We start from the raw sequence: 72,089 nt of genomic DNA on the forward strand, positions 1-72,089 counted from the left end.
TCGAACACTCGACACTCGTAAATCCACTCGAACAAATAATTGATAAAGCGGCGACCTACCGCAACATAAGCAAACGAAACTGAAAGTTTCTAGTAGACATCTAATTAAATGCACACAGTGCACTGGCACGATAGACACTCTTATCGCAATCAGTCGCTATTTACAACCGATGTATGTCTTTATTAGAAATAATAAGTGATATTTGAGTGATTTTAGCGAGAGCACAGGTTTTAGACGACTTACGATTGAAAGTTGTGGTGATAGATATTGAGTTATGCCTATCCGAATTTCGGGAATCAATAAAAACACAGTAAGGAAGGGCTTAAGTTTGGCTGTAACCGAATATTTTATAATCTCGCAATGCCCAAGGAACACAGATATGTCTGGAATAGTTTCAATGAAGGAGCTAAATTTAGTATGTTGAGTATATGGGGAAAGTCGAGTATTCGGAAGCCATTTAATGATATGAGGTTTAGGTCAAGCTTTGCTTCAATTCCATCCTTATTCAGCCCTAAATCACCTTAATATTTGACGAGACATGACCTTATATTTTAGAAAAGACTGTGCACTTAATTTCATTAAAATATCACACATAGTGAACGGCATGAAAGCTTTAAGGTTAGATAGATGGTCAAAATCACTATATCATATATATTAGGACTGGGTAAAAAGATGACCTGACTGCATTAATTTTTTCCATTTCTCAAATGTACCCGAAACTTCGTCTAACCCTTTTCGACATATTGGGAACTGAGTCTGCTAGACTAACAAAAATCATTTTAAGTAATATATGGGAACTGGGGCGATTCGTGGATTGATTTCACACATTTTCGGTATTAAACTATGGTATATATACAAGTATTTTAATTTTCTCTCTTCCGAGGCTATTATTTTCTATTCCTGAGGAGGAATGTTTCGCCTTCAAACGGATGTTGTTTGGTTACGCAGAGGTTAGTTGGTCTAAGACCGGAAGTGTTAAACTGCTTGAGCCATATGTAAAATAATTATTTCTGACCACTCCAAGTTAATGACGCTCAGAGAACTTTCCTCACTTGCGTGAACTTCTACACATATGTAACTCCATCCTTCACTTGGAAATCTCCAATAGGCGCCAAATAGTGAAAAGGAAGAACGACTGGTGGGCTGTTGTAAACTGGGCTATATCTGCTTAACGGTGTCCACTGGAATAAAGAAGAGAAGAATATATACGTTCACTTAATTTGGTTAAGATATCTTACATATTGACTGATATATGCAGTGTAAAGTCAACCGAAAGTTGGAAAATACTAATATTAGGTATATGAGGGCCAGGGGAAGTATTAACTCCATTTTATACATTTTAGGTACAAGGGCAGGCTGTTATTAGAGAGAGACGCTTTCTGAATTTTATAACGATAATTCTTATATTGATCGATTTATGCGGTATAAAGTCAAGTGGCTCGAAAATCTTTAGGTATATTAGATATATGGGGGCTAGGAAAAGTATTGATTGCAACATGCTGCTACGGAGTACCATAGTTTTATTCACTTAAAGCTTGTTTGTATCAGCTAAAAATAATTGAGTTAAATATTGGGTATAAATGAGCAGTTTGATAAGTCGCGTTGAAATCCGAGTGAATGTCCGTCAGTTCATCCGTCTCTACGTCCATGCAAGCGACAACTTGTGTAAAAATTTGGTCATCATGATCAAACTTAGTACACGTGTTTCTCAGCAATCAAAGGGGTCGGTATTATAAATAAGTGGAATCGGATCATTGCCACGCCTCCAAAAAGTAATTAATCGAAATTCTTTAAAGTGCTTTAACTAAGCTCCACAATAACATACAATACTGTTATTTGATACAATAAATATCCTTAAAGAGGGACAACTGTGGTTTGAAAAAGGGGGCGTGGTTCCAGCTTATAATAGTTATAATCTCTCCCAAATTACTATAGCCAAATCAAACAAATTTTCTCTGAATACAGTTTTTTGTTACTTTTTCCGACAGTATCAAAACGAATGAATTTGAAAAAATCTTATATAACGGTTTCGTTAAAAACTACTAAAAATGCGTTAAATTGGATTTTACACACTAGATGTTACGAGAAGATTTTATAGGAGCGGGTGTCAAAATTGGATGATGAGCGAGGCAATTTCCACCTTTAGGTGAAGTTGTATTTCTCAAGAGCCACCTAACTAGGCCGATTTCAACCAAATTACATATGTATCTCCGGATCTACTCGACCGAATTCAGCCAAAATGTACTACACATTATCTTGACATGCCTATGTTATAGTGTAAAAATTAGCCACATTGGGATACAACCACGCCTACTTTCCATAAAACACCATTTTAAATTCCTGATCTGATTTTTTGTCAATTTTCTGTATACGAATAAAACACCAATGAGTGTACTGGAATAAAACTTTGCAGGAATAGTGCACTTGAAGGAGGCCACCTTATTATCAAAACTTCTCAAAAGCGGCCCAAAACTGTTCAGAGCCCCTGATACCGACTATGTGTATTAGAAACTTTTTACCGAATTTCGGTAGACAACCTATCAGATACATTATTGAAACTCGTTAAGAATTTTCCATGACTTCGATTCTTAACGCTAGTTTCTAGAAACTTTTTACAGGATTTCGGTATACAACCCGTCAGATACATTATTGAAACTCGTTAAGAATTTTCCATGACTTCGATTCTTAACGCTAGTTTCTAGAAACTTTTTACAGGATTTCGGTATACAACCCGTCAGATACATTATTGAAACTCGTTAAGAATTTTCCATGACTTCGATTCTTAACGCTAGTTTCTAGAAACTTTTTACAGGATTTCGGTATACAACCCGTCAGATACATTATTGAAACTCGGAAAGAATTTTCCCCGGCAACTTTAGGAACTTTTACCGAATTTCGGTAGAGAAACTGTCAGATACATTATTGAAACTCGGATAGAATCTTCCACTGCTTTGATTCTTGACGCTACTTTCTATTAAGATCTTTTACCAAATTTTCCCCTGCTTTGATTCTCGACGCTAGTTTCTAGTAGGGACTTTTACCGAATTTCAGTATACAACCTGTCAAATACATTATTGAAACTCGGAAATAATTTTCCCCGGCTTTTATTCTTGATGATAGTTTCTATTAAGATCTTTTACCGAATTTCGGTAGACAATCTCTCAGATACATTATTGAAACTCGGAAATAATTTTCCCCGGCCTTGATTCTTGACGCTAGTTTCTGTTAGGAACTTTTACCGAATTTCGGTAGACAATTTGTCAGATACATTATTGAAACTCGAAAAGAATCTTCCACGGCTTTGATTCTTACAAGTTCCGAGGTTACATTTGAATTCCGGCCTTCATTTCTAGTCTTTGTTGTTGTATATCTTTTTAAATAATTTGTTATTACTACCTAAGGTCACATTTTTCCAAAACGATTAATTTCCTTTGCTTGTTTGGTACGCTAGATATACATATACATACATACATACATTTTAGTTTAAAAATTACCTTTATTTGTGAACAAAAATTTCGGAGAATTTTAAATTTTACATTTATTTTTTTAACACACATTTTACACCTAAACCGATATTTGAACCGAGTTGCAGCGTTCTTTTGAGCCAGGGAGCAAAACATATGACAATCGTTAAAGAGTGCTGAAATGATGGATCTATTTAACATCGAAAGCATTTTAAACTTGCTTTCACACCTAACATAAAGCATAACACCTAATTCGCTAATATTTTCCTGAAAGAAATACCCTCTGTGAATTCCACCACCAGCCACCAACGGCCGACACGCACGCCATATGCACCGTAAATGCAGCAGTGAATTTGTTATTTAAAATTCTGCAGCCTTGATCTCATTCGAACTTCCGAGTGCTACGACTGCACCACAACAGAACACGGCAACACGAATGGTCACCCTGTATGCCGACCATGCGAGGCAAGTCGACAATTTGTGATATTTTAGCATACAAACCGTTTATTGGCCTGACGATGGCGATGGCGCTGGTGCTGCCGGTTGAAGGGGAACGCTGTGGTGTGCACCATATTATACGGGCATACACACCTTAACACGTCAACGCGCGCCAATATGCGCTGCCGGCCGCTGCGTAACTGCAGCAAAACAACACAACAAGCTGCAAGAACGCACAATGAATGCGAAAAGCGCAAACGTCAATGCACAAACACACAGCAACAGCAACAGCAGCAAAACCGAAAAATAAAACTAGAAGCGCTGCAAAACGAACGAAAATGTGCAATTGAAAAATGTTTTTCTATCGAGTGTAACATTAGAATGCACAAACATTGCATGGGTGGCGATGGTTGGGGGTCGGGGGCTGCGACGCCGTCAACATAGAAAACTTAACGCACAAGCGGACGAACCAACATACTGACAGCCGAACCGACGTGTGCACGAACGGACGACTGGACGTGTCGACGTATGGGGGGGGTTAGCTGTTGTGTTGTGTTGCTAAACGAGCGTACGGGGGTGGGTGGTGGGTTTGGAAGGCCGTCCGAAACGAGCAGTCGTTAGTCGTTTCGATGACTGCTTTGGCATACACCGATAGCCCACTTACATATTAACAAACACACGCACACACACACACACACATATGCATGTACATGAGCAATGCAAGCGATTTACGTGGCTGCAACACAGCAACTGCCCGCCTGTTCGACTGCCTGCCTGCCTGCTGGGGTGACTGTCGACATTCGCCTAACGAAGCGGGACCGGCGGTGCAGACGGTGCGCATGTTGTCCATGTCCCCATTTGAGTCAAGTGACGTGCTATCTGTTGCCTTCTCTCAGAACTTTGACTCTATCAGTTGAATGTCGTCGCTGCTGCCGGCTGCGCCGATGACTGCTCCGAGTGGTGGCGACGGCGGTGGTGGCGGTGTTGCTGGTGCTGGCGCTGGCGCGGCAACGAGCTATGGTCGCGTCTAATGCCAATACCCCAAAGCACTGCCATTGCCATGCATTCATGCATTGTTGTTGTTGTTGTTTTTGTTGTTGTTGCAACTTGTTGTTTGTTGTTTGTTATTCGGGTTGGTGTATGTGCGTATGCATGTTGTTGCATTTATTGCTTGCATTGTTTTTGTTGCTGTGATAATGGTTGCTATTGTATTTGTTGCAATTTGTTGTCACATTTTACGAATTCACTAGTAAGATCACTAATTGATCTCACTGTGCGGCGCGGCGACTAGTGCGTCCCGCGCGCCCTTCGACAGTCCATTCAACCGCCTGCATATGTATTCTCTCCAATTATGCACTTACATACACACATACATGTATGTGTGTGTGCAATAATAGTGTTTATGCACACACAAATCACCATATGCTTGTCGTTGTTGTCGTTGTTGCCGTCACTGCATGACATTCAGTGTCACTGTGTCTATTATTATTATTTTTATATTTTTATAGCTTTGCCACTTCTCCGCGTTTGCTGTAGTTTCACTGCATGCTTGCCACAAACAATATCGGCAACAGCAACTGCACCAGCAACAAAAACAATAACACCACACATAACAGCGTATATTTTTGCCTGCATTGTTGCTTTTGCTATTTCTGTTGCTATTTCTAATAATCACACATGCTTGTATGTGTGCGCCTTGAAAATGAAAATGCAGCCAACAAACTTTACAATTTTACAATTGATAGTAACTAACTACATATCTACATACATGGTTGAGTGTGTGTGTGTGTGTGTGTGTGTGCAAAAAGTCGTTGGCTTAGACACAACAGCCAGTGGAAACGCCTGACTGGTTGAATTTCTACTACGTTTCTCCTGCGAGACTCCCCACACCCAACACCAACCATGGTAGTTAGTAGCTTGGTCGGTTGGTTAGCTGCTTGACTGCTTGCTTTATTGCTTGGCTTGGTTGCATTTGCAAGATGTCCGCGTGTTGGGCACTTTCCCTCTCATTGCTTTCCATTTATATCGTGCTACTGCAAGTTTTTGCTCTACGCTAAAACGCCAAGTAAGATGCTTACTGCCAAACGCAGTTTCAACAATGATAAGTATCTACACATATGTATGTATATACATATGCATATAATATCAACATATATGTAATGACTACATATATGTATGTAAAGTACTACATACAAATTTCTTCAGTTGCCGCTTGTCTGCAGTCTTCATTTGCCGCTATGAAGTTTTTTGGGGTAACTCGTCGCCATATTTGTGTATGCGATGTTTCATTAGAGGTTACTCATACGCAGACGTCTCCCTCACATATTTTATTTAAGCGACTTATAAGTGAGTTATGTGGTGTGAGCATCAAAAATTTAAAATCCTTATATTATTAGTACACAAAAATCGTGTGTTATATATATAGACATATGTATATCTGAAACATCGCTTGTATGGGAGTTATATGTTATAGTTGTCCGATTTTATTTATTTTCACTGTCTCTGTTAACTATGCATTAGAGCACAGTTCTGCTAAATTATGTGCTCATAGCTTTTTAATTAAAGGCAAAATACCGGAAAATAAAAAATCTGAATGATCGGTTGTATGGGATTATGTAATATCGCAGTCTGAACTGGCCGATTCCGACAAATAATCAATAGAATATCAAAATAAATCTTTGGAAAGGAACTACAGCTGATCTCCGGGAGCTCCTCTCAAAAAAGACCTTTTGCGTTGACCACTATATCTCTGAACTGAATCCTTTGTAATTAAAAAACCAAACAGATTTCGTTAAAGTAATGTTAAATGTAGTAATTAATCGAATAAATAAATAAAATATAATTTTTAAATGGCGGTTTCTCAAAAAAAAATTTTACCGAAATTTCGGACTTAAATTTAAAAAAAAAAAACGGCTCTTCAAATTTGCTTGTAACTTCAAAACTATTCACCGGAACGACATAAAATTTTCTGTGGGTGTTCTTAAATATATGTACATTAAGAAAATAGAATAAAAAAATCGTTTTTTTTAATTCTAACTCTATATAACCACTTAAAATTCGCTGCCTAGAAACTGGTTAAGACCAAATCGCAATTGCGATTTGTCCGATACTTAGTTTTAGCCGCTCTTTGGTCTCCAAAGGGTTATATATTTTTTATTTTTAGCTATTGGTTTTTAAGTCATGAGTAGGCACACAATAACTTAGAGAAGATAATAATTAAATCTAAGCAAATGCCAGAAAATAACTTATTTATAAAAAAAAAATTTTAATAGGTTTTCGCTAGGAACTTAATCCTAACCTTTTTATCTCCACAACTCAAAACACTTATTATATTTTAAAAATATGAAAAAATCGCCAAATTTCTTGGCGTGTGAACCAAAAAGTATTTTGAATTTTTACATTATCACACAATTTTTCCAATAGTAAAAAGTTTATTTGATTTGAAAATTATGAAACCACAGGGATTTAAATCCGTTCACTGTATTGTCTCCGCTGAGAATCAACATCATCTGTGCTTCAGATGAAACTCTTCAGTACAAAAAGTTTTATCCTCACAACCTCCAAAACATCGTCACGAAACTCTCGACCGATACACAACTATCACTAACTATTCTTTTCTTATAAAAACTTTGCATTCGCATAGTAGATGCTTTGTAGTCTCATCTTCTTTTTTCTCCTGAAACCTTCTAACTACAATATTCAATATATGATGTTCCGAATCTGCCGGCATGTCCCACTCACACTAGGATTCTCATATCATACTTTATGAATATTAATAGTGACATATGGGGCCCATATTCCATTCATGCGACGTTCGCCTTTTTATTGAGCAAAAATTGAATCCAACGAGACTCAGCTCGATATTTAAATCAATTAAATATCTAACAAGTAACCAGATGCCATCTTTGTCGGTGTCTAATTGTATGGTGGTGCCTGCTCTGATTAGTTGATCTGCACAGTTGCCAGGAATATCGCTGTACCCAAGAACCCATTGCAGGTTTATCCTGAATTAAGCAGTTAGATCCACACATCAAGGCATTCTTTCGCTATCTTTGACGAAATCCTAAGAAACTTTAGTGATTTAAAAGCAACTTGGCTATCTGTACATATAAATACAAATATTCCTTTCTGCGATACACTCCTTCTCAGAAAAAAAAGGCTTTTTTTTATTTTTGTGATCTCCGCTTGGAAGGCACTACAGTGGTCTGGTAGACGGAAAACGATTTTTGTATCTAATTAAGCAGAGAAGACACCACCTCCTACTCGGTTATCTAATTTGAAACCATCCTTATAGATACTTAACTCTAAGCCCTTAACTACCTCGTCCCCGGAAGGGAAGACAATATTGACCTATCCTCTGTAGGACTTCGAAAATATATGGTAATGGGAAAAAACGCGAACTTTTTGCCTGACAACTAAAAGGGAGCATATCCTTGGCGTTGTTTTGAAAGCTCCCTCTCTTCCATAGGAATTCGAAAATATATGCTAATGAGAAAAAAGAGAAAAACCCGCTAACTTTGTTGCTCACGACTAAAAGGGAGGATTTCCTTGGCATTGTTCGGAGAGTTCCCCTGATGCTAATACTGGCGGCTCTTTCTATGTTTTCCATACGTCTTACCTCGTATATCTTTTTTGTTATTGGTCACTATACCAATATAACGTAAATCATAATTGGTCACTACACAGCAGAGAGTCAGTGAGGCGTTAATCCCCATTTTGGCCTCACCATTCTTTTACACGTGTAGCTATTTTCTTTACCCTGGCATCTAAGTTTGGTTTCTATGAAAATTTCCTGCCTTAAATTAGACCCATGTAGCCCGCCCTATCCACTATTGTAAGCCTGGTAGCAAATAAAAATTGTGGAATAAATTCTGGAGTTTCCTAGTAAACAATACCAGCTCTTTCTAGTTATACCCGGAACAGGGTATATTAAGTTTGCAACGAAGTTTGTAACACCCAGAAGGAAGCGTCGGAGACCCTATGAAGTATATAAGTATATACATAAATGATCAGTATTTTGAGCTGAGTCGATTTAGCCATGTCCATCTGTCTGTCCTTCTGTATACACATATACGAACTAGTCCCTCAGTTTTAAGATATCGTTTCGAAATTTTGCAAACGTCATTTTCTCTTCAAGAAGCTGCTCATGTGTCGGAACTGCCGACATCGGACCACTATAACATATAGCTGCCATACAAACTGAACGATCGGAATCAAGCTCTTGTATTGAAAACTTTCACATTTGACAAGATATATTCACGAAATTTGGTATTGATTATTTTCTAAGGCAACAATGTAATCTCCGAAGAAATTGTTCATATCGGTTGACTATAGCATATAGCTGCCATACAAACCGAACAATCGGAATCAAGGGCTTGTATGGAACACTTCTGCATGTGACAAGATATATTCACGAACTTTGGGATAGATTATTTTCTAAAGCAACAATATAATCTCCAAAAAAATTGTTCAGATCGGATTACTATAGCATATAGCTACTATATGCAGGCTGCCTAAATCTTCGAGCGCGCTCAGTAAGACCTTCTACTAGATGTTACTGAAGGCGCATTCTATATATTATTGGATAGTTGTATAACAGCTCAGTGATCTCGTATACAGTTTGGTTCTTAGAATTATTACCTTTTAACAGTGTGTGATGTTTTTCAGAATTTCGATAAAAAAAGCTGACTAAAGACTCAAAATTTAGACTTTCCTTGCTTAATTGCCTATTTCAATACACTTTATAAACATACATAATCAAAGCAAATACGAATATAAACTATGTATAGACATATATGTAGATTAAATATGTAAAGGTCGTTAAGCGTGAATACAAAGTGCAATGAGTCCCAAATATACATGTGTAGAAATGCAAAAACGGGTCAGCAGACCATCCTGATTTCAAGTGTGTCTAGTAAAATTAAATGAAAAGCCAATTTGAGTTACCAATAAGTGAATATGTATGTAATTGGTTTGTGCGATGTTATTGTTGTCTGTGTGCAGTTTCATTGCAACTTTCCGAAGCCATTTGCCCGGCCGCCAACTATCATCCAGCCGACTAGGCTAGCAGGCCGTTAAAAACGCACGCGCTTGTTTGTTGGTTGTTGCTATTGCTGTTGTTGGATAGTTTTGCATTTCTATTTTCCAATAATTTCTCGAAAAAAATGTTTGCATCACTTTTAGTTTCGCTTTTTATATTGAAAGCACAAGAAAAAAAAACACTTTACGATTTCATGTGGAGTATTTGAGTTGCAGAGATTTTGTTGCTGGCAATGCTATTGTTTACAAGTAACTAGCTAGCTTGCTGGCTTGCTGGCGATTTGGCTGATGACTCGCTGGCAGGTTTATGTTTTCCATTTCCACTTTGGTATGCGAGCGTGTGCGCGAAATTCACTTCACTTTCATTATGAAGCGATGCGATGCAACCGGTTGCAATTCTACTTTGGCGCTAACTGTCTATTGCTAGTGCTGTTGTTGTTGTTATTTCTGCTGTCTGGCTGTAGTTTTGTTGTACGTTGTAACAATTTCAATGCTGCCGCCCTCCTCCCCCCCCCCGCCCAACCACTCTTAGTGCACACGCCACTCTGTTGGCATAGTCAGCAGCAGCGTCATTGCCATATCTGGGCGGCGATGAGTCGGTGAGTTTTCATGCCATCATGCCATCATGCCACGTTAGCTTGTTACCAACAACAACAATAATAACAACAACATCAACATAAACAACAATGATAATAACGTCGACAATCAGCAATGAAAAGTTGTTACACAGCAGCTCGGCAGTTCGACACAGCACAGCAAAAGCAAAAATTCACTATCGCTATCACTTCAGCGCCTCTTTCGTCGCTTCAATCATCTTAGCTAATTTTCATGCAATTTTACTTTTATTGTGTGTGCTCTTACCGTCGTTGCCGTTGCTTGTGCGGCATTGTTGCTTTCCTTTTTCATATTCGTTGCATTGGACTCGAATCGCAAAACACCAATGGCGACAGCTGCAACAACAACAATAGCAATAACACAACGTTACAACGAAGAAAATGTTGCTACTGCTGTTGCTATTGGTGTTGCTGCTGCAGCAGCAGAGAAAAACGAAAGTTTTCTAGTCCATAATGTAAATAGAAAGTGCAAGTGCAGTAACCAATTGAAGTCACAGTTAACCTATAAAAATAACTAGTCATTATGTACATATACATGCTTGTGTACTCGCATATATGTGTATGTAAATATGATATAAATGTATTCGTTTTGTGTTGGAATTGACTTTGCACATGCAGCTGGAGGCAGGCTCACACGGATGCACACAGAAATGCCACTGCGAACATGAGGGAAACTTTAGTTCACAACTAGCAGACCTGTGCAGCTCCGCCGCTAACCGAAACAAGTTTGGCCATTAAAGAGTCTAACTCGTATTTCTCACTCCAAAAATGCATAAAAATGCATTTTTTATGGAATTTGTGTTTTAAAAAACTAAGACAGGGTAAAAACTAAAAATTTTTTGTTTGAACTTTGTTTAGCTCGAATGAAATTAGGTAGTTAGAGTGGCTGCCTAACGACGCATCGAGGACATTAAGGGTCCGTTGTGATTCCAACGGAACTAAAGTCTCCTCACTCTATTGTCTCTTCTCCGGACTACCCTGTGCTTCTGATGAGTTCATGTTTTTTTCATAGAACCAACGAAAGTAGAAACGTCTAAAAACCCTCGACCCGTAGTTGCGACTCTTTTCCATACTGGCTTGCCGGTTGAGCAAGTCAGTGTCTTGATCTCACAGAGACTTAGCTTTATTTATAACATGTTTGTAGACTAAATAGCAGCAAGTAGCCAGAGGCATATAAATTTCCACGTTTCAGGAGTCTTATTGCATCTTAGCGTCAGTTGTGGTCAGTTCATCTGCTTCGCAGTTACAAGAGATATCACTATGTCCTGGAACCCCTTACAGGTTTATCGTAAAATAGGATTTTAGATCTATTAAGTTAACAAGGCATTCTTTCACTACCTTTGACGAAACCCAAGAGACTTTAGTGATTTCAGCATTTTGATTTTCCTCACTTCACTTGACAGTACGTACAAGTGATACAAGCATCAAGGAAGGGCATTGTAAAAAAGTCCATACAGAAAGCACCACCGACATTTCATAGATTAGGTTAGGTTAGTCCGGTAGTCTAATGAGCCACGCATAAAAAATGTTTGGTCCTTAACGTCGCCAGATGGAGTGTCGTTACGTAGTTCATTGAAAGTAAGCACCTTTCAGGATGCCAGGACTCGTTTGAAGCAAATTTCAGAGGTAAAGATACCTCTTCCGATGTGTGAAACAGTGGGGCCACCTAATGCTTGAAGCGTTCCATTGTTTCCCTAGTGCCTTGCTGCTGACATTTCCTGCAGTCTTCTCGATATGTTAGTCCCACTATGCAGCCGTGGTTTGCCAACAGAAAGTGACCAGTGAGAATTCCAATCATATTCCTACACTCCCCTCTACCGCTGCTACCGCCTTGCGCTTGAATTTTAAAGTTTTGCATTCCCATTAATCATTAAATAATATTATGCTCTTATCCAGTGGCAGTAAAGACGTCGTTTTCGGACCATCACTCTTGGGAAACGCGTCCAGAGTAGAATTAAAGTCGCGGTTTCTATTCACACTTTTCTCTGGAGTTGCCTGCTGAAAGATTGGAGGCTAGTTACGCGGCTTTCCTAATGGCAAAACTCTCTGCTTGAAATACGCAGCAGGGATCCGTCAGCTTAAAATAAAAAAGTTTACTTTGAATCTTCCTTTCCAATCGAAAAAAGGAGCATATATGTAGTAGTGCCTGCTAAACCTCCACTACCCAGTGAGCAACACCCTAATTGAACACATATAGTGTTTAGATGGCAGGTTTAATACTAATTGAAGAACCGCCGTTCGGATGGTTCGTAGAGCTCCCATTATGCACAGCGCAGCGCGCCACTGCACGCTTTCCATGGGCTTCCAGTTAGTAGGTTTCCGTATGTCTCTTTACTTGACAGTCCTTAGCCGGATAAAAATCTGTGGCCGTTCCGCTTAAGTAGACCCGACTCTCGTAGAAACGGAGCTAGCAGAATTGGTCCTACTGTGTGGCACCAGTGCATGAGAGTGAGAGAGAAAGCTTGTGCTGAGCATCTATCTAAGTTTCATCATTTTATAAGTTCGACAAAAAAATTAATCACCGCGACCCACTTAATTACTTCAATACATATCTCAGGCAAGTCATTGTTGTGGTGGCAGAAAGCATTCACCAATAATTTTGAGAAATACTGTCAAGTCGTTTGTGCTAGACATATTAAAAATAAATTCATTCTGCTTACCTGTACTCGGCTCTTGTGGAAAATTTCTTAATACCTCCGTCTATACCATAATTTCTGAATATCCGAAAGCGCAGATTTCTGGATTTTTTACGCAAATCCATGAAACTGTGCACCAGTGGCGTAGCTAGGGGGGCCGAAGGGGGCCGTCGCCCCGGGCGGAACTTCTTGGGGGCGGCAAAATGGTATTTAAAAACTCCAATTCGGGCAAAAATTCCTGCAAATTGTGTCAAAAGTGTACAAGTTATAGGGCAAAAATGAGTTTTTTCTATGGCTTTTAATAAGATGTCTTGTAAATTTACTATCAATTTCCTCAAAAACCGTATTGTGAGAATTTTGGAACTTCAGAATTTGCGTGGCGTTCCTAAATTTTATATAATTAATATCGGAGGTATTTTGTAAAAATTCACTTTTGTTCGAACTACCTCATAAAGGGGGGCGGCAGAACATCCTTGGCCCCGGGCGCCCGAAGCTGTAGCTACGCCACTGCTGTGCACTTAAATTACGTTGATCTGAAACGTTACTATGGTCCAAAGTTGGCTTGATTGGTTAGACTTCTGCAGACTTATACTTAGCTACATCTATTGAAATACCTTCGGACATGTCCTTGTTCATAATTATATAAGTTTACATAAAATTAATGTTGATTGTTGCATTTTTTTTGATGGTTTTGTTTTGCTTTCTCCAATTTCGCTGTGGTTTCTTTCAGCTTACAATCATATTTCAAAGGTCTTCTACGCAGACGGTAGTAAACAGTTCGCACAAATACTCGTACATCCACAATATTCGAGTAGGTTCGCAATGTACAAATGTACGTACCAGTTGAGTTGGAATAGTGAGGTGAAGCGATTTTGGAAATAGTTGGGTATTTTTTACAGTTTATCTTTCAGTTTACACAAGCAAATTTTGCTTTTGTTTTTATTTCGTGTCGGTGCCGGATGGCGGTCAACTGTTTGCGTTTGTTGTGGTAAACACGGTTGCGAATTACCAAGCTCCACAAATTGCAAGTGGCAATGTCATTGGTAAATGCATATGCGAATAGTGAAGTGAAGTTACATTGGCATTGTCTTGTTGAAAAGCTGCAAAATCATCAAAAAATTAACCTTTGCTGATAAACAAAATAATACAATATCTTGGTTTAGGTTTTTTATACCCTGAACTGGGTATATTAAGTTTGCCAACCAGAAAGAAACGTTGGAGGCACTACAGTACATATGTATGTATATACTATAAAGTGCATAGAAATGATCAGCATGACGAGCTGAGTTGATTTGACCATCTGTCCATCGGTCTGTATATACGCGAATTAGTAGCTTAGTTTTTAAGATATCACTCTGAACTTTTGCACAAATCTTTTCCATCCCTGGAACCTCTTCATTTATCGGAACCGCCGACATCGGTTCACTATATCGTATAGCTACCGTACAAACCGAACGATCAAGATCAAGTTCTTGTATGGAAAACTTTTGTAATTGAAGAGATATCTTCACGATATTCGACATAGATTATAGACCTAGACAACACTACAAACATTTAAGAAATTTTACAAATCGTATCACTATACCATATATCAGTCGTACAAATTGAACGATCCAAATCAAGTTCTTTTGTGGGAAACTTTTGTAATTGCAGAGATATCTTCGCGAAATTTGCTATGGATTATTACCAAAGGCTACGTTACTATATCTGAAGAATTTTTCTAGATCGGACTATTATGGCATATACCTGTCATATAAACTGAACGACCAACATCAAATTTTGTATGAAAATCTGTTTTATTTGTTCTGATATCTTTCAGAAATTAACCATGTATTATTGGCCAAGAGAAAGGGCGAAACTCATGGTAACTCCGGACGCTCAGAACACGCCATTCGCTGTTGTTTTGAAAGAAAAAATCTGAATGTTTTCACTAAACTCATTTCGCTCTTCAAATTTTAAGGGGTTACATGGGCTTCCTCGGGTAAAAAACAGCCTTTTTTCAAAAAAAATTTTCTCATTCGCGTTTAAAGACGGCGCCCTCAGTCTAGCTAGCCTCGAGCGCACACGTTCTCAAGGTTGTTTATCCGAAACTATGAAGTTGATTATTAAATTAAAGACAACCTCTACAATGGTATTCTAAAATTAAATAAGACAATAAAAAATTAGATTTTTTGAAACCCGTAAACCAATGTAACCCCTTAAAGTATTCAAACGACAGTAGTGTGTGGAATCGGCAATAAAATGTAAACCTAACAAGCAATACTTTCATTTAAGAAACATTTGTGATTACATTCGGGGATTCTCAATTACTTCCATACTTCTTCTAAAATGTTCCATACATATACATATGAAGGTAATAGCCCTCTATCGTTTGCTAAAGTAAAGTTTCGAGCAGCAAATTGTTGGGAATATCAAAAAATTGTACAGTTGTCAATATCGTCTGACCTTTACTGAGTTCTTTCTAATGACTTTGGCTGCATTCTATTTTTTCTTTTTGTTTTTTGTTTTGCATCTGTCGACAAGTATATTTCGTTAAATATATTTACATATAAATATTTGCCGACACGATAGAAAGAGAACTACGCGTGTGTTATATCGTAACAGGTCATTCACTGCTGAATCTTGTCTCGTTCATGACTCACTTATATAATTGCTTCTCAAATCTAAACACCCAAAATACGAGTCAAAAAATTGTCGTATTCGTCGACTGTATACATATGTACATATGTAGGTGTGTGTAAAAGTGTGATTACTATAAACTTGTAAATACGAGTTCGTATGCGTACGAACAAAGTCGAACGCAGCCAAGCCAATAAAGTTAAGTTAAGACGTTCAACCGGAAAGGAATCAGGGAATGAGTAGGAGCTGTCTGTCTGTTAACGTTTACACAAACAATTCTACACCACAGCAATGTATGTATGTATGCACTTATATTTCCATTCTAACTTTGCATGTAAACATGAAAATCGAAAGCTACAACCCTGTGCAAGCTTACGAATATGATACATTCAAGCATTTTAAAAATGGTTAGGTACTACGAAACAGTATCACACTGGGATTAGGATGACGGAATTGAATGTTAAGTCGGCGTAATCGGTTTATAGGCGGCTTTGATGCTTAAAATCGGTGAGCAAACCTATAAATATTGAAAATAAATTCAAATAAGAATATATAGATCTAAGAATATGGATATTTCTCTAGCTATAATGTGATCTATATTTATAACCTGAATAATGTATGTATATTAAGTTTTCTACGAAGTTTGTAATCCAAAGAGGAAAACGTGAGAGTTAGTTGGTTTACCTACTAAGTCTGTTGGGTCCTCTGCCTGTATATGCGGGAACTTAGTTTGTGAGATAACGCTCCGAATTTTTGCACGCGACCTTTACTCCCCAAGAAGCTGCTCATTTGTCGGAAAGGCCGATATCGTACTACTATAGCATATAGCTGCCATACAAACTCGCTCAATATTAAGTTCTTGTATGGAAGCTTTTTTATTTCACAAAATATCTTCAAGAAATTTGGCATGGTTTTTTGTCTAAGGCAACACATACATATCTTCGAAGAAATTTTTCAGATCAGACCAATATAGCATGTAACTGCCATACAAGCGAAGCATACAGAATTAAGATCTTTTATGAAAAACTTGTTTATTCGCCGAGAAACCTTCACGAAATTTGGGACATATTATTGTGCATGACAACGCCATAATATTCGAAGAGATGTTTTAGATCGGACCAATACAGCATATACACACTGAATAATCAATGTTTCTTCTTGTGCTTATATGGAAACATCTTTGTTTTTAGAGGGTGTTTTAACTTCGGTGAAACCGTACTTAATGTCTTTTCTTGTAATTGTTATAGTTTTGAAAAGGGTCTTCAGGTTCAAACGGCTCAACGGTTATATGAATTGATCACTATTTTAAAGGCGTATAAAGCTCAATTAAAATACTTTTGGGCTCGAAATTAACTTAATTCCCCTTACTCCACTTTTTATATATTTTTGCTTCCAAACAATACCATTTATCGGGGTCGCTGGTTCGTTGATGGTCATCTGTCTGTCACCCTAGTTCTGTTCAACTTTCTTTGCATTTTATTTTATGCTTTTACTATATTTCGCATTTCGGCGTTTACACGACTACAACAAAGGAAGTTGAACTAGTCAATCGCCATTTCCCTTTCCTTTGCTTGCCATTATATATATTTGTATATATGTTTGTACATATGTATGTATTGCATTATTTGCTATAATATTTATCAATGCATTGGCGAGCGGAAAATATCCTTATCGCCCCACCAGTGAGGAGAGAACACCCAATTCACATTGGAAGCGCTCAGGCCAAGCAAGTCACAAATGAAAAAGTATACATACATTTGGCTGTAAATACATGTATATTTGCAACCAACTGCAGGCACGTTTGTGGATGAGGCCGCAACGAAAGTGAGGGTAAGGAAGAGAGAACATTGCGTGTTTGAAAGGCGAACTAATCTCTACTCGGGCGCTAGTCACTCGTTAACGGAAAGTGAAAATTTTCGCAATGTTTCTGTCGTCTGCGTCGTCGGTCTGCGCTGGCGCAATGATGCAGCAACAGCAGAGACTGCGGAGCTTAGACGTAAAGACACACTTACATACGTACATACATACATACATACATACATATGTTGGTAGCCCCCAGCCGCACTTGCCAGTGTAGATGGTATAGCACTGCAAAACTGGTAATTACAGCAATAACATCATCATCCTCACACACATAAATTGATCAAAGTACATACATACATACATACATATGTATGTAATGAAAGGGGTACTCTGTAAATGCAAATATCAAGAGAAAGGCCAGTACGTAGTGTAAGTCCGGCGCCTTAAAATTGTTGTTGTTTTACATTATTGGAAGATTTAAGTAGGTAGATATGTCACGGGATAGCTTTGCCACTGTGCCCTCCTAGCGACCCTATTAGGGCTTCGTCTGTAAGGCAGAGACTAGCGAGCAACCAAAATGGGAACAAGAAGTCTAGCATTGAGAAGAAATACCAGGTGAACCAACTGCAGCCCTAAATTACTAATTTCAGGAGCTATTAGGCGACACAATGACCTTAGCAATCTTTTATTATTTTCAGTTACCCTGTATATTAAGTTTGCCACGAAGTTTGTAAACACCAGATGGAAACATTGGAGGCCCTATTATATACAGCTCTGTTATATTAGGTTAATAGGCTTAGACCAGTTTGGTTCTTTGCGATACGAGAAGGAGTTCACTTGTTGAGTCCAAGAGAAGTAGAATGCATGGGCTTGACGCGCATTTTAACATACTCTGCCGCCTCACTATCGATACCTCCTCCAGTGTTTCATACTGTGGGGACCCCAGATGCTTACGCGTAGTGTTGCCAATGCGGAACAAGTGCACAAGAGATGCTCCATTGTTTCGCTGGTACCCTGCTCTAGCCATTTCCTGCAGTCTTCTCGATGTGTCAGCCCTATATTGCGGGCGTGTGTCGCCACCAAGTTAACGCTGTAATCTCCGAAGAAATTGTTCAGATCGAACGACTATACCATGTTTGGAAACTTCTTTATTTGTGAAGGGTATTCTAGTAATCAAGGCTTGGTGCCGGTCCAGATTGTCATCTTCAAGAATCTTCCAGCAACGGATCCCATCTTAATGCCCATTTTTACAACTAAGTAAGTCCAATTATATATACAGTTGCAGTTACCCTTAGGTAAATTATATTTTATGCAAACGATTTGCTCCCAACTCCAATCCTTTTCGCAGCGCAACGCACGCAGTATTTCCTATAGTTTTCCTTTGGGTGTGGAATCGGCGCAATATTTCCGAGTGCATAAACCAAACTTCCGCCTCTACTTGAAATGTAGCCGGTTGTTGCATGTTCCGCTGAACCTGTGCCCAAAGTGCATGTGCACCTCCGCTGTCCACCCTTTCGAGTGGCGTGCGCTTCACACACCCATCTAGCATGTAATCGGATGAAGTGGCAGCAGTAATGAACCAACAAATACACAAAAGTTCTTTTTACATACATATATGTATGTAAGTACATACATACATGTGTGAATGTTAGTCCACAAGTACATGCATATTTATTCGCATTTGTTTACACACAAATGCAAAATCATTTAAATATAAAATACCAAACACTGAGGTGCATATGGATGTACTATGTATAAATACATATAGATATGTATATGCATACACAAGTCACTTAAAGTGGCTTCAGCGCAGTGGGTCTGGGTCGCTTTAGTGCCACTGCCGCCTTGCGTTGTGCGCTTGCGACTTCGTTTATGTTGTCGGTTTTTCTAAATATACATATGTATATATATGTGAGTATTTGGCTTGACGTTTGTGTGCGCATGTGTGTGGCTAACGTCGTCGTCGTCGACGTCTGACGGTGACAGATATGGCATGCATTCAAATAAATTTCAAGCTTTGAAACCAATAAAAAACAAGGAACAGCAGGCAACAACGACGAACGGCAAGAGCGCAGCGTACAACACAAATTTGCACTTGTACTCTGATGTTTAGCGGATGTATTGCCCCCTGTGCTCTTCGTAGCTCCAATTCGCGGTTTCCTCCTCTCATATGTGTACTTCTCTGTACATTGTGTATGTGTATGATCCCCCTCCCCCCATTTTTTTCATTATGTGAGTTCTCTCTCACAAGAAATTATGACTTTTCTCTCTCTCTCTCTGACTCACTCTCTCTAAAATTCTCAATATCAGCTGTCATTGTTGAACAGTGGTTCAATTAATAGAAGCAGTAAACTAAATGCACAGTTTTATTATAAATTCATTTATCAGATAATTTTGATATAAGAATCGTGAAGCTTATGTTTTTAAAGGTGAGGATGCATCGTTGAAGTAAAAATAGAAACAAATGTTGAAAAAATATGATAAAACTTATTACATATAATACCTTATTATAAGTTTTTGCTTTCCAGTTAATAATCTGGTTTTAAGAACTTACAATAATCTGTCATAATCTGACGTTCTCATCAACCTTAACACCTTTATTCCATGGTCGATTTTGACCATGTTTTTCCACCTCATTGAGACATCTAACGGCAGGTGTATGTACATAAACTATGTGGGTCAAACGACTTGGATCATCTAGATGGATTTTGTATTTTGTAGTTCCTAATGGTACCGTTATGTAACTCTGGTTCTCACTATAATTTTCTAAATTATCAGAAAATTTATTCAGTTGACCGGATATAGTCTATTTTGATACGCTTATGTATTTGCTCTTAGAATCTTAAAGTTTATCAGCATATTTTGCAAAATTTATTTATAATTATAATTTATATACTTAAATATATTTATAATTTGGCTACATCGTTTCTGAGAACATGCTAATTGCTTTGGAAACACAAAGGAAGATTTTCATTGAGTAACACTGGACATTTTGCCGGTAACGAGACTGAGAGTGGGAATAACGCGTTGACTAGAAAAACGATTTTTACCCACATTAATATTATAAAGAGGTATCATTTGATTATTTGATTTCAATAGACCCCGAAACTACTTGATGGATTTGAAAAATTCTTTCACCAGTTTGAATTTAGTTGCTGGGTACAAGAGAAACTGTCATCCTTTAGAATGCCTTTGCCTGTCTCGAATTTTAACAGACACTGCGGCGTCACTATCGATACCTCCTCCAGTGTATCATACCGTGGGGACCCCAGCTGCTTACAGCGTAGTCTTGGCAATGTAAGGCAAGTGCGCAAGAGATGCTCCATTTTTTCCTTGGTGCCCTGCTCTAGACATCATAGTGATCAGTTAGTATTCCCATCATGTTCCTACAGTCTCTTCTATCGAGTGCCAGTATTCATCCTTATCAAAAATTAATCAGTTCATATTGTAAACTGATTCAATGCTTTTATATAATTTTATGAAGTATACGATTCGTATATTCCATTCGAAAGACATATGGATATGGGTTCCTCTTCACCCGATTGCGTTCACAAATGTTAATCCGCTAGTTTGTTAATAATTTTTGGCAAGTTTTATAAATTTCACATTTTACAGCGACTATGTCCACTGTTTGCGAATTTGTTTACGGTGCTCCCCATTTACTCATCAAATTCTCCAACATTCAAACACTTACACCGCTCTCGCCACAAATATGCAAACCCACATTTATCTCTGTATGTATGAATGGCGCTGCTTCAGCGTATCTACACCGTTTGTTGGGCATTCTGATCGGGGTTTGCTTGCAACACCCATACCCACACATGAAAAGCACAATTATCGGCATGGCTCTCGCCTGGCGCTCAACGCTTGCTGTGCGCTACGAAAATGCATGCTTGCTTGTGAGACTGGTGGAGCGCGCTAATACGAGTGTGTCTAGACTTTACCGTGTTAGCAATAAATGTAGGTATGTGCACAAGTATGTTTCTATATTTTAGTTATTCAAGCATGTGTATGTGTGTGTATTCATATATATGTATATTTATGCTCGTGCAAATCGGAAAGCTTCGTCGTTGCTGCTGGCGCTGTCGTTGGCGTCGTCAGCGTCGTCGTCGTCATCATCCCCAACACACGTGCGTTGTTGCTGTTGTTGTTAACTGAAATGCGACTGCGTCTATATGTGCCACTGTGTATACACGAAGTGTGTTGCTGTTGGTGTGTTGTCGTTGCCGTTGCCGTTGCCGTTGCCGTTGCCATTGCTGCTTTTCTGTTGCTGTTTTCGTTGTCGTTGTCGTTGTCGTCGTCGGTGAATCGTAGCAGTTGCTTGCTTGCTGCTCGCTAGCTACAGCGTTTTGTTACTTCGACTGTAATCGACTTAGAGTTTAAACTACAATTTCAGTTTCGCTGATACCGTAAGAGATAACCGACGTTTGCGTTCGACATAATAATAATAACAGAAAAATTGCAATACGCGTATGGTTGGTATCTCAACAAACCAAGTCAAGCAAACTAAACTGAACTGAACTATTTGCAATATTCGCTATTTGCGATATACAATAAATACATACATATATATACGAGTACTATACTTATATGTGTCTATAAAACTAGTTGTATTTGTGTATGCATATGTGAAATGAAAATGAGTTTTGTTTGAAATTAAAGAATCGTGTGTCTGTGCTTTCTCGTTTGTTTGTTGCGGATTCTATGAATGCCCGGATGCACTGTCGCGGAAATAAAGTGACCTATAGCATGTTACTCAGGTGTAGCTGAAACGTTTAGTTCAGTATAAAGTGTCTAGCTCAGTTCTCGCGTTAATTCAATATCACATAAGAACTCCGGCTACCATCATTGTGTGCGTACTCTAGTTGGTGGCGTGCATCCTTGCCAATTAGACGGCGCCAGCTGGACAAAAGGAGTAGACTAGAGTGTAATTAACAGCAACAAACGAGACATGCATGCCGTGCAAAAGCAAGCAAATTGGATTAGCGATCGAGCAAGAATGCAACAATTTTTACCTTAATTTTTACATACATTTTTGTACATATGTACATATAATATGCTTTAAAATGTGACAATTCCACAAAAAAACAAATGCTAAATTGACGTGTATCTATAATTTAACCTCGAAAATGAAATTTGGCGTTGCTTAAAGATTCTAAAACGTAAACAAGCATAATTTTGCAGCATCATACGTCCTATCCAAATGTACAAAACTAACAAAATACCTCAAAAATTGTAAATGTTGACAACGCTCAGGTACAAAAATTTGCAGAAGCAGTAACAACAGTGACACACACAAGTGCAACACAAATTTTAAAGTAACATAATTCAATGAGAATTCATAACCGAACATGTGATGATGTTAAATTGTCTTAAATTATGCTTAAAAAAACACAAACAAAAAAATAAAAGAACAATTCGAAACTGTTAACGTTAAGTGTGCGCTGCTAAATATTTAAAGAACCCTTAACGTCAAAAGTAAAAAAAGCACAACTCAAAAATATATACGCCAGGGTGCAGTGTTTTCCCCCAACAAAAATATATTAGTTAGCAGGCAGCAACATAACTTCCGAACGGTGCTTAAGCGTGAGCTTTGTCTGCGGAAGCAACAACACCACAACGAACTACTTGCATTCAATGGAAAAATTGTTTAGAAAACCAGAAAACAAAAACAAGCAAACCGCTAACCATTAGAAACCGAAATTGTAGTAAGAAAATAAAGAATTGTTAACGAAATAAGCTGCTAGTGAGGCGCTGTGTGAATACAAGTTTCATAATGATTATGGTGCAACATCTGGTCACAGCCAACGCAGCGCACACGCTCGTCAGCCAGGCAGCATTATCCTCGGCTGGTTCCTCATCGCCCATACCAACATCACCACCACCATCCTCACACACAGTATCCTCCTCAGTGTCGTCGCTGTCATCGTCAGCATCGCTAGCGTCGTCGAATGCATTGTCTTCACCGACACGTTCACCCTCACCGGTGGCGCTGTCGCAACAGAGTGTTTCCCCATTGGCATCGCCCACCAACACCGCCAACACAAACTTAACCGGTAGTACAAGAAGCAGCTCGAATGATGAGAAATTATTAAACTGCTGCATTCCACCTGCATCGAAACAGGACAAGGAGGTCGGTAGTTTTGTACGCAATGAGCAAACTTGGCGCTCGCCCAGCAACAGCAGCAGCGGGGACCAAATATTAATACGTGCCATAGAATCACATAAGTCCACAACAGCAACAACGCAAATGAGGGAAGAAAGTCCGCTGCCCGAATCAACATCACCTGCCACCAATGAGAACAACGATAGCAACGTTTCCACTGCATCCAGTCCGCAGGCTTCGCCGCCATTAGTTGGCAACGTCGAATCTACTACCGAAACCAATAGGCGGCTATTTAGTTGTCCCGAGAAATTTACGGTACTTTACAATCATTTGCGCCAACATAAATATTCCAACAACACAAATGCGGGGGGCACGTCAGCCGCATACGAGCATAACCGTCATAATAGTTCGCCAGCGGCAAAGGAGCGTGAGACTTTCGGTGAGTTGGGGCAGCAGGTGCGTCGTACGGTAATCACAAGCAAGTGTCAAAGTGATGAGGAAGCTTTGGCAACGCGTGCTTGTGATACGCCGGAATGTAGAAAAAGCTTAAAAGCAATAGATGCGATGCAGGAGGAAGATGACGATGAGAACATCGTGGCGGAAGAGGATGGCATAGCCTCCATGGATAATTATAGTGAGGAGGAGGAAGAGGATGATACTGATTGTCCATTGGATCTTTCGGTGAACGCAACGACGCTACGCAATCGCGATCGTACGTACTCGGAAACGGAATCGGAAGATTCGGGTTCTGGTGTAACGGAAGGCGAGCATGCTCAACTTAAAGCCGAACAAAGATCAGCTTACAAGAAGAATTTAATGAAGCGATACTGTAAGTGCGAAAAAGTGCCCTTCAAATATTGGTTTAAGGACTTTTATATAAATTCGAGTTATATGTATGTATGTATGGGTAGGAATATAATATTAAGCTTGGAAACCATACATACATATATTCACAACCCTATAATGAAATACCAAAATGCCCGTATTAACAAAATACCACTCATGATTGATAATAGAATAGGTTTTAATGGTTACAAACGGCCCCTTTCTAATTTCAATAAGCCCATGTAAAATATAAAACGCGCCCTTTTATGGTATATGTGTTAAATGCACAAAGAAAAGCATCTTGACTATTGACCAGAAGAGAGAAGAATCGTTTAAAACAGCTGATGAGGTGACCTTCGAAATCTTTAATATGAAGTCGTTGGAAAACTTGCCTTGTAATTATGTACTAAGGGTGGTAGTTTAACACAAATATGGTCTAGGGCTTTAAATATATCAAAGTATACATTTTTGTTGTGAAACGTAAAGCAAACCCTTTCGTAGTAGTAATAGCAAGTACTAAAATCTATTTTTCAATAGCCTTACACACTAGAAGTGTAAATTGCCTGACGTGAAACTTTGTTAATTAAACGCCAGTTTAATTGACTCGAATTACTCAATTATATCGAACACACTTCCAAATTATAAATTTTTAAAAAATATTTATTTTTGATTACGATATTATATTATTCTGAACTGTTGTTGTTTATTCTATTTTTTAATTCTAAAATTTTAGAATTTCAATTTAATTTGCAATAGTTTAGAAAAATTAAATTTTAATTTTTAATCTGATTTTAATTTATAAAATTAAAATTAGTTTTTTAATTCAAGATTTTTAATTTTTTTGACTTTAATTTAATTAAAAAAACTTCTCGTCAGTATTACTAATTTTTTGATTCAAAATTTTTTTTGGATTTTGGATTTTAAATTTGATTTACAATTTTTCAGAATAATTAAATTGTAATTTTTTAATTAGTTTTTATTTAATTAAAAAAATTTGAAAAAATTACAATTCAATTTTTTATTCAAGAAAATCAAAAAAATTCAATTTTATTTTTTTTATTTGATTTAATTGAATTTCAGTTTAATTAATTTTTAATTTTTATTCTAATTTATAATTTTAAATGTTTAACTTAACTAAAAAAACTTAAAAAATAAAATTTTAATTCTCTTGGGTTTTTTTTTAATTTTAAATATAATTTTATCACATTTTCTTTTAATTTATTTCATATGACTCAAGCTTTAATTTAATTAAAACAATTTAAATTAAAATTTTCTTGCATTTTATTGAATTAAAAATTAAAATCTAATTCAAATTTTGTTTTAATTTTATTAAAAAATTTGTATTAATATGTTAATTAATTTAATTACAAAAAATAAAAATTTAAACTTAAATTTTCTGGCATTTTCTGCAACTAAAAATTACTTTAAAAATTAAAATTTAAATTGAGTTAAACTTACATACTTTTAAAGTGATTTTAAATTTAATTTAGTTAAAAATTATAAAAAATGATTTGTTTTTAATAAATTTAAATTTGTTTTTTTTTGGATTTTCTTGAATTAAAAATTAAAATTTAATTTTAGTTTAATTAAAAAATTTTAATTTTGATTTCATTTAATTTAAAACAATTTTAAATTTAACTTTTCTTGGATTTTCTTGAAATAAAAATATGATTTAATCAAATTTACTTTTAATTTTTTTTCATTTGATTTAAATTTTAATTTAATTAAAGAAATTAATCCAAGAAAATTTAATTTTTATTTTTTAAGATTTTATGAAACTGAAATAATTTTAATTTAATTAAAGTTTAATTATAAAATTAAATTTTCTTGGTTTTTCTTGAATTAGAAATTAAAATTTGACATTAATCTAATTAAAAAAATAAAAATATTTGATTTCAATTTTAATTTAATTAAAAAATAGGAAATTTAAATTTAAATTTTTTGGAATTTTTATAATTAAATTTTCAATTTGTATCTTGTGTTTTCTTTTAAATTTTAATACATATAATTATAATAATTTTTAATTTCTTTTTAATTTCAATACATTTTAAACAAAAAAATAAGAAATTTAAATTTTCTTGAATTAAAAATTGAAAATTATAATTTTTTATGGTAATAAATAATAATTTAATAAAATTTAAACGTTTTTTAATCTCAAAATCGGAATTAAAAATGTATAAAATATAAATCGTTTGGATGTGTAAGTGTCCCAGAGTATTGAATATGATGGCTCTGTGGAAGCTCTAGTTCAAAATGAAGTATGAAAACCCGAGAAAAAATGTAATTCCAAAAAAAATCGTTTCTATTTAATTCTTAATTACATATGTACATATATGCTTGGAATTAAATTTTTTTTATTTTTAATTGTTTTATCCGGTATTTAAGATTAAATTTTAAATGTTTACAAATTATAAAAACAATTTAATTTCCTCTATTTGGGATTCCAAAATAACAAAATATTTTTTTAATGTTAATTAAATTATTTTTTTAATGCATTACTTGCAACACTGTTCTAGTTTTAGTTGTTGTTGTTAAAGGCTTGTGCAGCTATTGGTGTCATCACATGCGCTATATCGATATCAACGCGTGTGATCTCCACTTCCTATTGAAAGACCAAGTCACTCTCCCACCTTATAAAACCCTCATTTTCCTCTATTAATTTCCTCTTTAATTTCGATATGGTACTATACCTAACACAACTGACTACATTTTTAAAGCTTTCAAGATTTCGAAATACTCATGTTCATATGAACGTACAAACGTAGGTATATCGCACAATAGTTGCTAAATTTAAAGTTTTTCTGCACTTCCAACATTGTATGCATTCGACACCGTGACTTAAGCATGAATGGGAAAATAAATAAATAAGTGAATCGAAAATTTTCCAGCTAAGCAGGAAAATATGACGAAACCACTGAATTTGCCAACCACCGACCGACGAATCACCGTGTACCCAACAGCGAAATATAGGGGCAGACCGACATCCAGACTATCAGCCAGTTAGCCGACCAACTAAGCAGCAACAATTTCGTACTTTTTGTGTAAAATAAAACGACGAACTGTAGGAAAAAGCATATAATATAAAACAAAGTAAAAAAAATTAACAGACAAAATTGTAGTTTGAAATATCGTAATTTCCGCTGTGAAACTAAGACTTGCCGCCGCATTTTTAATAGACACACACGTACTCACACTTTTGCATGTAGATAATATTTAGTCAGGCATGTGTGTGTGTTTGTGACTGTAACTTACGTATGTATGCATACGAACATTTAAGTATGTATGTAGATGTCTGTTCAGTTTTACTTTTGGTGGCATTCGCAACTGAGCCGCATTAAACGAAAGCAGCGCGCGCCTCTCTTGCTCCATGGCAGCGTGGCCGTTATTCATACATATATATGTACATATATTTCTATATATAAATATGTATATACATACATGCAAACGTGTGCGAAGCTTATGAGCATACATACATACATAAATTAGTTGGTATGTGTTGACTCGTTTCATACGCGTAACAGTTTCCTAACCCACCTCAACAATTTTATCGATTATTTTAGGTAGTAAACAAAATGTTGCCAGTCTTCTTGGGCATATACAGACACACATATGTACATATGTATGTATGTATGTTTGCATTTAAGTCATGTTTATGCTAGTGTCAGAAGGTTGGGCAGTGGGTTAGCCGCTGCAGAAGCCATCAAGAAAACAGACTATATATGTATACATACATATGTATATAAGTTATATGAAATACGTTTGGTTATATTCCATAACTTTTTGGCACTTTTCAGTGAAAACTACGACCGCACTTTTATAAAGTCTGATAATGGTTCTTTATGAGTGGGCGTGGAGGAAGTTATCAGCGGACAGAAGTCATACTTTGTCGAGCTTATTCTATTTAACATATCTGAAAAAATATATCTAAAGATCGACTTTAGACTTGTGATGAATTTCTGTTGATTCAGGAATAAGAAATCAGATCAAGAATAAGAAATGAGATCTTCTATTAATAACATAGTTCAAAATAGTTGGAACGTTTCCGTTGCCCTCAGAATTACTCTGTATCAAATATCGTGTACATATCTTGTCAAGACCTAAAAGCAAGTTCAGTTATTTTGTATGACAGCTATATGCCATAGGCCGATATGAACAATTTTTTCAGAAGTTGTACCGTTGCCTTAGACAATAATCCACACCAAGTTTTATGAAGATATCACAACGAATAAAAAAGCTTTTCGCAACAAGACTTGATTTTGTTCGGTCAGTTTATATGGCAGCTACACGCTATGGTGGTAAAATCTGAAAAATTTGTCCAATGAAAGTAGCGTTGTCTTAGGAAATGATCCATGTCAAATTTCCTTACCATATCTCTTCAAACAAAGAAGTTTTCCATACAAGGACTTGACTTGGATCGTAGGATTTGTATGACAGCTACATGCTATGTTAGTAGTCCATTCTAAACCATTTCTTCGGAGTTTATATCGTTGTTTTAGATAATAATGCATGCCAAATTTCGTTAGCATATCTCTTCAAACAAAAAAGTTTTCCCTACAAGAACTTGATCCGATCGATCATTTCAGATAACATCAATATGCTATACTGGTCCGTTATCGGTAGCAATGGGCAGCTTCCTCAAGAGGAAAGGATATGTGCGAAATTTCAGATCGATATCTCATATCATATGCCATATGCATGCACTCATTTTATAAGGTCTCCGTCGTCTCCTTTTGGGCGTTAAAAACTTCGTTTTAAACTTAATATACTCTGTTCAGGGATTAAAAATTGCGCTATCCTAATCCATATACATATACATACATATGTATGTAATCTCGTGTGATTATTGCCATCGGCATTTTCCTTCCGAAGTTTAAATTGAGAGATATGCTCTCGGTCACGTGTGTGTATTCCATTCTGGCCAAAACGAAGGCAGTAAAAGTTTGTGTCCCACTTGCCAGGGCATATTATAGGCAGAAAACTGCGTTCGTTGTGTGTGTAAACACATATGTATATGTTTGTATGTATGTATGTGTATATACAAAATAAAGTTACGCTGAAATTGAAAGGAAATGCGCACACGGAAAGTATCAACTAATGCACGAATGACCCACACACACACATACACAACCTATATACGTAGTATTTACCATAATCTGCAGAATATGTAAAACGTCACTAACAACACAAAGTTATACAGACGCAACAACAAATAGCACATTTCAGTTTACGACGCCACCGACGTCGGCAGCGACAGCGCTGCTATAAATGGTGGACTTGATCCATATAACAAATCAAAAAGCGGGCTAAGAAGACAACCAGCCAACAGACTCTCTGAAAGCCTGCCAGCCAGTCGGCCCATCAGTCTGCGGCCCAGCGATTGCGCATACAAGTGGCTCTATATGTGTGTGTGTGTGTGCTTATGAAGTTCGCGAAAGAATAAGAGAAAAACAAAAGCAAATGGCAGCAGACTTTGCAGGGTAATCGTTTGGTGTGTGTTTGTGCGCCCACAAAGTGAGAAAGTGAAAAAGGCCTACAAGCAGTCAACAACAAACACTTTACAAGCGCAACAATAGCAATTGCAACAGCGACAAACACACTTTTTTGCACACACATACATACATACATGCACTATATAAATGAGTTTATGTGCCAGCTGGTAGTTTGTCGATTGGTACTTTGGGTTAGAGTGGGCTCGCTGCCTTCCTGACGCGACTTCGGCATTTTGTTGTAGTCACTGTCTGTGCCGCACTGCTGGTGCTCACAATGCGGCGATGGTTGGTGAAAAGTACTGAGTAGTATTTTCACTAGAGTATAGCAAAGTCGGCTAGTCAGACAGAAAGCTCGCTGCCAACTTAGAAGCCGAGCCGACTAATGTTCAAACGTAACAAAAATTTTCTTGAGGTAGGTTGGGAGTTTTATATACACTTTTACTTCTGTGGTATGATGTGTGTATTTATATATGTATGTATGTATGTATTTATTTGTTGTTTGATATAGTTATTTGATAGTGGGAAATAGTGTGCTTGTAGACTAAATAGTTGACAGTTCAGTGTTATTCTTTACTTCTCAGTATAGTTAGTCATCGGGTTCGGCAATAATTTTGTGACTGCGACCGACTTTGTTACTAGCTACGTCAAATTGGTAAATATCTTAGAGTCTTACCACTTTCATGTCACTATACATACATATAAGACCAAAATCGTTGTTTAATAAATCATGACTTCTCACTAAATTACTTCTGAAATTAAATTTCCCTTAGCGAAACCTTATGACTTTGTTTCTAAACATTAGAAAATCGGTTGTAATTAGTTAATATTATTTATATTTTTATATAATTTTTATATACAATTAATTATTAAATACATATACATACATATATGTATATTTGTATATATTATATAAAATTTTTTTTAAATACATAAATCTCGCCTGTTTGGTAAATTTTGTACAAAACCCCTTTTTGTTTACCAGGTTCTGCATTTATGGCGCATTTAAGCGATGTTATCAAATATTCAAATGTATTAAAACTTGTTTGCAATTAGGAAGTACATACGTACATATGTAGTACATACATACGGCTTTGAGAATTTTTAATTTAACATTTTTGAATTTGAATTAGACTTTTTCATGAAAAAATTAAAAATTATTTTTTCAAAATTAAAATAATTATTTTTTCAAAATTAAAATAATTATTTTTGAATTATAAAATTTTTGAAAAAAAATTATTTATTTGAATTTTCGTTCCTGCTTTTAATCAGCTTTTAATAAAAATTTAAAAAATAATTCTAAAATTTTTTAAAAATTGAAAAAGTAATTTTTACTCAAATTTTCCTACCTGCTTTTAATCTGAAACATAAAGAAAAATAGTTTTTTCAAACATTTTTTAAAAATTTAAAAAATAATATTTACTAGAATTTTCGTTCCTGCTTTTATTCTGAAAAATAATAAATCCAATTATCAAGTTAAAAAGCATTTTCTAAATTTTTAATTCAGATTTTGGTATTAAAAATTAAATTTTCAAATTAAAAATCAAAAATTTCAAATTTAAAAATTAAATTTGTAACTTTTAATTCAAGATGTTGGGATTAAAAATTAAATTTTCATTTTCTAATTCTTAAAATTCTAAATTTCTAATAAAAATCTAATTTTTAATCTCAAACAATTTTCAAATTAAAAAACTAAATTTTCAAATTTTAAAATTAAGTTTTCAACTTTTAATTTAAGAAATTAGGATTAAAAATTAAATTTTCAATTTCTAATTCTAAAAATTCCAAATTTCTAAAAAAATCTAATTTTTAATCTCAAACATTTTATAAACGTTTATAAATTGAGGAAATTTTTTTTAATCACTAAATTCTGGTATACAATGGAATAAAAAAGAAAGATATATAAGTTAGAAAAAAAGAGCTAAACTATGTTGATATTTTATTAAAATTAAGCAATATTTTTCAAAAGATGGTTCAAGTACGCAATTTATTTAAAATTTATTCTTTTTATTCTTATTCAATCCGGTATTTGGGATAAACATTATATTTTTTTATTTGTATTAGAATAAAATGAGATTAAACTTTTTTTTTGACAAATTAAAATTAAAAGTAGGATTAGACAATATTTGTCTACAAGTTAAAAAATTGTTTTCGTTCCTAGTTTTTTCATTCGGATTAAACATTATTGTTTCACAAGTTCAAAAATTGTTTTCGGTACTACTATTTTCATTTCGGAATTTGACATAATTTTTTGTCTATATTTATTAATCTGTTATTTGGAAAAAACTTATTTTGATAAGACTTAATACATTAACATTTTCGGGGTTGCAAAATAAAAAAAATTAATTTAGCATTTCAAGTATTTTGTATAAGATATTAGAGTGGGTCAGAAAAAATTTAATATTTTTATCCCACTTGGTACTCAGAAAAATAGGTTCTTAGACGCCTTTTAATTCTAACGGGAAAGTGCCCCACCTTACAGTTTTCAATTTTTTTCTCGCTTCCAACTACTTGAAAAAATTTCTTGTTTCATAGATTTTGAAAAAAATTGAATGCTCTACTAAAAATCTCTTATGATTTTTTCGTAAAACGAATCGTTTAAAAGATATTAACAAAAAAAGTGGAAAATATTCCTGGAAGAAACTCGTTTTGCCCATCTTAATATGCGAGGTGCTTTCCAAAGTAAACAGGACTCTAAAAAATAAAACAAAAAAAAAAAAAAACAGAACAAATGGTTTTTTTGGCAAAATTAATTTATTTTATTCAAAATAGTCTCCTTCCGCTTCAATACAGCTTTTTGCACGGTCCAAAAGCATGTCGAGCGAGTGTTTTATTTAGCTCGTTGGCCGGTATGGCCGCCAGTATGCCTTTTGAATTGCCTCTACGTCTGCATAACTCTTTCCTTTCATGGGCAAATGCAAAAGGAAGAAGTCGCACGGTGCCATATAAGGTGAATACGGAGAGTGGTTAATGGATAAAATGTGATTTTTGGTCAAATAAACCTCTTTAATGATATCCTTCGAATGTTGGATCCGAGCATTTTTTGGTCGTCAGTCAATTTGTGCGGAACAAACCGTGCACACACCTTTCGTAAGCCCAAATGTTCGGTCAAAATGCGATAAATCGATGTTTTGGAGATGTTCAATTCCATTTCCATGATTTTCAATGATGATTTCGGCTGATTTTTGATGAATTCATGTACAGTTTCGATGGAATTTCCGTTGATCACGGATTTGATTGGCCCACAGGTTGAACGTCTTTTATGTCCTCACAACCACTTTGAAAACGTTGAAACCACTCGTGAAACGTTTTGGTAAAAGTTTTACCAATTTTAAAATAAAATTTAATGTTGGCTCTTTGTTCGAAGCTCATTTTCGCACCGATAACACAAATATACTGACACTTAAACTCTATAATTTCCCTTCCAATCGATGAAATGTCATGAAATTCTCACTGGATAATCGATAAAGATTCTAACACACCAGTCGACATATAGATGGCGCCATCAGGGGGCGCTAGATTCAAAAAGTCCTGTTTATTTTAAAACACACCTTGTATGTTTATATGTACATATATGTATGTATACATAAATACAATTTATGAAAATAATAAGGTAAACTGATTTTTTTCAACCATAAATTATAATATTTTTTTCGACATAAGTAGATAGATAATAAATGAGGTTTACACCGCGACCTAAGGTCTATAATACATATGTATGTATACATATATTCAATATAAGTAACTTGCTCTCTTTAAATTATTACTTCGAATTAGTTTATTTTAGCGCAAGAGCACAGCAGCAATTCTTTATTATAAAAATATATGTATGTATGTACATACCTATATACATACGTTTATGCATATATGGTGCATATGTTGCTTACCTGAAATAAACCCGGTTAACGAAGTAAGATTTTATCTCCTGTAACTGTTTCAACACCAAACACGACTTTTTGCGCAGGAATATTCGGCAAATCGCATTAACAAATATTGACAAAAACAATGCTAATCGCCATTAAAACCTGAAAAAAATTTTTTTGCAACAATTTAATACATACATATGTACATACATGCAAGTAACAAATAATAACCGCTATTTGAGAAGTATTAAAAATATCACTTTGAGAATGATTAAATTTCAGTGAGACTTTCATTCCTTAAGTGATGTTGCACACTCTAAGAGCAACTATACAAAAAAAAATTAAAAAAATTGTGTATGAACACATAAATAACATTTTTGTAGACAAAGAATCATTTAAAGAAGACATTTATCCGGAAGACACGAACAACTGTTTATACATATGCATATACCATATAATAATGCACACGGCTTGACTAATCCATCAAGTAGGCGTTGAGCAAAGAAAACGTATAAATGAGAGTGAAATTTCTCCAAATCTCCGTGAACGCCTCTCAGAGTTCTTCGAACACACAACAGTATATGTATACCTACATGTAGGTATGTATATACAATTCAGAATATAATAAAACGTAATCAGCCGTGGTATCATCAAAAAGTGGCAATAACAACAATAATTAACAAAAAATTCCAAAAAAAGGAATGCAAAAAGAAACTCTCTGTCCACATGCCTGTACATACATATGTACATTTGTATGTACGTAGTTATATTATCCGAAAGACCTTGAACTTGAGACTAAATTTCCAAAATACGCGCATTCACACTCGCGCTGGCAACCGAACGGAACAACAAAAGCAACGATTAAGCAACAGCAACATCAACCAAGCTGCGTTGGCTCCGCTGCCGCCGCCAACACCGACGACTTATCGAAGAATCCAACAAAAAATTCATTTTATTGACGATGGCGCTCTTTCGTCACACAAAGCCACCATACATACCTAGCTACATATGTACGTGTGTATGCGTAACGTATATGGGAGTACGTATGAAGACAATTGGAAGCCAGTGCTCACATATACAATGTTATATGGCAAGTCAGTGGCTCTTCAAAGAACAGGAACTGTATTTCAGCCAGAGCAAATATGACGGCAGTTTTACGCCAAAGCCGAACTCCCACCAAACAAACAACAAACACATTCACACGCACAGATATGAATGTGGCCGAAATTGTCTGTCTATCTGTTTGGTTCAACAGCTAATTGATGGAATAGCTGGCAGAATACAAACAATGCAGCAGTTTCTCTTCCCACCACCCTGGGGACCATTAAACACAAGCACGTATGTATGTACTTATGTGAATATACAAGCCTACGTGCGCCCACATACATGACTTCTGAATTTGCTGCTGTTCCTGTTTGTTGTGTTCCCTTTTTTTCCTTGTTTGCGCGAAGAAATTTTAATATTTTTCCATATGTATGTACATACATATGTATGTATGTATGTTGGTATATACATGTATGTATACATTTTGCTGCTTTGAACACAGAACTCGTGTATATTATGAGTGAATTATTTTTAGTTAAGTACCAATAAGAGGGAATAACAATTTTTGAGGCGCACAAATTTATTAAACACTGCATACTTAGGTTAATACATGCGACATACATATGTATGTAGATGTATGTAGATGTACACACCTGCACGTACATCTTATTGCCTAACATCTGTCTATGAACTTACATACATACATATATGTAAGTATGTACATATACGAAGGTAGAAAGTATTCTGAAACACATAAGGGAATGCAAATAATGAACCAACCTAGTGCCAAATAATTGGATACGGACATAACGCGGAAATAGAACTACAAACGAACATTATATACACCCGCGATTTTGTGAAAAATATAAATAGAACTAAATATAATGACTGTTCAACTTTGCAATGATGAATGAGACGGACATATGGAACGACTTGGCGCATTTTCCGTCGAGATCTTAAATTGAAAGCGTAGAAAATACAGTTTATGAAAGAACTGATGCCGCACGACCTTCTCAAGCGACATCGCTTTGTTCTATGGGCTCTGGAAAAGTTCTAAATAGATCCGCCGTTTGCGAGACAAGTTTTGTTCAGCGATGAGACCAATTTCTGGCGCAATGGGTATGTGAACAAGCAAAATTGTCGCATTTAAGACGAAAAGCATCCTAAAGAGAGAGAGAGAGAGGTGCCATTTCATTCATAAAAAACAACGGTTTGGTATGGTTTGTGGTTCGGTGAAATTTATCGCTCCATATTTCTTCAAAAATGATGACGGTGAGAACGTAACCTTCAATGCCGACCGTTATCGCGCTATAATAACCGACTATTTGATACCTGAAATTGAAACTCGTGATCTCGGCAACATTTAGTTTCAACAAGACGACACATATCGCATTAATCATTAATCATTGGATTTATTGAAAGAACACTTCGGTGACAAGGCGTTTTGGACCAGTCGATTCGCCACTAAGATCGCGTGATATCACACCGTTAGACTTTTTCCTTTGGAGATATGCAGAGTTTAAAGTCTAGTTGAAAATCAAACTCATGCAAGAGTTAAAGCCGAACGAACATCAAGCGCGTCACACAATCGGTGAATTTGCTCAAAACGAGACGGCCGAAACCGATCCCGATTTTCACAAGAAAATTTTATTCAGCGCTGAAACTCACTTTTGGTTAAATGAGAATAATTATGTATAATACACAAGCCATTGTTGAGACGCTACATACTCCAAAAAGTCACTGTTTGTAGTGCCTAAGGGTATCATGGGGCCATATTTCTTCAATATATTACAGACGATGGAGAACAGTATAGAGCCATGGTTAATGACTTTTTCGCGCCTGAATTGGAGAATGTTGATATGAAAGAGCTTTGGTTCCAACAAGACAGCGTTATATGCCATACAGCCAATGAAACGAACAATTTATTGAAGGAAAATTTTGGAGTGACCTCCAAGATTGAGCGATTTAACACCGCGGAACTAGTTTTATGGAGTTATGTGAAGCCGCTTGTCACGGTAGATAAATCCGAGAAGATTGACGCCTTTGAAGCTAATATTCGGCGTGTTATTGCCGACAAACGGCCAAACTCCATTCTTTTCTCGGGAGCAAAACTGCAAAAGTCATGTGCAAAATGGTAGATCGGAAGGACTAGAAGTTGCTATTGGCACGCGATAGAAAAAACTGTAGTAATCTGGTTGGAATAATTACTGGTCACTGCCTGGTGGCAACACGCGGTCGAGGAATGAGGCTGACTGATCGAGAAGACCTCAGGAAATGTCTAAAGCAAGGCACCATGGAAAGAATGGAGCATCTTTTATGCACTTGTTTCGTATTGGCAAGAATACGCTGTAAGCATCTGGAGTCCCCACGGTATGATACACTGGAGAAGGTATCGATAGTGAGGTCACAAAGTCAAACGTAGGCATCCTAAAGAATGACTACTCCTCATGGACCTAGTAACTGAATTCCATTTGGTATCCCAAAGCAACACAACTGGTCTATGCGTGGCTCATTGGTCTAACAGACTAACCTAACCTAAACACTAATTTCCAGATTTTTAATTGGGTTCATTTCACTTGAGTTGAACAGAGTTATAAAGAGTCTCTGCGCTGCGACTTGATGAGCAATCTATTAGCCCGTTTCAGTTAAGTGGCTGTCGATTTGGGAATCACTTTACACATCCAAAATGAGCAGTTATATGTTCAGAGCTTGAGTTGTGATTCATATATGGATATAAGTGACGAGCTTAAACTAAAATTCTAAAAAGAAAAAGCTAATATGTACATATATATGGCTAATCGCCGGATGGCTGATAATTTCTATAACACGGAAATATACGATTAATATTTTATTTCCTTTTGAACCCACCAGACGTTCGTAATGCAGACATATTCGACTACTACGGAGAAACAGTATGTATGACGGAACATGCATACGACCCTGCGTATACTTAAGTATTTAACATTAACTTGTATTTACTTGTAAATAAACCAGTCAGTCGGTTGCGCACGTGTAATTGCTTCAAGTGAAACAAAAATGTTTATATGTATGTACCATGCACATGTAAAATATTACAAATACTTATTCAGGTTTTACAGTTTTCTTTTTGCGTTACTCTACCTTCCGCCGCTGTGGTTGTTGTAAGTTTCGGCGTTGATTTTTTGCTTTTACCGTTGCTGGTTTTTTATTCATTGACCTACTATCCAAAATGTGATGTAACCGAATCAAGCGCGTTGAGCACAACAAAATTTAAGACCCAAGTTAGGGGTAACGGCAACTCATGCCGCGAAAATAAACGCCCGCAAAATATACAATACAGAAAAAAAAACAAAGTCTGCAAAAACAACACTTGCAATACCAACCAACAGCAATAATAAACAAAATAACAAAACAAAGACACTCCATTAACATCAGATAAGGAAGCCACGAAACAGGTAGGAGAGTTCGGCTTGTAGTAGCCGAAATGGGCCATATTGGCAATAATAGACAGAGCGTGGCTTAAACAGTTAGATACACGAAAAAGTGGGTGTGCCACCGCAACGCTGAGAATTTTTGTGCTCCTCAATAGCAATTTGGCGAAAACATTTAAAGGTCACAGTACAAGCCAAGTGGGTTATAGTGCCACTATTGGCGTACTGCTAGCAGGCTGCGTACTTGTATGAGCAATAAGCATTTCCGCAACAAGTAAACGCTCCGTTTACTATTTACTTTGTATGTAAATATGTGTGTATGGCATGCTCCATGAGTTGTCGTCATTTTGTCTCGTGTATTACGATTATTTGCTTCAACAATGTGTACGCGCACGTATACCTCGAAAATTTGAAACACTCATTTCGCTTGCTTCATTTCATTTATTACTTGTTGTCTCTTTTGAAGGGCTCATCCGGCCACAGGCAATAAACAACTATGACAATCAAATGTCTTAACGAACGTCGTCAAACATCGAGAATGTCGCAGACTAACGGCATTTTGACATATGTACATAGTTTAATTAAAAATTTTGAGCGACAAATTTTGACATATTCCAAGAGGCTAGTTCTTTGTAATACAATTTGATTCCTGACTATACGTATTAGGCCAACTTTTGAAAATGAAAAAAGTGAAAAAAATTATATTTTGCTGAAATTGGAGAAAGAAATAAATTAAAATTAAAATTAAAATTACAAAAATGAAAGTTAAACTAGTTTACGGTCGATCTGAGATCGGGACGATGAAGGGGGAAGGAATCGCTTAAATTTTTCAGGATGAAAATTTATTATAAAATTTAGATTTATATCGTTTTCCCGCAAACTACGAGTTGAAGGTAATGAAAAAACCTGCAACTCTTGTCTGAACACCTTTTTCACATAACCTCAAAATTTATGTGAAAAATTCAAATAAACAAGTTTCTGGGTTTTATATTTTGAACTTGTACGAAGAATTCTTTATTTCACGAAATTTGGTGTAAACTTAGCTTCTAAAGTCCCAAAGGCAACGTACTTGTTTTATTTAAATTATTTAATAAAATGGTAGTCGAAAAAGTCTTTTCGTATTTTATCAATAGATGTTGTTGCAGTCGTATATCTCCAGTGCTACCAATCCCATTGTGTCATACTATATATGTAGTGTTGGAAAGGTGAGATTTTAAGCTTAATTTAAAAATTAATTTCGGAGACGTTGAAAAATTTAACAGCAGTTCAAAAATGAGTGAAAATAATGAAGAAAATCGCTATATGTGACCTGGTCTACGAAAAGGTAGCTAAAGTGCGAAAACTAGTTTTCTGGGAAAAGCTGTTAAAAATAATCGTCAGTTTCTCGTTATCTCATTAAATGTTCTCCTTTTTTTGACACCTAAGCCCCCTTTCTGTAGACCAGGTCACATATTTTGAAATTTTTGTATAAAAAAGGGAAGAATGCCACCAATGAAATTTGTGAAGTTTACGAAGACGGTGCTGTATCAGCTCGTGTAGCACAACAATGGTTCGCTCCCTTCTGAAAATTTCAAAGTTTCGATTTACACAGATGAAAGTTTTACACAGATGCAATAATGTCTCTAGCAGAAATATTGCAAAATGTGATCGACCAAAATGGTACATATTTGTTTATTTATTTATTAGTAAAAATATAAAAAGAATAAGTTGAAGATTGATTTGTAATACGAAAAGACCTTTTCGACTACCCAATATTATTTTTCCTTATTTTAATTAATATATGAACAATCGGTTATATTAAATTTCATCTCTCAAAAACTGACGAAGATATATTTTTGATCCTTAAAAGCTAAATTACGAATTAATAATCGCTGTTTCATAAACCCTTATTTATTATTATTATAATTTTAGGCAAAGTTTTTTTTTTGTTTTTGTTTTTGTTTTTTATAGTAGGAGGAAGCATTGGAAGGTGGAGTGGAGACTTTAACTCGCTAAACTAAACCTACCCGCATCTCATGTCTCTTCCACGGAACCATTGGACAAAGTATTACTTTATGGAAGAGAAGAGGACATTTAAGTCTCCTCTATTGTACGGACTGACTGACGCCTAATCTGTTGTAAATGTCTCAATCTTGTCATAATTAGAGCTGCTGACAGCTTTCCATTACATCCAGCTTTTCTCGAGGATATATGTTCAGAGTCAAAGTTGTTCAGAATGATTTGTAGAATATTGCCCGCATATCCGATTTTCCGTTTTTTTATCTCTCGGCAAATCAAACCGCCATAATAATGTAATACATTTCTATTTAAGGACTTAATTTGTATTGATAAGAAGGTGCGTTTTCTGGTAGAAAGAAAAGCGACATTTTCATTTCTTTGACCTTTTAGTCGTTTCACTTTAGAGAAGTTGCCAACTATTGGCCGTGACGCCTTTTACCGTATTCACAACCGCAGGCGCTATCGAATGTGTATTGTTATTGTTACTGCAATCAAGCATTGCCTACAAATTTCTGTACATAAATACATGCTTACATATGTATGTACATAACGTTTGCAAAACATACAAATCCACCCGCACCGCCAAAACGTAAAGAGCAATGGTATACGGCTTTATGGCAGTTTATAGCTCAAGTGAGGCGGCAACAAACACTCACAGCCAAATACATGGCGCGCTCTTGCGTGTTTGTTAGTCAAGAGAAGTCAAAGAATGGCTACACAGCAACTATGAAGCAACCCAGCGCAACTTACATATACCGAACACACACACACACACACTAAAAACAAGCGTTGGTATAAAGCGGACAACAACAATAGCTACAATAGTAGCAATAAAAGCCAGTGTATGTAAACGCACAGCGGCGGCGGCAGCGTAGCGATTGCAAAAAGCAAAATAACAACATGCAATAATGCAGCCAACAAAGCATAAATTGTGAACGACGACTACTATGCCGACAAGCCTTGACCTGATTTCTCTTCCTCTCTCGCGGCCACACGTTCGTCGTATGCACATTGCTGGGCATTTACATGCATGCGTGTGTGTATGTGTGTGTACATGTGAATAAGTACATTTGTGTAAGTCGATGTAAGTATATGGATTATATGCAGAAGTGTGTGCTGCACTCGGGCATATTTTCTTATTAACGATTTGATGTACATATACACATACATATGTATGTATGTACATGCATAAATATGAAAATAAAAATATACATATATAAGAATATATTACATTGCTTCCACGCACTTGTCGGCTAGTGTTGGTGCGCTGCGTCTCTCAATTGCAATAGGTTGGTGGGTGTATATGTGCGACTGCAGTGCAGCGAAATTGCATATGTATGTATATACATACATATAAGCGCGATGCATCGCAGTCATTCAAATAAGTGACACAGGCACTTCGGTAGGCACACGCTCTCGCCATAGGCGCAGCACTCAAAGCTGCTGATCGCTGTTGCAGCGAATATTCACTATTTAACCAGTTGCATGAATGTAAACGCCGCCGCCTCGGCTGGCAGTGCTGCCACACAGGTTTATTGCAGTTGAAGGAAGAGCTGCCTGCCTACACTCAACCATTTCCTCCGTGCGAAGTTCGCTTGCACTTTCATGAATTCGCTCTAAACCGAGCGTTGCAACAGTGGAGTAATTAGAACTTTTATATAAAAAAATAACAGCTTCGTGACTTAGAGGCACATATTGGAAACTATTTAGATGTGTAAAGTGCCATGATATATGCATCTTCTAGAGGGAGCTCGAAGTCATTAAGAAACTTGAGCGGCTCTCAATGGCATCGCCGGTGCTCTACAGTAGCATTGCTGCGAAGTACGCTCTAAGGCTTTGGGAAGCTGGGTTAATGAAGTTATCCGAAGAAGGAAAAGCCGAATTCTCCTCCTTCAACTGCATTCCTGAAAACTTGTATCACTGCGTCTCAGGCGGATTTTTCTATGTTCACATACTTACAAGAGATACGTGCATGGAAAGGTATCGTTGGAGTTAGCTTCTTCACGTATGGGTCGAAACTAGGAGGCAAGGTTGAAGGGGGCGTTTTCTTTAAGGAGCTCTCCGTAAATATTAGTTTGAGGAAGCTATAAAGGTGGAAGTAGACGTACTGCTATGAAATGCGCAGGCTCTTTCAGGAAGTAAAGTTGTAAAGCAGTATTTGTCATCACTAGAAATAGCATAAATCTACTACACGTTCAGTCTTGTTTTTGTGCCCGATCACAGCGGAATCGCTTGTAACTGCAAAGCCGATAAGCCGATAAAGAGGGCATTTTGACCCCGATCACATCAAAATGAGATCGAGTTGGATTTCGCAACTTGCGTTCTAGCACTGGACCAATGGAACTCGTGTAGGACTAGCAAGCCCTGGTCAACGACCCGCTACTGTGCGACTGCAACATGCTTTTGGCCTAGAGTAGAACGTCAGAGATCTACTGAACTACTTGCACTTCTCAAAGCTTCGCCATCGTATCGTACCTTACTGGGTATTGTTCAATAGGCATTCATGCGGTAAAGCTAAAAATTTTATCGGCCGGTAGTTTGTCTCTTTTAGTCCTTAAGTCACAAGAGTCCGACCATTTTGAGTCAAAAATTTCTCTGCATTTTCTTTTATATCGCATCATCTAATTCTTAATGTTGATATTCATTTAAAACGATGGTTATTGCAATTTCATCTTTACTTGTCGTTCTCTAGCCTATAAAAACCGGTTTGGCCGACAGAAAGAGTCCTCGTGTGAACAAAGTCTATGTTTATTCGAAATAGTATCTATATTCTCAAACCATTATTGAGCCATTTTTCGTCTTCCATTCGTATACTTGCTAATAAAATTTAATCTCGCGCTTTGCATCACTGTACCACTGTGCATCGCTTGCGGCGCTACGTTTCGTTTGAGTCCAATGTGTATGCGCCTATTTGAGCGTGTTTGCACCGCAGCGAAGTGCAGTGGCAGCGTTAGTGAGTCGAGCATTTAAGTGTTCAAGCGTCCAACTAATACCAAATCACAGCATCTGGCAATAGAAAATAGTGAAAATGCACTTTTACTTTCATTTTCTTCGCTGCACTTCAATGCGCCGACGCTTTGGTGGAGATGATAATTGCTGGCAGTCATTGCTTTGCCGCTGGTGCAATGGTATTTGCTGTGAGGTTTTTGTGTTTGTTTTTTTTTCTCTTTTTGTTTTTTGTGACACTACTGGGGAAAGCAAAGTGGCGAGCGACGACCACGCTCACGAAACCCGTTTCACAGCCGTGATAAATTGCATGCAATACCGTACCCCGCACACCGCACCCCGCCGTCACTTTTGCTTGTGCATTTTCTCATTTTCTATAATTTTTTTTCTGCCTTTTGCTGCGATTTCGATTTCATTTTCATTTCACTGTTCGCAGTTCGCTTTTGCTTTCTTCGTCGCTTGCATATTTACAATTAATTTAAAAAGTGGTGTCCGCGTCATGCCACTATGCTGTGTACAAGTATGCTTGGGTGTCGTTGTTGTTGGCGTGCAGTTTTGTTTTTTGTTGTTGGTTTGTACTGACTTGGGAAAAATAAATATTTTCATTATTACTAATTTAGTCCCAGTTGACAGTTGTTTGGCTAGTTGCTGAGCTGTTGGCTGGCTGCTAGCAAACCGGGTCAATGTCACTGTGGACTCGTTGGTCGCAGCGAAGGCGCGCACATTGTTTTTGTTTGCTGTTTGCTGTTCGCTTCGACGCGCCTCTTAGCTTGGCCGAGCGTACATAGTTTTGAAATGTTCATTGTGAACGTTGGCGATGGCGATGACGAGGCTTAGCAGTTTCTTGACCGGACACTAGCTAGTTGGGCCAACTTTAACTGCACTTTGATATAAATTATGAACGGAAACGGAAATGGGTTTCATATTGGGCAAAGTTTGCTACATACAATATGCAGCCAAATTGTTTAGTGTTGCAAATGTTGCTACCTTTGTCACCTTGTCACATGCAAGATATAGCAAAACCAATATACATATGTATGTATGTATGTACAAGCATTAGGGTGTCCGTTATTTATCAGGTGGTTTTTTTATTATTATACTAAGTTTGTAACGAAGTTTATAACTCTCCGTAGGAAATATAGGAGACCTTGTAACATATATTTATAAATGATCAGGAGTGGCGTCGATTTAGACATGTCCGTCCGTCCATCTGTCTGAACATACATATGTATGTATGCCCACAGTTTTTGTCATAGCTATCTGAAATTTCGCAAACGTTCTTTCCTCCCCAAAAGTTACTTATTTGTCGAAACGGCTAATATCGGACCACTATAGCATAGCTTCTTCTTCTTTACTGGCGTAGACACCGCTAACGCGATTATAGCCGAGTTAACATTGTATGGAAAACTTTTTATTTGAGAAAAATGCTGAAATCCGGTTCAAATTTTTTGTCCAAAGTAGCGGTAAAAATTTCGAAGAAACTGTTGTGTCGAACCACTATAGCATAAAGCTGTCATAAAAACTGAACGAACGGAATCAAGTTCTTGTATAGACAACTTTGACGAGATATTTTGAAGAATTTTCACATGGGTTAATATCCAAGAAAACGGAAGAAGAGGATCCAACGTAAATAAGCGTAAATAAGCTCTTTTCATATTTCTAATCAAACTTCAACTTATTGTTTTTATATTTATACTAGTAAATAAACAAATATACATATAACATATTGGTCGATCGCTTTTTGCCATTTTACCGCTAGAGACATTATTCCATCAGCGTAAATCGAAATTTCGTAATTTTCAGAACCGAAGTGAGCGAACCATTGTTGTGCTACACGAACTTATACAGCATCGTCTCCATAAACTTCACAAATTTCTTTGGGCTTGCGTGGCATTCCTCTCTTTTTTATACAAAAAACTCAAAATATAGCGAATTTCTTCATTATTTTTACTCATTTTTGAACAGCTGTAACTCTTTTTCAACTTCCCCTAATTTTAATTTTTGTTTTGGTTAAATGAAGCTTTTTACCTTTCCAACACTATATGGTATGACACAATGAAATTGATAGCACTGTAGATATACGACTGCAACGACATCTATTGACAAAATACGAAAAGACTTTTTCGACTACCCAATATTTAATATAAGTTTTTTGATGTTTGATCCTTTGCAAAAAAAAAAATTATCTCAAAAGCAAATAAACGATAATTTAGAAAAAGTTTATTTTAATACAAAATTTTCCGCTCTAAAAACATGTGACATTTTTCATAAAAATATTCCTACAAAAGTTATAGGCAGCTAAAGTTATGTAAACCTTTTTTGTACAGCGGAAAATTCTGTAACAATTTGAAGAAAAATCAGCTTGAAATCAGCTTGGGAAATAACAAACGCCCTAACGAACATACGTACACGTAACGCTTATAAATGCTTGGAATTCTTGAGTTTCTATGGAACTGCTGATATAATCTTATTACATGTTTCCGTGATGTGTAAACCTGCAATTTATATTTCCACCTAACTTCAGCAAATTCTCAAGGCGGGAAACTCCCGTGACCACAGCAGGTGGGCGCAGCCCAGTCGCTTGCCACCCAGTAACCTGCTGCCACCTATGAGCATACGCTTTTCCCAATCAAACCGGTTAGCTGAGAAACCGATTTGTCAACTAATTGCTTATGCACACATACATACATATATATTTATAGGTTTTACTATAAAAGTAGTTGAGAATAAAATTTGATTATATGCATACACATACATACATAAATGTTTCATTTATTATTTATTTATTGGGAAAATCGCTAGTAAAATTAGAATGTTTGTTACGCTTTGGCAATTTATTTTATAAATTATTCTTTCTTCTCTTCGCAGATACTGAAATTCCAGTTATAAAGCAATCAACAAGTCCAGGTCCTTTGTTGACACACCATCAACATCATCATCACCAGCAGCAACAACAGCAACTGCAACAGCAACAGCAACAGGCAACGCATCAGCAAGCACAGAGCAATACATACGCGGGATCTCCAAGTGTTATACACATAAAAGCCGAACAAAACGTTGTACTTTCTCCACCACACCTCCAGCAGACAGCTCAACAGCAACAGCTTGTTAATGGCCTGTCACAGCATGGCGGCCCACTCTCAGGGTCAGGTGCAAATAACCAGCTCCAACCACTAGCCATACCACACCGGCCATTGCTACACAATCTGCTGAGTGGTGGCTCGATACACAATTCACATCATAGAACGTATGGATCAGCTACAACCGGTAGGCAACACGCTCTTATACAATTATTTATAATTTCGTAACAAACCAAATGTTTTTGCTAACTACTCTCATTGTTTGTATTGAAAATTTTAATTCTTGATAATAGAAGACCAAATAATATTGGATTTCAAATTAATTGTATTTCGAAGGTTCCTTTCCGCCAAGCCCTGCCGATAGTGGTGTCTCTGATGTGGACAGTTCTAGCTCTGGTGGTCAGCCGTGCAGTGATGAGATAAAAGCGCGGCTTGGCATACCGGCCCATTGTCATCCGCATGCGTCGCATATTCCGTCAGGCACGTTTCTACATCCCAATCTCTATCAAAATTCAGCGTCCTTACGGAACATATGGAATCGAAGTGTTGGAAGTAAGTGTATACAATTTAGAAAACTTTTATTCACACACAAAAAAAGAACTCTTAAGCTGAACTTGAGGGTATTGAAAATATTGAAGTTCGAATAAAATTAACAATTAAGTAGGTATTCTAGTCAAGAAGCACCAATTTCAGCAAATTTTTTTGAGTCTTAGGAAAAATGAGTAATTAATATTTTTACTAACCAGTTTTTATTAGATTTTTATTAATATTAGAGAGATACTCAAAAAATTTAAAAACCAAAAAAAGTATACAAATTTCGAAATTAGCTGCGGGGGTCTCAAAAGATTGGCACGTGATCCTGCTCACGATTTCAGTCCTTATAGCAAATTAAAATAAAAAATTTTAATCTGTAATGATGTCGCAATGTTTGGTTCTACCGAAAAATTGGACAATTTTGTTTTACGAAATGGAGGCTGCCTGAAAAAAAAATCTTGTAAAAAAATAGTGAAAATTTAAAGTTGCGGATATGGATAGTTTCAAACACAGACAAGTCTATACAGAAGACTCTCCAAAATGTCTCCAAATTTCAAGTAAATCTATTCAATAGAACCTGAGTATTCATGGGTATCGCTTTGACAAAAGTAAAGACAGTTTCCATAAAAACGCGTTTAAAGTTTCAATTCCTGACCAACCAGTTTGGATCAGAAAAATACCTACATACATATACCACCGAAAATAATTTGAATTTTGACAAATCCTCTTGTAGACATATTCTGGAACAGTTTGTACTTTTTATAAAAAAGATCGATTTTTTTATCGATGAAATTTTCGAATTAAAAAATCGACATTTTATCGATGAAAACTTTGGGAAAAAAACGATTTTTTTCTAGACCAGAATACCCGCTTAATGTTTTATATTTGATGACTGTTCTAAGTTTAAATGGTGTTGTATGGGCTATGATAAATATTTCCACCTCACATCCACCAATTAAAATCGATTTTTATTCCAAAGAAAAGCTTCCATTCAATTCGGTAGGTGACTCACCCTAACCAAGAATAATACAATTCTCTTGTCGGTTAGCTTGGTCTCAAATTTTTGGTGATCAATTCTTACTAAGTTTTTCAAAACTTTCTGTTACGAGATCCATGAATACTGTAAGGATTAGATTAGATTAGATTAGATTAGATTAGATTAGATTAGATTAGATTAGATTAGATTAGATTAGATTAGATTAGATTAGATTAGATTAGATTGGATAGGTAGATGAGGAATGCACCGCAATCTTAGGTCTATTGTGTGCTCTCCTAAATCACAAAGACTCCAATATATCCCTTACTATAAGGTCCTCTGTTCCAATGTATAAAAAAATTCAATGACGCGATTGAGAATAGTTTACATTGTAGGTATTTTCTAGTAAACAATTGCAGAGCAATTTAACCACAAAGCTTTGGGTTGCTTAATGGTTCGTTTATCTGATCCAGTGAGCGCATGCGTAAATGCCAGAGCCGCCGTTAAGCAAGCAACTTTATGAATATATTGATATTTATTTTAAATTTTTCACAACTCGCATTCAAAATTTTAAAAATTGTGAGTGAGCGAATTTTCCATTTTCGCCCTGCAATGTAAGTAGCTTCCCAAACGCCTGCATAGTATTTAGCAAGGCACACACACCTAAGCAAACTCAAAAATTATGTTCACTCACCGCTCACTAATATGCACACATAAGCACGTACATACATACACATGTATATATCCCCCCTTTCGAATGTGGTGCCGCGCGTTAACCGCTATTCTCCAGTTATTGCAAAAACTCTCACTCTTAGCCTCGTCACACACAAAGGCACGTCGCTGCATACTACAGCAAATACTTGTGCATGTAGCCGAATGTGTGTATGTACCACATATACATATGTATGTATGTATGTATGTACATATGCATGCATATTTCCACATTCGCTGTCGCGTTTGGCGCTTGCGTCGACGCTAACTGCGCTGGCTGGCATGCATTCCCACTGACGCGTCGACAACCCTCCTCCCAACCGTATTTCGTATAGCCGCGCAAAATCAAATGCATAAATATGTACAAGTACACATGTTCGTGTATATCGTTTGCGTCAGTATGTATGTATGTATGTTGCCATATGCGTACTGGCTATATATGCATTTCGCTAAACTCGTCATTTGTTGTTTATATTTTTGTATGTATGAATGAATTTGTGGTCATCGACACATTGCCTTTGCACGAAATCTGAAGGTCACAACTACAAACATTCAGCGCCGTAGCAAGACGAAGTGTTGCAAAGTGAGCGCCAAAACTATGAGTATGAGAGAAACGCGGTGTGAGCAAAAGTGACGTTCAACAGTGGAGACTGAGTGCGCCAGACTAGCCCCCTAAAAATAAGATATCTCTTTGAATTCTACACATTCGCCAAAGTGTTCATACCTTACACACAGATACGAGTATTTGTGCTCGCATTCAGTTGTTTACAGGCACGCTTACAGTAGGTACGAGATGTTTGCGTTCAAGTGAGAAAGCTGATAGAATGTGAGTGCGCTTCTAAGGTTCAGAAGGGCGGTTTTAAAAATTATATTAAGCAAAATAAATGAATGTAATAATTTTGTAATTTTGCTTAAAATATGTTTAAGTGTCCATAGTTTCTGAAATATTAAAATATAAGTTAGATTCGGTTGGTATGCTAATACACCACGCATAGACCACTTTTGGTTATTTGCGAATGACTATTGAATTTTTATTTTGTCTTAATTTATATACATATGTTTATATTGAGAATTCAAATTCGTTTTAGTATAATTTTTTAACTTTTTTCCTTGTTATATTTATTGAAGTATAAAATCGAGAAAGGTATATTCGTATATTTTTAGATTAGTCATCTTGGCTTTCCCTTTGACAAACCAACCCAAATAATTTTGTATATATGCCTTAGTTTCGATTTGTTTATGCTTTTTTCCTGTTGGGGTGTAAGTTAATTCTGGAATATGCTTGCAAAAAAATATAATATAGATTAGAGCGGGTAAATTTCTTATTTATAAAATATGGAAATATTCTAAAGTTCATTCCTAACAACTTTACCTAAGGGACTATGTGTCAAAAACGTCTTCGAGCCAGCGATTTGAAAAGTGAAGTTTAAAAAACCTGAATAATCGGTTTTATGGGAGTTATGTGATATAGGTGTCTGATCTGACCGATTGCGACAAATAATCAATAGAATTTGAAAATGAAATAAAAATATAAATTAAAAATGCGCCAACTGAGGAACACATTTTTACGATCCCTAAAAAACTTCACCTTGTTAGGACCTCGAAGCATACGCACGTTTAAAACACTGAAGATGTAACTTCTATCTATCGCAAAAAGATAGATCTGGATGGTGGCTTTCGATCCGGATACAGCTAGGTAGCTTAAGAATTTTCATATGCTGGAATCTGGTACTACAGACAACCATATTTCGGGCCTCCGAGGTGAATCAGCTTCAACTCATTTGGGGATGTTTCATCATGGAGGTTGAATTTACCGACCGTTGTACCAAAGATACTTCCTTCGCCCACATTGGCGTTAAAGTCGCCAAGTATGATTTTGACATCGTGTCGGGGGTAGCTCTCATAAGTGCGCTCATAAAATACATATTTGGCCACATCGTCCTTCTTTTCCGTCCAGGCGTGGGCACAAATCAGCGATATGTTGAAGAACTCCGCTTTGATGCGAATTGTGGCTAGACGTTCATCCAACCGGTTGAATGCCGGGACTCGTTGACGGAGCCTCTCTACCACCACAAAACTTCTTGGACGGCGGTGATGTCAGTCTTTACTTTTACAAAGCCATCAACCAGCGGGGCAGCGAGACCTTCCCACTTAAGGGACGGGTGATTCCAGGCCGGTTGTTGTGGTCGTCCTCAAAAGGGGGGTGGGATGTTTCGCCTTTTCACTTCAGCTCACCTTCAAACGAATGTTTTTTGGCCTCCCATGAGATACTTGGTCTAAAACCGAAAGCCGTAAGCTGCTTGAGCCATATGTAAAAAAAATCGTTTCTGGTCACTCACACACCTACATTATTAATCTTAAAATATTGCCAGAGTGAGAGATACTTAAAAAACCCTCGGTTGTGTTCAAAGTGAACCATTCCTTTAATGTAAAAAATATATATCTGTGCTATCTACTTATATAAAAAAATTTTCTTTATTTTTTTTAGTGCCCGATGGTTATTACATGCCACTAGGGAGCAGCACTAGTCCATCCAATAATGCGTCGGTAAGTAGCAGCAGTGGCCCGAATAGCGGCGCAGTCGGCACTCTGAATAGTGCAAACTCAGCAGCGTACTCCACGTCACCCTACTTTACAACTCCCTCCCCGCCACGCGCTAATCCCGGTCTAACGCCACATCATTCCCTGCACGCACACCAACAACACCTACACCATCATCAGCATTCCACGCTAGCGAATAGCCCAGCGAGCGGGGCTGGCGGTGTGCTGCATCAATCGAGTGTGATTCAGCCAACAACGTCCAATGTCAACTATGATCTCTCGTACATGCTGGAGCTTGGTGGTTTTCCACAGCGCAAAGTGAAAAAACCACGAAAGCCCAAAATCGAAATGGGTGTAAAGCGACGCAGCCGCGAAGGCTCCACAACATATCTGTGGGAATTCCTGCTCAAGCTACTGCAGGACCGCGAATACTGTCCACGCTTTATTAAATGGACCAACCGTGAGAAGGGTGTATTTAAGCTGGTGGACTCAAAGGCGGTGTCGCGACTATGGGGCATGCATAAAAACAAACCGGATATGAATTACGAGACAATGGGACGTGCATTACGGTACTATTACCAGCGCGGCATACTGGCGAAAGTAGATGGCCAGCGGCTGGTGTATCAATTCGTGGACGTGCCAAAGGATATTGTGGAGATCGATTGCAATGGAGTGTAAAAGTATTGGATGTGCACGCATAAACATAAAATATGTAGAAAACATTTTAAGCGCTGTGCATTCCATAAAGGTGAGTGTTGCCATATTCGCACCTACCTTTGTATGTATTAGGGTGGGTCAAAACCTACGAATATTTTCTTTTTTGCTTGGTAGTCTGAAAAATGGCTTAGAAAACGCTACGTAAATCTCTTCTAGTATGAGCTCTTAATTGCAATGGGAAGGTCCTGCGATTTACAGTTTTCTATACTTCAAATACTTGAAAAAATATATCGTTTACTAAACTTAGTAGGGAACTGAATTGAGATTTGAACTTCCTACAAAAACTCGACTTTTCTGATTTATAATACTTTTTTTCCTTCAAAATTTATGAAACGATATAATTTTTTAAGTAGTTGGAAGTGAGCTTTGAATTTTTTCCTATCTGATGATAAAAAAGAGAAAACTGTAAGGCGGAAATGGGATTGAAATGTGTTTTTTATAGTTCTTTTACTATTATTTTATTTTTATTGTTTTAATTACGTATTTGGAATTAAATTTTTTTCCAGTATTTGGGATTAAAAAATTATTTTTGTAATGTTTTTTATATTTTTATTTTGTTGGGTTTTTATCACATATTTGGGATTAAATTAATTAGAAATAATTATTTTTTATTTATTTTTTTTTAATCATGCATTTTTATTACTTTTTTGTATTTTTTTTTGTGTTTTTTTTATTTATTTTCTTTTCTTGTTAAATTTTTTTATCCGGCATTTGGGATTAAAAATTAGTATTTGGGTTTTTGCATGTTAAATTTATTTGTTTGCCAGTTTTGATTATTATGTTTTTGTTTCTTTTTTATTTTTTTGTTTTTGTTTTTGTTTTGATTATTATGTTTTTCTTACTTTTCTTTGTTTATTTTTTTAATTCGGAATTGCGACCTACAAATTTTTATTTTTTGGTTTTTATATGATTTTAATCACGTATTTGAAATTAATTTTTTTCCAGTATCTGACAATATTTTTTTTGTTTGATTTTTTATTATATTGTTTTTTGTATCCCACATTTGGGTTTATTTTTTTTTTTAATTTTAATTTCATTTTTGGGGATTAAAAATTATTTTTTTTGATTTTTTTTTGTTGATCACGTATTTGAAATAAACTTTTTCCTCAATATTTGGGATTATTATTGTATTTTTTTTTGTATTTGTTTGTCTTTTTTAATTGTTTTATTTGTTGTATTCCGTATTTGTTTTTAAATTTTAATTTTTTAATTTTCTTTTATTTTTTAATTTTTTCTTTTTGTTTTTATTCACGTACGTGAAATATATAAATTTAGTATTAATTTATTGTTTTTAATTCATTTAGTTCCTTGTTTTGCTTTTTTTTAATGGTTTTTGTTTGTTTTTTAGTATCCTATATTTGGTTTGACATTTTTTTTTCGTTTTATATCTATTTTTGGGAATAAAAAAATGTTATTGAAATGTAAAAATGTTAGAATAAAGATATTTATAGAAAAAAAAATATTTGGTGTTTTTGACACACCCTAATGTATGTATATACGAACCTGCGTTATAAGAATTTTTGAATTTTTGCGCAAGTGCAAGATTTGCTTCGAAATTATTTGGAATTTTTGAATTTTTTGGAATCAATATACTCAGCTTGGTTTTTGGTATTTTCAGAACGCATCACATCACTTTCAAATGGATTTCAAGGAATGTACAAACAGTAGAAACCTGCTCGAAATCGCAGCCAAATTTCGGAAATGCAATTCTGCTTACACACACACACACACACACAATCTATATAATATACGCGGCGTACAGCAGTTTTTAAGGAAAGCAAGGATGCATACTGTAAAGAATTTGTATTTATTAGATCTTTTTTTATGTTAATAGTAGTTATGGTGAATTATATTGTAATTGTGTGTAAGGCTCGCTAAAAATTAACTGTATATTTTAGATACACAATGATGATGCAAAAATTATTAAGAATTATTATATATATTTATGTTTAAGAACAGATATGTTGATTACAAAAATGTTGTAATATTTTCAAATTGTTATTAATGATTAGTGAAATTAAAGAATGATAAGGAGAATGATGAAAATGATCCAAGGATCAACTTTAAGTATAAATCTATATAAATATTATATATATAAATTGTATGTACATGTATGTCTAGCTAAAGCATATGAATACTATTAATTTGTTTTTGTTGCTTATTTTATAGTAAACTCGTAATGATTATGGACACACACATAAATATACTGTAATATTATTATGTAATATACATACATAAGTCATGAATGTTGAAAATTATTAACACTAGTTTTACTGTCCGTCAAATACTATGCCCACAAATGTTTTCTTGATTTTTACTGATTTTTTTGAGTTTGCTAAATTTTCTACATAGAGAACAGTAACAATAACAGCAACAACAACAACCACAAATACATATTACTCTCAATATGCACGCTGCTTAGCTGGGAGTTGAGAATTTCTCTCAAACCAACACATTTGGTTGCACTGATTAAGGCGTAACATGGGTTTCCTCGCGTTTCCTCGCGCAAGAAACGAACTATTTTCATATTTTTTTTATTTAAAAAAGTAAATATTTTAATATTTTTAAAGTTTTTGAGAAATTTTCAAAGTAAAATAATTTTAAATTTTCAAAATAAAAGTCAGGCATTATGACGCACACGGAAAAGTGGCCGCGTTGACCTCTGAACTTCTTACAGGAACATCAAAAGTAAAAAGAAAAATATTTATTTTACTTAAAACCATAAACTAGCCGGTTATTGCATGTAGGAAAACCAAAAAAGTGAAATTTGTATCTGTAACAGACATTTTTAGAAAAAAAATGCAAATTTTTTGTAAAATTTTCGCGATTTTTTTTAAGTTGTAATTGAAAAATTCTTCGTTCGAGACCTTGTAAATTATATTACGAAGACCTTTAAATTTTTATAAAAATCGATTGAATAGTTCGCGAGAATTCTTGACAAACGACTTTGAAAAGACAGTTTGGTGAGAGAGCTTCAAGTGACTAAAAAGAACACAGCTTCGAGAGAGTTTTAAATGACTAAAGACAACACAGTTTCGAGAGCTAGTTTTAAGTGTCTATATAGCTGACTTCAAGCGCGCAACTTTTCAAGGCAGTATCTCCAAAACTATTACTCGGATCGACTTGAGCGTTTACGTAAACCGAGATAGAGCGCATAACTTCATTTCCGCTTTTCACAAAATCGTTTCAAATGGCAGTAGTACAAATTAAATTAGTTATTGGACACGTGTGAACATATCTTTAAAGAAAGACAAGTTGTGTATAAACAAGTTGAAATTGAAATTGAAGTTGTAGTTGAGTTGAAGTTGTAATTGAGTTGAAGTTGTAGTTGAAGCTGAGTTTAACAAATATGTTAAACGTGTTATAGGGAAAAATTAGCGACCTAACGGTAAATTGATGAAACGAGCAATAAGGATACAAAAAGTTTGACGAAAATGTGGTCAATAACTGAAAAAAAATTTGGCAAGATAAATGTGATAAATCGTGATATTGGAATTTTTAAACTAAATATTAAAGATATGGATGGAAGTTAGCTGAAATTTGAACTAAATATTAAAGATATGGATAGAAGGTAGCTGAAATTTGGAGACGTTTTGTGTGAAAAGTAGCATAGTTTAGAAAGCAACGCATACATATGTATATTGAAACGAGAGCAGAAAAGATGAGAATAAGCAGAATTTGTATTACTGAAAATTTTAAGCAACTATTTTTTCGTGCTGTTGTTGTTGTTGTTATATGTGTATGACTCTTTTATTTGTGAAATATAATTCGATTTTTCTTTTTAATTTTTCTTAAAAAAATGAATGTATTTGCCTTTTTGTTGGACTCGAGTTTTTTATTTACCGTCAAATGTCACTGCCGCATGCAAAAATAGCAGTAATTGTAATTTTTGAAAAAAAGGAAACAAAACAACAACCTAAAATAAATAATCTTCCAAACTATTAAAGGGACTAAGTCCTGTGGCCACTGCCCATATGTGCAATTTACACTTTTTTTATTAAAGTAAAAGAAAAAGAAAACTTAATAATGTTAGTATCATTTAAGTATTGTTTAAGTTGAAAATACAAAAAATCAAAAAGCTGCATACTACATATGTACACGAGCAATATACAAATTCGTTTTCGACTTTTTTACGAAAAATTTAAAGCATTCATGCAATTTTTTCTGGTTCTTCTTGTTTTGTTTTCAAAGGTTTACTTTTTCAAAAGTTTTTTTTTTCGAAAATTTGTTTTTTTCGAAAGTTGATTTTTTTCGAAAATTTATTCTTATTTTACTTAAGTTTATGAGCACATGAATCAGTTGTAAGTCTACATATGTAGTTTTTTTTATTGTGACAACTTTTTCTTATTTAAAAATAAAATTATTATTTCAATTTATTTGCGTTTTATTTATATTTGAGACACAGCACATTTGAGAACGCGCCGCCGACCAGCAACTTGCGCAAAGGACACTGAAATTTCAGCAAAGTTATAGAAAATGTGTACCACTAAACCCAAACATTCCTACGTATTATGAATAATAACACTAGTCAACAAAAAAAAATTTTTTTTGGCTTACTTTATTAAAAAAATACAAACTAAAAAAAAGAAATTGCCCTTATTTTTGGCATAGGGGAAACTGTAATTTAATATGCAGAATTAGAGCCAAATATCGTGTTGACCGGTGTAGGCTATCAAGTGGTGATATAATAAATTTAAGCAATCTGTGCAGAATTCGAACGTTTGAATGCAGCGAGCTTGAAAAGTATGCGTTGAAACAGTTTCGACTGAAACAAATAATGTCGTTTAGCACCGATTTAAGAATTTTTTTGAATAAAAAATTTTGTATTAAAAATTTTATTGAAATTGAATTTTTTCAAACATAGTTTTGGATTTAAAAATTAGATCTTTAACTTTTAATCCCAGGCGTTTGGGAAATTTTTAATAAAAAATTTTGTATTAAAAATTTTATTGAAATTGAATTTTTTCAAACATAGTTTTGGATTTAAAAATTAGATATTTAACTTTTAATCCCAGGTGTTTGGGGCTAAGAATTAAAAATAGCCGACGGCTCTGTGCGAGTAAACGCGAAAAAATTCCAAAACATTTTTTTTTGAATTCGAAATTATATGCTTTGGACAATTTTTTTCCAATAAGGTGTTTGGCATAAAAAAAAAAACATTTTTTTTTTTAATAAAAAAGTTTAATTCGATTTTTTAACGAAATTTAATTAATTTTTTTTTATTCTTATTTTATTTTTTTTTATTTTTAATTCAGATAATTGGGATTGAAGATTTTTTTCCATTCCGGAGTTTGTGATTAAAAACTGTTTTTTTTTAATTTTTTTTATTGTTACAAATTTTTATAAAACAAAGTGCGCAACCATGAAAATATGTTAATTTCAAAACAGTGTCTTTATTTTAATTCCTAATTATATAATTTGGATTAATTGTTTTTTCAATTCGGATTTTGGAATTAAAATTTATTTTTTCTTTATTTTTTTAATATAAAAAAAAAGTTTCCCATTTTTAAATCCGGTATTTCGAAATTAAAAATTATTTATGTTTTTTAATCAAGTTTTTGTAATTAAATTTTTTCCAGCATTTGGTATTAAATTTTTATTTTTAATTTTAATTTTTTTTATATCTTTTTTATTATTATAAATACATATGTATGCATGTAGTTGAGATTAACTCTTCTTAAATCCGTTAATTAATTTTTTTTCAATTTTATTAAATTCTATTAATTTTTGTTTTTGATCACGTATTTGAAATAGTACATACATTTTTTTAGGGTTTTTGGGATTAAATTTTGTATTTTTTTGTATTTGTATTTGTCTTTTTTAATTTCTTTTTTTGTTTTTTGTGTCGCGTATTTAAGTTTAATTTACTTTGTCTTAAAATAAAATTTTAAATTAAATTTATCTTAAAATAAACAAAAATTTAAATAAAAATTAATTTTCTTATACTTTATAATTTTTTTTTATGACGAATTTAAAAGAATTTCTTTTTCAGTATTTGTGATTAAAATTTGAAGTTCTTTAGTTCTTTCATTTTTTTTTGTCCATATATAAATTAATCTTTTATACTTTTGTTTTGAATACGAACGTAGTTGAAAAATAAAAATTTCCGGTATTTGGGATTAAATATGTATTTTTTTAGTTTTTTTATTTTATTTGCTTTTTTTTAACTTTTTCTATCCCGTATCCGGGCTTAAAATTTTTTAAGATTTTATTCCCTTTTTGGCTTTACAAAATTAAAAAAACAACGTCCATTATTTGCAACCCTGGATCAGTTTTGGCACCAAAAAAATATTTTTCAGATCAACAAAGTGTCCGAAAACGTTAGATTGCTGTATGACCATGAGAGTTCGTAAATATTTTAGTATAAAAACAGGCGCATATTATTTCTGTGAAACACAAGTTACTTTAAAACTGAATTGAAAACGCTTTATTGATTTGTTTATTTGTGTGTAACTTATTTTTTAATTTTTTTATTTAATAATAATTTAGGTAAAACATCGCCAAGAACCAAAAGTGGATTATGCGCGGCTCACAAGCCTAACAGAGTAAACTAACCCATCATTTATGTTATAAATACCAGAAAGTGTATTTATGGTATGTAAATATATGTTCACAAGTGTACACGCAGTTGCTTATGTAATGCATTTAGAATCCTTTGCATACACAAAATACTATTAGCAGCTTAATCAAGAATCACGAGTATAAGAACAATTTACATTAGCACAGAAGCGCATATGCATTATACACATACATACATATGAATATAAAAATATTATATAAAAAATCAATTACACACTCAATTACTTATCGAGTTAACCCTAGAGAGTCAGTGCGGTAAGTGAAATGAAGTTTGTCATCATGGAATAATTAAGAAATACCTCCCAATTTACGCTACGATCAATACATATGTACAAGTTTTTCAATAAATAATTAATATTTAGAAAATATAGATGAAGAATTAAAAAGAAACAAATATATATACATACATATATCTATACATTAAAAGGATTTTAAAAAAGTATTTATTAGAAAGTAAATAAAAATTGAGCTACCTTTAAAATTAATGTGTGTGTGAAGAAATTATAGTACGTTATTAAATAAATTTAGCAAATTAAAATATCACATATGTACATACATAAGTGTTAGGTGAAGCTCACAAGAGCCTCAGGTTTGAGGTTTCAAAATTATAAAGAATCAATTTGCAAACAATTCGTGCGAGTATATGCGATTGGATAGTGTTGTAGTCCTTTGCATATGTACATACATACATACATGCATACATATGTACATATATGTATGTACATATATGTATGTATATGAACCAAATACCTTTATGCATTCGATTTAACGTTATTTGGCAACAATATATACTTATATAAACACTTACATAAGTGCAAGATATGTTTCGAAATTAAATGTACAACAAAATTTAGTAAAACATAGTTCAACTTTCTAAGAGTCTACATACAATTTACCTTACCAAATAAGCGATGAATGTGTATTTATGTGTAAGAAATTTGTAAGCAACCGTGTGAATAATTTAGTTCATATTTATTCACATTTACTCAGAAAAACACAACGAAACATCGTCACTTGCAAATCATTAAGAAAGCAGACTGTGCATCCTAAATTTTCGAAATGTTCGAAATGCTCTTTACTTTTGCTTATAGTATAGGAAAATTAGTTAAATTTACTTAATAGAATTTTATTAGTTTACATAACATGACGAACTGTGAATAAGCTTTGAGTTTTTGAGATTTTGCAACGGGAAATAATCCAAACGAAACTGCATGAGTAGTCTGAAATGACCGATTTTATTTCTGTCGATAAACAAAAACTTCATTAGAAAAAACATTTAAGCAAAGTTAATTTTTGAAAGTAAAAAACAAAATTACAGTAATAAGACCCATAGAAAACGATAACTATAATAACGGAAATGAGAGGAAATATAATTTACGGGCTAACTAGAGGCCGAAAGAAAAAGGGGAGAGCGTGATTTAATTTTTAAGGGTTTACATGAGTTTCCTCCAGCTTTTTTTCAATAATTTTTTCTCATATTAAAATTAAATATTTTATTAGAATTCTTATTGTTACAAACATACACTACTAACAAAGAAATTCTGAAATTTTTGGAAAAAAATATTTTAAACTCAGCCATTGCGATGCCATTTCCGGTGACACATTTAGAAAAAAGATGCGTCCGCGTTGGCAGGAAAACCTTACAGGATCAACTGTGAAAAAAACGTGTTTTAGTTAAAACCTTAACTTAGTACTTGGACGAAGAAAAAAAATCGGATTTTTGGCAGACATTTTTTCAAAAAAATTAAAATTCGCGATTTTTTTTTCAAATATTTGTAACCGATTAAAATCCTTCGTCCAAGTCTTTAAGAATTATATCTCAAAGACCTGTGTAAAATTTCATGAGGATCGGTTGAGTAGTTCTAGAGAAATCTTGCCAACCGACATCAAAAACAAAGTTTCGAGAAAAACGCGTTTAAAGACGACGCATTTGGCCTAGCTAGCCTCGAGCGCATTCTCAACGCTGTATCTCCGAAACTAGTACTCGGATCAACTTGAAAATTTAGGATAATATTCTAGAAGGATTGTAGAATTTAATAAGATAAAAAAAATCGATGTTTTGAAACCCGTAAACTCATATAACCCCTTAAAAAGAGTTTATTTCGATTTCCGCCGAAACTGCGAGTTCTGTAGAAAAGCTTATGTTGCAAAGTTGTAGATAATGAAAAGATGCATCAAAACCTTTTGGATATAATCTCAAAATTCATGTGATAATCACAAATAAATGCTTGGTTATTTATATAATAATACTTGGTATATATCGTATATATTATTATATATGTAGGTTTTTTATTTTTTCTTACAAATTATTTCCTTTAACAAAATTTGGTGCAAACTCACCTTCTTATTTCCCAAAGACGCTGCATTTTTAGTTTTTGTGTATAAAATATTTTTTTTTTTCCTTATTTTGACGAATCCTATCGAAAATATCGAAAAAAGTCATCAGTTTCATTCAAAAATGCTCATGTCAAAATATATTTTTTTCAAAGTAGCTTTGAATCCTTTATTAGGATTCATAGAGGTGTATGAAATTTTTATACCATCAAAAAGCAGTGATTCCAACGAATATAAAGCCTACTGAATCTGATATTTTAACGTGCGAATTTTCGGTTGAAAAATAGGATTTTTTCGATTTTAAGCCGAAATAAGATTACCTTCTAAATATTTTAAATTTAAAAAATATATTGCTTTTGGGACATAAGAAGTTAAGTTTGCACCTAATTTCGTGAAAGAAACAACATTTTGTGCAAGATACAAATAAAAAAACACTAAAACTAGGTAATTTCAATTTTTCATATAAATTTGAGGTTATGTGAGAAAGAGCTATATACATAAGTTAAAGATTATTCCATTATAACTCCTTAACATAGTCTTGACGGAAATCAAAATAAACTCATTTTCTTCTTCTACTTTACTGGTGTAGATAAATCCTTTTTAACTTTTAAAAATTCGACCACGCCCCTCTCCAAATTATTTTTCTTTTCATTTATGTTATTTTAGCTTTAATTTTCAATGGGTTTCAATCTAATATGAATTTATTGGTTTTTTAATCATTTTCTATGGCTGCTGCACTGGTTTAATTGTAGACTTTCAAATTCAGCAATTTTCGACATTTGACTCTCATTCCTACCGTTTTGGATGTTAGCTCCTGTTGCAGAATAACTCGAGGTTTTTATATGTACCCTCTAGTGCTTAGAAGGTTTATAGAAATTATTAATTTTGGAAACAGTTATAAACTAAGACAACCCAGAAAAAACTTAAGTTGCATTAACAATAAAGATTTGCGTTAAATTTGAGGTTAAGTAGAGAATTTGCGACATTTTAAATCTTAATTTTATTCTGATTTATTTTTTAGCATCTAATTCTCCGATTTTTACCAAAATGTGATCCTAAAAGCATTATCTCAACATTATTTTAATTTGTTCGACTGACAGACAATTTGTTACTAATATTTTTATTAAAATTTCGTTGCAAATAAACTCACATAAAAAATTCAAAAAAACTATTTCGATGATAGCATTTAAAAGCAAAAAAAGCTTAAAGTTACAACTACATAAACACATATAAATATGTGTGTGAATAAACGGAAATTCACACGAGAATGATTATAACAAGTATTATAGATTTTTATAGTGAATCGCAATGAAGCCGAAATTTCTTAAATATCGTAAATTTTAGAAATACTTATGTAAGTAATGTAATATGCATTCCAATGATGAATACGCAACATTTTAGCAAATTTTTTGTATGTTTCATCTCAAAAATAAAAATTATTTTATAAAAAATTAGAAGCTTTCATGTTATTTCGGGATTAAAACTACATTGGCTTAGGAAACTTTGTTATTATATTTTTAAAATGTTGGCATCGGCTACGTCTCAGATGGTCCATCCGTTGAGCACAATTTGCGATGACTCGTTTGAGCATTTCGATTGGTAACGGGCAAATGACACGCCGTTTGTTTTGCTCAAGGCCTGAATCAAAGCGGTATGGTCCGCATGGACTTTAGACTTTACATATCCCCACAGGAAAAAGTCTAACGGTGTAATATCACACAATCTTGGTGGCCGGTCGAACGTGAAATTATCTGCTCACCGAAGTGTTCTCTCAATTAATACATTGATTGATGCTATGTGTGGAAGTGGCGCCGTCTTGTTGAAACCAAATGTCACCAAGATCACAAGCTTCAATTTCAGGTATCCAATAATCAGTTATCATAAAGCAAAAACAGTCACGTTGACTTGACCTTCTCACCGGCATCATTTTGGAAAAGTATGGACTAATGATTCCACCTTCCCACAAGCCACACCAAACCGTTGTATTTTCGGAATTAAAAGGCAGCTTTTGAATCTCTACAGGTTGCTCTTTGTTTCAAATGCGGCAATTTTGGTTGTTTACATACCCATTGAGCCAGACTTGGGTCTCCTCCCTGAACGAAATTTGGCTCGAAAACGTCGGATCTTTTTGGAACTTTTCAAGAGACCATAGAACGAAACGATTTCGATTGGGAAGGTCCAGCGGATTCAGTTCTTGCGCAAGCTGTATTTTATACATTTTCAATTTAAGATATCGACGTAAACTGCGCCAAGTAGTTCCATACGTCAGTCAGAGTTGGAAAATACTCGCACCGACGGACGGTTGTTCAGGACGGATTGACGTCGCGACGAGAGCTGGAATAAGTGGAGATGGTGTAATATGGTACTTCAAGCACTTGAAGGGCAAATAACCAAGTGAAGCAAGGGCTCTAACACTCGATTAAAACAGAGGGGATAATGAATCCCCTCAAACTACAGAGCATACACGGTCTCATTCTAGTACAAAAACTCACATCTGCTGAAGAGCGACGAAATGCACAAGCAGCGGTTGGTGCACAGGCTGGTAGTGATTTCCTCAAAAGTATCAGAATTGTGGTACTGTCCAAAAACCTCCTATCTGATGCTATGGAGGCCGATGAGCTGACCACCCTGCAGGAGGACATTATGGATGAGCTGCTTAAGGGCTAAAAGGGTGTTAACTCTAGGTCAAGTCTATTGCTAATAGACTGCAGGAATGAGGAAAGAGTTTCCTGGCTGACACAGGCAACTTCGAAGCTTGAGCATTGGAAAGGACCAACACTCTCTACGAGGAAGGGGAGGAAATACCGTCAACTCATAATATTACCGTTTTTTCCAGATGAGCACGTAATACGTTGTCGGACAGAAATACAGAAAAATATACCAGATTTAGTACGATCGTCTTGAGATCATGGAATAAGAAGGCGATGAGAGCAAAGATAGCAGATGTAAGGAAAAGGCTGCAGAAGGGAACACTGAACTTGACCAGCCGAGTTAATCAGGCAGCGTTGTTCCCATGGTAGTGGTGGAGCAGCCGAAGATTACCTACCATTAACCCAAGGATTATTGGACGGACTATCCACGGAATCCATACAGGCTGCTGGATCCTGCGAAGGTTGAGAATCATTCCAAGAGAAGCCGGCTCTGTAACAGATACCAACAGGTAACAATAGATACCAACAGGTAGAGAAATGGCAGCCTCGGCTGCTATCTGGAACAGTTTCATTTCCGATAAAAGTATTTGTATACCTTTTATTAGAAACAAAGGAAACAATATATTTTGTTCTTAAATAAATATTTATAATAAAATATTTTACTTTGGAATGAACTCTATAAAATAGTTATAACTATGTATGTGGGTAAATTAAAATTTAAAAATTTTTTTTAAATAACATACAAAATATTAAAAATTAGGCTAAAAATTAGTATATATGACTTTTGCAATAAAAAATAATATAAATATATATTACGCAGATGTCAATAAAACTTAACGAAACTATCTTGCTTTAGATTGTATTTGAATTTAGGCAACTCTGATTTAGTTTTGTGCGTTGGAACTCTGGCGACATGTGTTTTATGCTTAATGATGCCGTATGTTACAACTCTAAAATTGTGTTGGTGCACAGTATAAAATGACAGGTTTTCAATATCTCTACATTATTAAAGCAATTTGATTGCAAAGTTTTCACTTAGGTGTTACTGACCTGAGTTAAAAAAGACACGTCTTTCAATAAATTAATACCAAAACCTATAAGTTTGTAAATGTAAACGCATACACGCAATATGGCATCATTGTTAACATTATGCCTCAGCATCCCTGTGTTTCGTGAAAAAAAATTTCTTTTTCGTGTTTCGTGAAAAAAATTTTCGTTCCTATTTTTCTAAATTGTGCTAAAAGTGTAAAGTGAAGTGTATTTTCGTTGAAATTATATTAAATTTCTCTATAACGAGAATTTATAAGTGCTAATCTTATACTTGTGTATTGGCAAAGTGAAGGAATTGCACATACAAATGGAATTACACTGAATTGTATTCGGGGAAGTTGTGACGACTTTGTTCATGATTATTCTCCTCACACACACACACACTCCCTTCCCTGTTAATGGTAATTGCATTTTAGCCAAAACTCCTTAGCCTCTGCCCTTAGTTTTGAAATGAAAGTTTAAGAATATCTGGATTTGCTCTGGTTGACCCTGTTCCCAGTAGCTTTGCGTTTAATAATATACATACACGCTTACGTTTTCACGTTCGCAGGTAGTTCGTCCATCTGGTAAGTTCACTATAATAGTAGTGATATACAGCAAAACATTTATGTCATTGGCACATATTATAGCTAAATACCTGTTCTATAGCAGTCGGGAGATTCAATTTTTTTGTCAAAATGAGTAGTGGCGGTGCTTCAGCGGGGCCTGGGCCTTCTGATAAGGACAAAGATTCACATTGGTACTTCAGCGCTGAACAGCTATCGAACTCACCAAGTCGACGACAAGGAATCGATCCAGATGCCGAACTCTCATATCGCCAAATGACTGCATATCTTATTCAAGAAATGGGACAGCGTCTGCAGGTGTAAGTTAATAACTACAACTGGTAAACAAATTGATGTTTTTCCTTTGAAAAAAAATGTGCATTTCTATGTTGCTTATATATTTGTGTTGTGCACTTACAGCTCACAGCTTTGCATAAATACTGCCATTGTGTATATGCATCGTTTCTATGCCTTCCATTCCTTCACTCATTTCCATCGCAATAACATTGCGGCTGCGAGTTTATTCTTAGCTGCTAAGGTCGAAGAGCAGCCTCGAAAGCTTGAACATGTTATAAAGGCTGCTAACAAGTGCCTTGGCCAGTCAACATCCTCCACTGCAGACGCGTATTATATAGAACAAGCGCAAGAGCTGGTATTTAATGAAAATGTACTGCTACAAACTCTTGGGTTTGATGTTGCTATTGACCATCCCCACACTCACGTAGTAAAAACTTGTCATTTGGTTAAAGGTAATACAATTTAAAAGAATATAATTTTTTGTTTAATATTAATATTATAAATTTTTCTTTTCAGCCTGCAAGGACCTAGCACAGACTTCTTATTTTCTGGCTTCTAATAGGTTTGTTATTTTTTTAATATGTTACACAAAAGGCTACACCATTATTACTACGGTTAAATCCTAAAATCATGTGTGACAATTGATTTTAAACCGAAATTTGAATTTTCTATGTAGCCTTCATCTGACATCTATGTGCCTACAATACAAACCGACTGTAGTTGCTTGTTTCTGTATCTACTTGGCTTGTAAGTGGTCACGATGGGAGGTAAGCATACGAAAGTTTTGCTAATTTCGATAGAAATAGTTGAAAGAGTATATAATTGAAACAGATTCCACAATCAACGGAAGGCAAACATTGGTTCCATTATGTAGATAAAACTGTGACTATGGATCTTCTAAAGCAATTGACGGAAGAGTTCATAGCAATTTACGAAAAGAGTCCATCGCGTCTCAAATCCAAATTGAACTCAATAAAAGCTCTTGCTCAAAATGCAAGCAACCGCGTAATCAATAAGGAGAAGAAAGGTGCAGCCGAAGAGTGGAAAATGGGGGATATGATGAAAATGTATGCACACGATGGTAGTGTTGGTAGCAATAGTAGTAACAGTAATCAGCCTTATGCTACGACCTCTTTAAGCGGTGATTCCACTCAGCAATCCTCCGCATTGTTGCCGCCACCACCACCACAGCCGCAGTTGTCGCGTAAAGGTGATTTGCATTCCAGCCAACACCGTTCCCATCACAATTCGACGTCTCATCATTCGAAGATTAATTTTCCTCCTACGGATGTTCTTGGTAAGGAATTCTTATGGCATTTATTCCCTCTTTTCAATAGCACAAATGTAAAGGTATTTCAATAGGCGTTTTGAGTCAATTATTAGCAATGAAAGTGAAAAAGTTTAAACCGGGTTTAGTAGGAAATATTCCTTATAACAAATTGGTAATATTATTGTTGCATTTTTTTATCTATTAAGTCCTTACTATCAGTGCGAGAGTAATGTTTGACCAACTTTGCTATTGTTTACTTCATTATATTTCCAAATGTGTATAGTTTAATATGTTGTATTTATTACTTTGTGAGTTTGAGTTCATTAAAATATCAGCATTTAGTCATAAATAGTATACACCTTAACGATTTGTTTAACTTCTATAGACTTTTTGTTGAACAGAAAAGTACTCTAGAACTCTCTTGAATACGTTTTTGCGTAGTGTACGAAGTAAGTTCCTATTTCGTACTGTACTATTTCTGTTGACCAAAAGTCGGAATAATTTTCCTTAATTTCAGAAAATTTAATATCATATCTAGCAATATATCGATACAGACGTCAAATAATATACTAATTTTTATTAATTAAATACATCATTCCAGACCATAAAAGCAGTCACAAACAACCGCCGTTTAGTGGAGTTGTTAGCCGACCACGTGATCACTCACAATCGTCTCAAGGCCATCAACAAGCAATGGTTCCAGGCAGTTCGTCACGATCCGGTCTTCCATCATCCAGCGGACGATCTCTGAGCAGTATACCTGGTCAAAGTGTGCAACGACAGACTTTACAAGGTCATCAATTAGATGTGAACTATCATAAATCTCGTGATAAGAGTAACATTGTGGGTTCATATCCACATAATGCGTCATCGCAATCGCATGCTGGACATAAGGTGTCGCAAAAACAAGACCCAAATCGAGTGATACAGAAGGAGCAGGCTGCTGGCAAAATGCCCGAACCTGGAAAAGGCGCCAGTAGTAGTAGTAGTAGTAGTAGCAGTAATAAACTATTCCCACCTACTTCCTCAATGGCGACCATGCCACAATATGGTAGCAACCCGTCACAGTTGCAAAGCAAATTGGATATGGGTCAAGATATGTCACGTAATATAATGCATGGTCAACGTTCTTATGGGGTTAACAATGGGTCTGGTAATGTGCCGATATTGGGTAGTTATCAGCCACCGCACGTACGGCAGAGTAGTAATACCGCTAGTAACAATGGCAAACATGATTTATCGAAACCCGCATCCGTCCACCTTCAACAGCATGGTAAACAGCCAACTATTCCAACAGAATCAGTGTACAACGCTGGCACGCATGACGTTCAGCAAACAGCTGCACATGTACAATCACATCCGAATGCTGGTTATATGATTCCACGGCCGCCAGAGGGTTCACACAACGAAGAGGCCAATTCCACACAGTTACCGTCAGTGCATGCGATGCTGCAACAGCCAACGAACGCTAACCAAACAAAGACCTCTATGTTTAGCCCCGACTGGAGTCAACAACAGCAACAGCAACAAACACAGTTAATGTCTTCAAATGCTTATGTTAATAATAACATGTCAACAGCCGCTGTGGGCGATGCATATAATTATAAAATGCCATCTAGCAAGGAGGGAGGAGAGCGAGAGAAAAACGATCGCGATCGTATGGACGCTAATGCGACAGCACCTAAGAAAGACCGTAACCGCGGAGCACATCCTGGAATGGATATTACGAGTTCAATGCTTATGAGTGTACGACCAAATACTTCGCAGACACAGTTTCACCAACAGTTACAACAGCAACAACAACAACCGTCTTTAAAAATAAGCATGCCAAAGAAATCAGACTCGAGCATTATCGGTGAACTTACTGGTAGGATCCACTGTCATTTTTCTACAACATTTTTCTTAAGCTTTGGCGTAATTACTGCTTTTTTATAGAGTCTTGAATTGACTCGTTTTAATCGATTAAATATTTGTGTTATGAAAGTCTGGGACATTCAGTTTTTCAACTTAGACGACGTAGAGCAAAGATGTAGAAGTTATAACTTTTTCAATTTAAAATTGTGTATGTCCTTTAGCTTCTATAGGTGTTGATTTAGTAGTGCTTGAGGTTTGTCTAGAGCTAACATCTTTTCGTATATGAAACAAGAACAAACGTTAACTTTGGTTGCACTGAAATTTTAATACCGTTCACAAATAAAATAGTTGCAGACAAAGGGTGCGTGAGAAACGAGAGTAACCCTTGAACAGCTTCGCTCTGTATACTGTAGCAGGTTAAAGTCATACTTTTCCAGAATAGCCTCTGACATATGAAACATATGTCCAGCATCCAATGAGTCCCCTCATGACCCTAGTCGCCCGTTTGAATGCCCTGCTAACCCTACACATCTGACAGCCTTCTCCCTTTAGTCCGATCCCATCGAAACAGCACGTTTCCTTACCATCCTAAAGGGATTAGGTACCCATTACAACATCAACAGTAATTTATGCCAAATTTCGTGAAGATATCCTGTTATATAAAAAAGTTTCTATACAAGTTCCTGATTTAGCTTTGGTTTGGTATCTATATGCTATATTGAGCCGATAACGCCTATTCCCACAAATCAGCATCTTGGTGACAGAAGGATGTATGCAAAATTTCAGATCGATATGTCAAAACTGAGGACTAGTTTGCTTAAATACAGATAAACAGGTCCACATGACTAATTCGACTCAGCTCGTCACGCTTATTATTTATGTACATTTTTATAGGGTTCCCGACATTTTAAACCATTACATTTTCAAAATATAAATCACAAGTCGAAAATTCCAATTTACAGGTATGAATGCCGGTATCAAACGTCCCAATGAAGGTGCCTACAAACAAGAGGAGGAACAAAATAAAATTCGGAAACTTGATACTCAACCTACATTGTCTTCGTATAATGAATCCAAAACAGGAGATAGTAACAAACTGCATGTGGTAAATGGAATAGAAACTAATCCTGACATGGTGAGGAGTTTGTTAAAAGAAAGTCTTTGCCCTTCCAATGCTCTCTTGAAAACGGAACAATTGGGAGCACTTAGTCTGCAACCACCAGCTGAACTTTTCGAACCATCCGTACTAACCTCGGCTCCGGATGTAACCGTTGCATCGGCTGAGACGTCGCTAAAATCGACAAGCCAAAGTAGTGGAACTGAGCCATCATCTATGGAAATCAATGATGCTGGCAGTAATAAAGCAGAAAAGAAAAAGAAAAAAGACAAGCATAAACATAAAGAGAAGGATAAGTCGAAAGATCGCGAAGAGCGTAAAAAGCATAAAAAAGATAAAGACAAGCACAAGGAACGTGATCGGAGCGAATCAGAAAGTGCCGGACATGTAAAGATTAAAATATCGAAAGATAAAATTGAAGGAACTGCCGAATGTTTAAAAATCAAAATACCAAAAGAACGTATAATAAGTGATGTGAACAACAGTACGAGCAGTGCTAACAATAGCTCCACAGATAGCGGTAGCAATATGCATCCGGCACCAGCGTTAAAGATTAAAATCAGCAAAGATAAATTGGAAAACTATGCGACAGACTCCTCGACACACACAACTTTACAACAAGCGCAGGCGCTGACACAAACGGCAGCTGGCTTCTATTCGTCCTTCGTAACACCCAATAATGCAACGACAACCACGTCACATAGTAGTAGTGGTGGTAGCAGTAGTAGTGGGAAAAAGAAAGACCGGGATCGTGACAAGGATCGTGAGCGAGAGAAAGACAAAAAACGGGCTAGCAATGAGGGCATTAAATCGAATGGAAGTGGTTCATTCCATTCGGCAATGATGTTACAAGGCGGTACAGGGGGTTCACTGCTTTCACATCCGCCACCAACAGCTGTCGTGACGCCGAAAAGCCAAAACGTCAACAAGGTAAGCACCGTATAATTGTAATCGAAATTAATTAATGGGTATTGAAGGTCATTAACACATTTGCTACTACTATACTACACAAATACTATTTATCATACACAATTCATGGACACTCACGTATTTCTATTGATATTATGTACAAAAAGTCTTCACAATTAAAAATTTGCGTTTTTGCTATACTCTTCCTTTGAGGTTAAGCATGAAAGTACTAAGTACAACATCTTAATAAAAATGCACATACATATGTACATACATACAAATATAAGACAAGTGGGCTAATTTATTTCAACACAAACATAAACTAACTTAACCATTTAGAAGTTGATTGTAACTGGTCTACAATACTAAAAAAGCCATGTTTTCCCACATTGAACAGCATCAGAGTACTAACATAGGGCTTCAGTATGTGTGGGGTCAAGTATGTGTTCCTAATTTATTCTAACCTTCACTGTTTCAACGAAGAAACCAAAACCGGTCACTTAAAAGAGCAAATAGGAAATATCATTGCTTCATGCATAAGCAAATGGTGTAGGAATTATGTTATTAAGTATTACATATGTATATTAGTCTGTGTTCTAAAATACACAATGAAACGAACTAATCCCTGTGGTAATGGTGATTTTATGAGCGCCTTTCTGGCGTGTTATACCAAAAAATGTAAGGCATTAGCTTGAAACCATTTGAAATGATTTTACAGATGCAACTCTTATCGAATAATATGAATCAGCTCTTCGGAGAGTCGAATGATGATGATGATGATGACTATGATGATAATCAAAGTGTTAATCAAAAAAATTATAAGGATTATCATAAAAACAGAGTTAATAACACGGACTCCTCGTTCGCATACGCATCCACATCCAACAACTCTACGGGTTCTGTACGTAAAAACACCGATTACGGGCAAAAATATTCGCAATCACATCATATGCAACGATGATAAATGCAATCATCACGTAAAATTGGTAATAACACAACGATATCACACAAATAAGGAAAGCATACACGTTTCAGTTTAGTTAAAAACTCCTTTTCTAGCAAAGGCCTAAAAAATTTATCTGATAGCCGTCACAAATTATGAATCTTCAGCAAATGAAAGGTTTGATACAAAAACAAGGATACACATAATTTTTTTTTTTTGATAAGTTGCGATTTATAATTTTTTAAAATCGTTTTAGCTGACTGCCATGCTAAGGCACAAAAAAGAAGAAAGCAAGCCTGATTTAGAACTTTCGTTCTAGCAATGCCTTAAGTGTCATGCTATTTTACATATTATGTATTAAACTGGCCTACAAAAAAATTTGTTTGGTTTGGTGCAGCTCTGTGCGCATCAGCAGTCGGTATAGTAGGTAGGATGAACCACGTTCCCGCTACTAGATGTCAGCTGACAGCTCTAGTTTACCTACAATTCGCATTTTAATTTCCCCGTATACTATGTATGCAAGCACTTGCCAGCCACCGCATCGCGCATCACTCATACGCCCTGGCATACACTAAATAATGTTAGCTTGTATGGTACTGTCCTGCATGAGGTCAGCCGTTTCAAATATTGGCTTCTGGCAATTTATGTGAATAAACCAATTACACTGGCCTACAAAAAAAAATTTATGGT

The 72,089-nt window shown here is 35.5% G+C and overlaps 2 protein-coding genes across 4 annotated transcripts in view; both read left to right on the forward strand.

Annotated features, from left to right (window-relative positions):
* Positions 1 to 23,286: 23,286 nt before the first annotated feature.
* On the forward strand, positions 23,287 to 54,346 carry LOC120777958 (ecdysone-induced protein 74EF-like). The gene is made up of 5 exons (XM_040109576.1): positions 23,287 to 24,548; positions 46,160 to 46,558; positions 46,708 to 46,923; positions 51,081 to 51,881; positions 53,469 to 54,346. Exons 1-4 carry the CDS (start codon positions 23,390 to 23,392, stop codon positions 51,809 to 51,811), a joined length of 2,505 nt encoding a protein of 834 aa, XP_039965510.1. The 5' UTR covers positions 23,287 to 23,389; the 3' UTR covers positions 51,812 to 51,881; positions 53,469 to 54,346.
* Positions 54,347 to 64,603: 10,257 nt separating this feature from the next.
* The window catches only part of LOC120776481 (cyclin-T), an 11,065-nt gene continuing 3,579 nt past the window's right edge, over positions 64,604 to 72,089 (forward strand). Inside the window, exons 1-9 of one of the 3 annotated variants that reach the window (XM_040107157.1) lie at positions 64,604 to 65,030; positions 65,094 to 65,329; positions 65,430 to 65,758; positions 65,823 to 65,868; positions 65,983 to 66,073; positions 66,138 to 66,603; positions 67,178 to 68,443; positions 69,393 to 70,477; positions 71,175 to 71,442. In XM_040107157.1, the coding sequence (XP_039963091.1) occupies positions 65,142 to 65,329; positions 65,430 to 65,758; positions 65,823 to 65,868; positions 65,983 to 66,073; positions 66,138 to 66,603; positions 67,178 to 68,443; positions 69,393 to 70,477; positions 71,175 to 71,417 (3,714 nt within the window). In that variant the 5' untranslated portion in view covers positions 64,604 to 65,030; positions 65,094 to 65,141 and the 3' untranslated portion in view covers positions 71,418 to 71,442. The remainder of the gene's footprint in view (positions 65,031 to 65,093; positions 65,330 to 65,429; positions 65,759 to 65,822; positions 65,869 to 65,982; positions 66,074 to 66,137; positions 66,604 to 67,177; positions 68,444 to 69,392; positions 70,478 to 71,174; positions 71,443 to 72,089) is intronic. The other 2 variants (XM_040107158.1, XM_040107159.1) reach the window with 2 other exon arrangements.

Source organism: Bactrocera tryoni, chromosome 5 (genome assembly GCF_016617805.1).
Source record: "Bactrocera tryoni isolate S06 chromosome 5, CSIRO_BtryS06_freeze2, whole genome shotgun sequence".
Taxonomy (NCBI): domain Eukaryota; kingdom Metazoa; phylum Arthropoda; class Insecta; order Diptera; family Tephritidae; genus Bactrocera; species Bactrocera tryoni.

Coding starts and splice junctions, on each gene's coding strand:
- LOC120777958 (XM_040109576.1), top strand. CDS start 23,390: ATGATTATGGTGCAACATCTGGTCACAGCCAACGCAGCGCACACGCTC. Junction 24,549..46,159: donor GAATTTAATGAAGCGATACT/GTAAGTGCGAAA, acceptor TTCTCTTCGCAG/ATACTGAAATTCCAGTTATA. Junction 46,559..46,707: donor GTATGGATCAGCTACAACCG/GTAGGCAACACG, acceptor TGTATTTCGAAG/GTTCCTTTCCGCCAAGCCCT.